At 45.4% G+C, this 72,089-nt stretch overlaps 2 protein-coding genes and 1 pseudogene across 2 annotated transcripts; 1 reads left to right on the forward strand and 2 right to left on the reverse strand.

The window, feature by feature from the left end:
- Nucleotides 1–42,026: 42,026 nt before the first annotated feature.
- On the forward strand, nucleotides 42,027–43,403 carry LOC141025403 (uncharacterized; annotated as a pseudogene).
- Nucleotides 43,404–46,112: 2,709 nt separating this feature from the next.
- On the reverse strand, nucleotides 46,113–48,082 carry LOC109749979 (disease resistance protein RGA2-like). The gene has a single exon (XM_020308920.4). The coding sequence runs from the start codon at nucleotides 47,885–47,887 to the stop codon at nucleotides 46,433–46,435; it is 1,455 nt and encodes a 484-aa protein (XP_020164509.1). The 5' UTR covers nucleotides 47,888–48,082; the 3' UTR covers nucleotides 46,113–46,432.
- Nucleotides 48,083–51,396: 3,314 nt separating this feature from the next.
- Nucleotides 51,397–53,517, reverse strand: LOC109749975 (disease resistance protein RGA2). Its single transcript, XM_020308914.4, has 2 exons — nucleotides 53,134–53,517; nucleotides 51,397–52,839 (listed from the first exon to the last, which is right to left on the reverse strand). Exons 1-2 carry the CDS (start codon nucleotides 53,379–53,381, stop codon nucleotides 51,654–51,656), a joined length of 1,434 nt encoding a protein of 477 aa, XP_020164503.1. The 5' UTR covers nucleotides 53,382–53,517; the 3' UTR covers nucleotides 51,397–51,653.
- Nucleotides 53,518–72,089: the final 18,572 nt, after the last annotated feature.

Below are 72,089 nucleotides of genomic sequence, written 5' to 3' on the forward strand. Positions count from 1 at the left end.
AGAGGTAAACTAAAAAACTTACATGACCAAAATTGCGAGCAAAAACCTTCTTCATATAAAGCTGTTGTCGGCCTCGCCAAGTTGCCTCAACCTTGCATATGCTTTGCTTTCGATGCCATACAGTCATGTTATTCTCTTAGAAAACACACGGGGGAGATAGTTAGGTTAGAGATGTGTCCTCTTAAGATCGGTCGATATGTTGAGATTTGTCAAGTTATGCCGGTGTGTTCTCTTAAGATCAGCGGATATGAGTCGGTGAGCCCGGAGAGTTAGGTTAGAGATGTATGATATCTCAGTAGATATGGGTGTTTTTGTAAATTTCCCTCAGTTTTCGAAACCAAGGCATCAATCTGCAGAGGTGTGGTTGCCCTGCAACAGTATAATATTCTGCAATCCAAATAAAACTTCACTTGTGTCCCCAACAAAGTTATCAAGGGGTGTCAACCTTACTAGTCTTGCTAGTTGCACAAGATAATTAGAAGATAATGTGGTATTTTTTTGTATTTTAGGAATAGAACAAAACTAAAAATAAAAGTACTTGTAAAAATTGTTGGAAGGCGATTCTTATCTAAAATCTGGACCGGAGTTCATAGGTTCACAAAGTGCATCTATCCAATACATAAAAGTGCGATATGTAAACATGATATAGTATCAAACCCTAGGTTGCCGAATCTTTCACGAATTAGGGGTGGATCAAGAGGAACACTAAATCACAAGGGAAACACAAGAAATCACAAACACAACCACTCATGGATATAGATCCAATCACACATGTTCTCTCTCCACAAATGCACACAACAGTCACAAGATCGACAAACAGTAAGTAAGTAGATAGGGCAGTTCTTCCCAAATCCACTAGGGAGATAAGGTCTTCAGAGGTGGATAGTCTTCCAAATCTCTAAGAGAGATGGGGCCTTAAACCAAGATGGATCTTCTCCAAAGGAGGCCTTGATCTCAAAAGGACTGATAGATGAACAAAGGCCTCTCAAATTTAGTTTAATACTCACTCCGTCCTAAAATAAGTGTCTCAACGTTACTACAACTATGTACTAAAGTTAATACAAAGTGAGACATTTATTTTGTTGTACTAAAGTTAGTACAAAATGAGACATTTATTTTAAGACAGAGGGAGTATGTTTTTATAACCCTAATGAGGAGGTTGGGGATGAATATTTATATTCTAAGAGGGAAAAGAGGGATACATGGCCTCTCCGGCCGAACTCCTCGCAGGCAGGGTCCGGATGTCCGGACAGCTAGCAGGATGTCCGACAATTGACAGACCGGATGTTCGAGCTGGTGTTCAAACATCGGTCGGATGTCCGACCAGCAGTTCAAATGTCCGGCTTGAGGGACGAACCTTCTATTGCCTAGCTGGATGTCCAGGCTGGGTACGGACAAGCAGGCCGGAAGGTTATCCAGGGAGCCTTTTTGTTCGGACTTGAGTCTGGATGTCCGGCCTCAGTGCATGGTCGACCTTCGCTTCTTCTCCTTATTTTTTGTGATGGCTCTTCTTTCTCTTGTTACTCTTCTTCCGCCATGGCTCGGACTTGTTCCCTTGCTTCTCCATGGTTGCTCCCTTGGTACTTGAGTATGCATAGGGTCTCTGTTTTAGGCAGTATATGTTGGGGAACGTAGTAATTTCAAAAAAAAAATCCTACGCACACGCAAGATCTATCATGGTGAGCATAGCAACGAGAGAGGAGAGTGTAGTCCACGTACCCTCGTAGACCGTAAGCGGAAGCGTTATGACAACGCGGTTGATGTAGTCGTACGTCTTCACGATCCGACCGATCCTAGTACCGAAAGTACAGCACCTCCGCGATCTGCACACGTTCGGCTCGGTGACGTCCCACGAACTCTCGATCCAGCTGAGTGTCGAGGGAAAGCTTCGTCAGCACGACGGCGTGATGACGGTGATGATGAAGCTACCGGCGCAGGGCTTCGCCTAAGCACTGCAACGATATGACCGAGGTGGATTATGATGGAGGGGGGCACCGCACATGGCTAAGAGATCAACTTGTGTGTCTATGGGGTGCCCCCTCCCCCGTATATAAAGGAGTGGATGAGGGGGAGGGCCCTCTCATGGCGCGCCCAAGGGGGGAGTCCTACTCCCGGGAGTAGGATTCCCCTGATGTCTACTATGCAACATTCTTCTTGTAGACGTTGTTGGGCCTCCAAGTGCAGAGGTTTGTAGGATAGTAGCAAATTTCCCTCAAGTGGATGACCTAAGGTTTATCAATCCGTGGGAGTCGTAGGTTGAAGATGGTCTCTCTCAAACAACCCTGCAACCAAATAACAAAGAGTCTCTTGTGTCCCCAACACACCCAATACAATGGTAAATTGTATAGGTGCACTAGTTCGGCGAAGAGATGGTGATACAAGTGCAATATAGATGGTAGATATAGGTTTTTGTAATATGAAAATATAAAAACAGCAAGGTAACTAATGGTGAAAGTGAGCACAAACGGTATTGCAATGCGTTGAAACAAGGCCTAGGGTTCATACTTTCACTAGTGCGAGTTCTCTCAACAATAATAACATAATTGGATCATATAACTATCCCTCAACATGCAACAAAGATTCACTCCAAAGTCACTAATAGCGGAGAACAAACGAAGAGATTATTGTAGGGTACGAAACCACCTCAAAGTTATTCTTTCTGATCGATCTAGTCAAGAGTCCGTAGTAAAATAACACGAAGCTATTCTTTTCGTTCGATCTATCATAGAGTTTTTACTAGAATAACACCTTAAGATGCAAATCAACCAAAACCCTAATGTCACCTAGATACTCCAATGTCACCTCAAGTATCCGTGGGTATGATTATATGATATGCATCACACAGTCTCAGATTCATCTATTCAACCAACATAAAGAACTTCAAAGAGTGCCCCAAATTTTTGTAACGCCCACGATGCGGCTATATCTCCCACGTGTCGAGGCACGACTTAGAGGCATAACCGCATAGTGGTTTTGTCGCAAGAAGGGTCATCTTCACACAAACCCATGTAATGAACAAGAATGGGATAAAGAGTTGGCTTACAATCGCCACTTCACACAATACATAAATATAATTCATACATCATCCAAAATACACACATAGACCGACTACGGTCAAGATCCAAATGAAAATAAGATAACCCCAAATGCTAGATCCCCGATCGTCCCAACTGGGCTCCACTACTGATCATCAGGAAAAGACACATAGTAACGACCACGTTCCTCATCGAACTCCCACTTGAGATCGATCCCATCATCTGCACTGGCATCGTCGGCACCTGCAACTGGTTTGGTAGAATCTGTGAGTCACGAGGACTCAGCAATCTCACACCCGCGAGATCAAGACTATTTAAGCTTATAGGAAAGGATGGTGTAATGAGGTGGAGCTGCAGCAGGCAAAAATCATATATGGTGGCTAACATACGCAAAAGAGAGCGAGAAGAGAAGCAACGGAACGGTCGTCATCTAGTAATGACCAAGAAGTGATCCTGAACTCCTACTTACGTCATTCATAACTCAAGCCGTGTCCACTTCCCGGACTCCGTCGAGAAGAGACCATCACGGCTACACACGCAGTTGATGTATTTTAATTGGGTCAAGTGACAAGTTCTCTACAACCGGACATTAACAAATTCCCATCTGCTTCATAACCGCGGGCACGGCTTTCGAAAGATAATACCCTGCAGGGGTGTCCCAACTTAGCCCATCATAAGCTCTCACGGTCAACGAAGGATAAACCTTCTCCCGGAAAGATCCGATCAGTCTCGGAATCCCGGTTTACAAGACATTTCGACAATGGTAAAACAAGACCAGCAAAGCCACCCGAATGTGCCGACAAATCCCGATAGGAGCTGCACATATCTCGTTCTCAGGGCACACCGGATTGTCCAAGCTTCCGATAGGCCAGACCAGAGTTGCCCCTGGTGGCCACCGGCGACTGACAGGTTGGACCAATACTCAGAGGAGCACTGGCCCGGGGGTTTAAAATAAAGATGACCCTCGGGCTCGCGAAAACCCGGGGGAAAAGGCTTAGGTGGCAAATGGTAAAACCAAGGTTGGGCCTTGCTGGAGGAGTTTTATTCAAGGCGAACTGTCCAGGGGGTCCCATAAATCACCCGACCGCGTAAGGAACGCAAACTCAAGGAACATAATACCGGTATGACAGAAACTAGGGCGGCAAGAGTGGAACAAAACACCAGGCATAAGGTCGAGCCTTCCACCCTTTACCAAAATATATAGATGCATTAATTAAATAAGAGATATTGTGATATCCCAACATATCCATGTTCCGACATGGAACAAACTTCAACTTCACCTGCAACTAGCAACGCTATAAGAAGGGCTGAGCAAAAGCGGTAACTTAGCCAAACAACGGTTTGCTAGGACAGGATGGTTAGAGGCTGACATGGCAATATGGGAGGCATGATATAGCAAGTGATAGGTAGCGCAGCATGGCAATAGAACGAACAACTAGCAAAGCAAAGATAGAAGTGATTTCGAGGGGTGGTCATCTTGCCTGCAAGGTTCTCAGAGTTGTCGAAAGCTTGATCCTCGTAAGCGTACTCAACAGGTTCCTCGTTCACGAACTCGTCTCCCAGCTCTACCCAAGACAAGAGCATAAGCAACGGAACCACAATCAATCACGAGAAATGCACAAGCAACATGATGCAAAATATGTATGATATGCAAGATATGATATGCTATTCATATGCGTGCTCCGGAAGGAAAATGATGAACAAGGCAGTAACTTGGAAAACCAAGCATGCCACTGTAAAGATGAGATGATTTCGGTCGAAATCGATATAAAGATCACCGGAAACGGATGTACGGTTTGCAAATGGCAAGCAAAACAAGAATGACACGAATCTGTGATCAACAGCATGATAGCACTTAAAATGCAACAAGTAACAAAGCTACAGCACTCCAACATAGCAACAAAGCATATGGCAGTAATCTACAGGAGATGATTGACAAAAGATGAACACTGAGCTATGGCTAGATCACAACATAACAATCTCAAACAAGCATGGCAAAAGTGCAAAAGATAACAGGATCACAGACTTAGTGAAATTACTGGACATGCAGAAAACAGCATCAGATAGCAATGTTCAGAGCACGAAATCAACATGCTACAGGAACTTAACATAGTAAAACAAGGCATTGCAGTATTCTACTAAATGCATATGACAAAAGTCCCTTACTGACCATAAGCCAAAAAGGACGAGAAGATATGATGGCAAGCATGTAAACATAGAAAGTTTCGTTATCAGGTTTCAGACTTAGCAAAAAACAGAGCATGACAGAAATAATAATATGAAGGCCTCTTAGTGAGCTTGATGCACTCACCATAAAGAAATTCATGTCAAAACAATCATACCTACAGTAAGATGGCATGTTTATGAAGGTATCCATGGAAAGAAAAAAAGCATAGCATGTATGGATCAACTACAACAAGCTTGGCAAAAATGAATATCACGTAAACAATCTGCCAGAAATATTTTATAGCAAAAGTACAGCAAGATTGAGTCATGCTATGGACCTCCATAATTGCAAACAAGGGAAGGAATGGATCAATTACAACTATATATAAAAATAATCCTTACTGAACATCTCCAAAATATGCATGGATCTCTCTATAGCATCAAGTTTACATGGCAACAAAATAACAGCAGACAAAGACTTGGAGAAATCACTCTCTGAAATCAGAAACATTACGGGGCCTAGTTTGCATGCTTGTGCTAGTCACCACAGAGATCACAAAAATACATGGCATATTCCACTGGAAAGATGGAATGGCATAAAATAAAACACATGTAGAGCTCATGCCCATAAGATGCACAGATTAAAAGATACAAAAATGACAAATCTCCAAGTTCTGCTAAGAACCAGCAGATAACAGCAACTAGCACTCTTGCACGAGAGATTTGGGCATCATGATGGCCTCTAATGAACATGGTGCAATTGAACAAAATGTAGAGCATCGCGAGTCGAACAATTTGACATATTACACGCACGAAACGAATCTATGTGGAGAGAGTTATGCAATGATGAACAGGGATACTTATTGCGAAAAAATCACAGACTTAGGAATTTTCGGGGGGGGGGGGGGTTTCGGGAAAAGTCAACCTTCCTGTCGCTGGATCCAGATCGGGGCCGGCGTTCGAGCTCGCTCGCCGGAGCTAGGGCGGAGGAGGAGGTGGTGGCCGGCCGGAGGAGAGGCGACGTGCGGCGGCGGGGCCCGGCGAGGAAGGCGGGGAGCCGCGGCTGCGCAGGGCGGCGGCGATGGCCGGCGGTGGCGGGGCACGCGGCGCACGGCGGCGGCCGGCGGTCGGAGGGCGGCGGCGCGGCAAGGCGAGGTGGCGGCGCGGCGCAGGAGGCGAGCGGGGGGAGGCGCGCGGCGGTGTACGGGCCAGCGGGCCCGCGGCAGGCTTGGGCGGGCCGGCGGGCGGGCGCGGCGTACGGCGCCACGTGGCAGCGCGCCACTGGTCCGGGGCGGCGGCGCGAATTGTCCGGCCGGCGGCGGACACGTCCGGCGCGGCGCGAGGAGCGGGTTAGGGTTTTGGACTGCGAAAATTTCGGGGGTCTCACATATTTATAGGTAGAGGGAGCTAGGAGGCTCCAAATGAGGCGCGGTTTTCGCCCACACGATCGTGATCGAACGACCTAGAGCATGGAAGAGAGTTTGGTGGGCTTTGGGCTGGTTTTGAGAGGGGTTTTTCTGCAACACACAAATGGACTTTGCGGATGCCCGGTTAACCGTTGGAGTACCAAACGACCTCCAAATGGAACGAAACTTGACCGGTGGTCTCCCGGTAGTATAACAAGGCCACTTGACAAGCCTCGGACCATTCCGAGAACGTTTGACGCCCGCTCACGAAAGAAAACAAGAGGGGTGCACAGGAGGAGATGGGAGCGCCGGATTGCAAAACGGACAACGGGGAAAATGCTCGGATGCATGAGACGAACACGTATGCAAATGCAATGCACATGATGACATGATATGAAATGCAAGACATGAACAAAATGCAAAACGAAAAACAAAACCCGACCACGGAGGGAATATCATAACACAAAGCCGAAAATGGCAAGAGTTGGAGTTACAAATATGGAAAGTTACATGCGGGGTGTTACAATTTTCTACCGGAGAGTCAAGACGAAAACGTGTGCCAACCCATATGCATAAGTTCACAATGTTACGGAACCCGCAAGTTGATCACCAAAACATACATCAAATAGATCACGTGAATATCCCATTGTCACCACAGATAAGCACGCAAGACATACATCAAGTGTTCTCAAATCCTTAAAGACTCAATCCGATAAGATAACTTCAAAGGGAAAACTCAATGCATCACAAGAGAGTAGAGGGGGAGAAACATCATAAGATCCAACTATAATAGCAAAACTCACGATACATCAAGATCGTGCCAAATCAAGAACACGAGAGAGAGAGAGAGAGAGAGAGAGAGATCAAACACATAGCTACTGGTACATACCCTCAGCCCCGAGGGTCAACTACTCCCTCCTCGTCATGGAGAGCATTGGGATGATGAAGATGGCCACTGGTGAGGGATCCCCCTTCCGGCAGGGTGCCAGAACAGGGTCCCGATTGGTTTTTGGTGGCTACAGAGGCTTACGGCGGCGGAACTCCCGATCTAGGTTATGTTCTGGAAGTTTGGGTATATATAAGAGGTTTTGGCGTCGGGAACAAGTCAGGGGGGTCTCCGAGGCGGCCACGAGGTAGGGGGGCGCGCCCAGGGGGTTAGGGCGCGCCCCCCACCCTCGTGGGTGCCTCGGGACTCTTCTGGCCCATCTCCAATACTCCGTGGGCTTCTTTTGGTCCATAAAAAATCCACAAAAATTGGCAGGTCAATAGGACTCCGTTTGGTATTCCTTTTCTGCGATACTCAAAAACAAGGAAAAAATAGAAACTGGCACTGGGCTCTAGGTTAATAGGTCAGTCCCAAAAATCATATAAAATAGCATATAAATGCACATAAAACATCCTAGATGGATAATATAATAGCATGGAACAATCAAAAATTATAGATACATTGGAGACGTATCAAGCATCCCCAAGCTTAATTCCTACTCGTCCTCGAGTAGGTAAATGATAAAAACAGAATTTTTTATGTGGAATGCTACCTAACATAATTTTCAATGTAATCTTCTTTATTATGGCAAGAATATTCGGATCCATAAGATTCAAGACAAAAGTTTAATATTGACAAAAAAATAATTATACTTCAAGCATACTAACCAAGCAATTATGACTTCTCAAAATAACATAGCCAAAGAAAGCTCATCCCTACAAATTCATATAGTTTGGCCATGCTTCATTTTCGTCACACAAAATGCTCCCATCATGCACAACCCCGATGACAAGCCAAGCAATTGTTTCATACTTTACTATTCTCAAACTTTTTCAACTTTCACGCAATACATGAGCGTGAGCCATGGACATAGCACTATGGGTGGAATAGAATATAATGATGGAGGTTGTGTGGAGAAGACAAAAAGGGAGAAAGTCTCACATCGACGCGGCTAAACAACGGGCTATGGAGATGCCCATCAATTGATGTCAATGTGAGGAGTAGGGACAGCCATGCAATGGATGCACTAGAGCTATAAATGTATGAAAGCTCAACAAAAGAAACTAAGTGGGTGTGCATCCAACTTGCTTGCTTACGAAGACCTAGGGCATTTGAGGAAGCCCATTGTTGGAATATACAAGCCAAGTTCTATAATGAAAAATTCCCACTAGTATATGAAAGTGACAATATAAGAAACTCTCTATCATGAAGATCATGGTGCTACTTTGAAGCACAAGTGTGGAAAAAGGATAGTAGCATTGTCCCTTCTGGGCCTTTCTTTTTATTTGGCCTTTCTCTCTTTTTCTTTTTTTATTTGGCCTTTCTTTTTTTGGCCTTTCTCTTTTTTTTTCTTTTTTTTCGGGACAATGCTCTAATAATGATGATCATCACACTTCTATTCATTTACAACTCAAAGATTACAACTCGATACTAGAACAAAGTATGACCCTATATGAATGCCTCCGGCGGTGTACCGGGATGGGCAATGAAAAAAGAGTGACATGTATGAAATTATGCATGGTGGCCTTGCCACAAATACGATGTCAACTACATGATCATGGAAGGCAATATGACAATGATGAAGTGTGTCATAATAAACGGAACGGTGGAAAGTTGCATGGCAATATATCTCGGAATGGCTATGGAAATGCCATAATAGGTAGGTATGGTGGCTGTTTTGAGGAAGATATAAGGAGGTTTATGTGTGATAGAGCGTATCATATCACGGGGTTTGGATGCACTGGCAAACTTTGCACCAACTCTCAAGGTGAGAAAGGGCAGTGCACGGTACCGAAGAGGCTAGCAATGATGGAAGGGTGAGAGTGCGTATAATCCATGGACTCAGCATTAGTCATAAAGAACTCACATACTTATTGCAAAAATCTACAATCATCAAAAACCAAGCACTACGCGCATGCTCCTAGGGGAATAGATTGGTAGGAAAAGACCATCGCTCGTCCCCGACCGCCACTCATAAGAAGGACAATCAAAGAAACACCTCATGCTTCAAATTTGTCACACAACGTTTACCATACGTGCATGCTACGGGACTTGCAAACCTCAACATAAGTATTTCTCAATTCCACAATTACTCAACTAGCACGACTCTAATATCACCATCTTCATATCTCAAAACAATCATCAAGTATCAAACTTCTCATAGTATTCAATGCGCTTTATATGAAAGTTTTTATTATACCCATCTTGGATGCCTATCATATTAGGACTAGTTTCATAACCAAAGCAAAATACCATGCTGTTTAGGACTCTCAATATAATATAAGTGAAGCATGAGAGTTCATCTATTTCTTCAAAATAAAACCACCACCGTGCTCTAAAAGGATATAAGTGAAGCACTAGAGCAAATGACAAACTACTCCGAAAGATATAAATGAAGATCAATGAGTAGTTGAATAATTATGTAACTATGTGAAGACTCTCTAACATTTAAGAATTTCAGATCTTGGTATTTTATTCAAACAGCAAGCAAAACAAAAGAAAATAAAATGATGCTCCAAGCAAAACACATATCATGTGGTGAATAAAAATATAGCTCCAAGTAAAGTTACCGATGAACGAAGACGAAGGAGGGGATGCCATCCGGGGCATCCCCAAGCTTAGGCTCTTGGTTGTCCTTGAATATTACCTTGGGATTCCTTGGGAATCCCCAATCTTAGGCTCTTGCCACTCCTTATTCCATAGTCCATCGAATCTTTACCCAAAACTTGAAAACTTCACAACACAAAACTTAACAGAAAACTCGTAAGCTCCGTTAGTATAAGAAAATAAAACCACCACTTTTGGTACTGTTGTGAACTCATTATTTATTTATATTGGTGTAATATCTACTTTACTCCAACTTCTCTATGGTTCATACCCCCCGATACTACTCATAGATTCATCAAAATAAGCAAACAACACAATGAAAACAGAATCTGTCAAAAACAGAACAGTCTATAGTAATCTGTATCAAACGTATACTTCTGGAACTCCAAAATTCTGAAATAAATTGGTGGACCTGAGGAATTTGTCTATTAATCATATGCAAAAAGAATCAACCTAAAATCACTCTCCAGTAAAACATGGCAGCTGATCTCGTGAGCGCTAAAGTTTCTGTTTTTTACAGCAAGATCACAAAGACTTCACCCAAGTCTTCCCAAAGGTTCTACTTGGCACAAACACTAATTAAAACATAAAAACACATCTAAACAGAGGCTAGATGAATTATTTATTACTAAACAGGAACAAAAAGCAAGGAACAAAAATAAAATTGGGTTGCCTCCCAACAAGCGCTAACGCTTAACGCCCCTAGCTAGGCATGATGATTTCAATGATGCTCACATAAAAGATAAGAATTGAAACATAAAGAGAGAATCATGAAGAATATGACTAGCACATTTAAGTCTAACCCACTTCCTATGCATAGGGATTTTTGAGCAAACAACTTATGGGAACAATAATCAACCAGCATTGGAAGGCAAAACAAGCATAACTTCAAAACTTTAAGCACATAGAGAGGAAACTTGATATTATTGCAATTCCTACAAGCATATATTCCTCCCTCATAATAAATTTCAGTAGCATCATGAATGAATTCAACAATATAACTATCACATAAAGCATTCTTTTTGCATGATCTACAAGCATAGAATTTTTATTACTCTCCACATAAGCAAATTTCTTCTCATGAATAGTAGTGGGAGCAAACTCAACAAAATAACTATCATGTGAAGCATAATCCAATTGAAAACTAAAATCATGATGACAAGTTTCATGGTTATAATTATTCTTTATAGCATACATGTCATCACAATAATCATCATAGATAGCAACTTTATTCTCATAATCAATTGGAACCTCTTCCGAAATAGTGGATTCATCACTAAATAAAGTCATGACCTCTCCAAATCCACTTTCATAATTATCACAATAAGATTCAACACCCTCCAAAATAGTGGGATAATTACTTCCTAAAGTTGACACTCTTCCAAACCCATTTCATCAATATAATCATCATAAATAGGAGGCATGCTATCATCATAATAAATTTGCTCATCAAAACTTGGGGGACAAAACATATCATCTTCATCAAACATAGCATCCCCAAGCTTGTGGCTTTGCATATCATTAGCATCATGGGTATTCAAAGAATTCATACTAACAACATTGCAATCATGCTCATCATTCACATATTTTATGCCAAGCATTCTATGTAATTCTTCTTCTAGTACTTGAGCATAATTTTCCTTCCCATCATTTTCACGAAAGACATTAAAAAGATGAAGCATATGAGGCAACCTTAATTCCATTTTTTTGTAGTTTTATTTTATAGAATAAACTAGTGATAAAACAAGAAACAAAAAGATTCGATTGCAAGATCTAAAGATATACCTTCAAGCACTCATCTGCCCGGCAACGGCGCCAGAAACTGCTTAGTTGACGGGGCGTTAGTGCCGCTTACCTAGCCTCCCCGGCAACGGCGCCAGAAACTGCTTGATGTCTACTACGCAACCTTCTTCTTGTATACGTTGTTGGGCCTCCAAGTGCAGAGGTTTGTAGGACAGTAGCAAATTTCTCTCAAGTGGATGACCTAAGATTTATCAATCCGTGGGAGGCGTAGGTTGAAGATGGTCTCTCTCAAACAACCCTGCAACCAAATGACAAAGAGTCTCTTGTGTCCCCAACACACCCAATACAATGGTAAATTGTATAGGTGCACTAGTTCGGCGAAGAGATGGTGATACAAGTGCAATATAGATGGTAGATATAGGTTTTTGTAATATGAAAATATAAAAACAGCAAGGTAACTAATGGTGAAAGTGAGCACAGATGGTATTGCAATGCGTTGAAACAAGGCCTAGGGTTCATACTTTCACTAGTGCAAGTTCTCTCAACAATAATAACATAATTGGATCATATAAATATCCCTCAACATGCAACAAAGAGTCACTCCAAAGTCACTAATAGCGGAGAACCAACGAAGAGATTATTGTAGGGTACGAAACCACCTCAAAGTTATTCTTTCTGATCAATCTATTCAAGAGTCCGTAGTAAAATAACACGAAGCTATTCTTTCCGTTCGATCTATCATAGAGTTCGTACTAGAATAACACCTTAAGATGCAAATCAACCAAAACCCTAATGTCACCTAGATACTCCAATGTCACCTCAAGTATCCGTGGATATGATTATACGATATGCATTGATACGTCTCCAATGTGTCTATAATTTTTGATTGTTCCATGCTATTATATATTCTGTTTTGGATGTTTAATGGGCTTATTTATACACTTTTATATTATTTTTGGGACTAACCTATTAACCGGAGGCCCAGCCCAAATTGTTGTTTCTTTTGCCTATTTCAGAGTTTCATAGAAAAAGAATATCAAACGGAGTCCAAACGGAATGAAACCTTTGGGAACGTGATTTTTGGAACAAACGTGATCCAGAGGACTTGGAGTGGACGTCAAGTAACAGACGAGGAGAGCACGAGGTAGGGGGCGCGCCTACCCCCCCAGGCGCGCCCTCCACCCTCGTGGGCCCCTCGTGGCTCCACCGACCTACTTCTTCCTCCTACATATACCTACGTACCCCCAAACCATCAGGGGCATCCACGAAAACCTAATTCCACCGCCGCAACCTTCTGTACCCGTGAGATCCCATCTTGGGGCCTTTTCCGGCGTCCTGCTGGAGGAGGCATTGATCACGGAGGGCTTCTACATCAACACCATAGCCTCTCCGATGATGTGTGAGTAGTTTACCTCAGACCTTCGGTTCCATAGTTACTAGCTAGATGGCTTCTTCTCTCTCTTTGGATCTCAATACAAAGTTCTCCTCGATTCTCTTGGAGATCTATTCGATGTAATCTTATTTTGCGCTGTGTTTGTTGGGATCGATGAATTGTGGGTTTATGATCAAGATTATCTATGAACAATATTTGAATCTTCTCTGAATTCTTTTATGTATGATTGGTTATCTTTGCAAGTCTCTTCGAATTATCAGTTTGGTTTGGCCTACTAGATTGATCTTTCTTGCAATGGGAGAAGTGCTTAGCTTTGGGTTCAATCTTGCGGTGTCCTTTCCTAGTGACAGCAGGGGCAGCAAGGCACGTATTGTATTGTTGCCATCGAGGATAACAAGATGGGGTTTATATCATATTGCATGAGTTTATCCCTCTACATCATGTCATCTTGCTTAAAGCATTACTCTGTTCTTATGAACTTAATACTCTAGATGCATGCTGGATAGCGGTCGATGTGTGGAGTAATAGTAGTAGATGCAGGCAGGAGTCGGTCTACTTGTCACGGACGTGATGCCTATATACATGATCATACCTAGATATTCTCATAACTATGCTCAATTCTATCAATTGCTCGACAGTAATTTGTTCACCCACCGTAATACTTATGCTCTTGAGAGAAGCCACTAGTGAAACCTATGGCCCCCGGGTCTATTCTCCATAATATTAGTCTTCCAACACTTAGTTATTTCTATTGCCTTTCATTTTACTTTGCATCTTTATTTCTCTTTATCATAAAAATACCAAAAATATTATCTTATCATATCTATCAGATCTCACTGTCGTAAGTGACCGTGAAGGGACTGACAACCCCTTTATCGTGTTGGTTGCGAGGTTCTTATTTGTTTGTGTAGGTGCGCGGGACTTGAGCGTGGTCTCCTACTGGATTGATACCTTGGTTCTCAAAAACTGAGGGAAATACTTACGCTAATTTACTGCATCACCCTGTCCTCTTCAAGGGAAAACCAACACAGTGCTCAAGAGGTAGCAAGAACGATTTCTGGCGCCGTTGCCGGGGAGTCTACGCAAAAGTCAACATACCAAGTACCCATCACAAACCCTTATCCCTCGCATTACATTATTTGCCATTTGGCTCTCGTTTTCCTCTCCCCCACTTCACCCTTGCCGTTTTATTCGCCCTCTCTTTTCCATTCGCCTCGTTTTCGCTTGCTTCTTGTTTGCTCGTGTGTTGGATTGCTTGCTTGTCACGATGGCTCAAGATAATACTAAATTGTGTGACTTTACCAATACCAACAACAATGATTTTCTTAGCACTCCGGTTGCTCCTCTTACCGATACTGAATCTTGTGAGATTAATGCTGCTTTGTTGAATCTTGTCATGAAAGATCAATTCGCCGGCCTTCCTAGTGAAGATGCCACTACCCATCTAAATAGCTTCGTTGATTTGTGTGATATGCAAAAGAAGAAAGATGTGGACGATGATATTGTTAAATTGAAGCTATTTCCTTTTTCGCTTAGATATCGTGCTAAAGCTAGGTTTTCGTCTTTGCCTAAAAATAGTATTGATTCTTGGAATAAGTGCAAAGATGCTTTTATCTCTAAGTATTTTCCTCCCGCTAAGATTATCTTTCTTAGAAACGATATTATGAATTTTAAGCAACTTGATCATGAACATGTTGCACAAACTTGGGAGAGAATGAAATTAATGATACGTAATTGCCCTACTCATGGTTTGAATTTGTGGATGATTATAAAAAAATTCTATGCCGGATTGAATTTTGCTTCTAGAAATCTTTTAGATTCGGCCGCGGGAGGCACTTTTATGGAAATCACTTTAGGAGAAGCTACTAAACTCCTAGATAATATTATGGTTAATTATTCTCAATGGCACACCGAAAGATCTACTAATAAAAAGGTGCATGCGATAGAACAAATTAATGTTTTGAGTGGAAAGATGGATGAACTTATGAAATTATTTGCTAATAAGAATGTTTCTTCTGATCCTAATGATATGCCTTTGTCTACTTTGATTGAGAATAATAATGAATCTATGGATGTGAATTTTGTTGGTAGGAATAATTTTGGTAACAACGCGTATAGAGGAAACTTTAATCCTAGGCCGTACCCTAGTAATTCCTCTAATAATTATGGTAATTCTTACAACAATTCTTATGGAAATTTTAATAAGTAGCCCTCTGATTTTGAGACTAGTGTTAAAGAATTTATGAATTCACAAAAGAATTTCAATGCTTTGCTTGAAGAAAAATTGCCTAAGATTGATGAATTGGCTAGGAACGTGGACAAAATTTCTCTTGATGTTGATTCTTTGAAACTTAGATCTATTCCGCCTAAGCATGATATCAATGAGTCTCTTAAAGCCATGAGAATTTCCATTGATGAGTGCAAAGAAAGAACCGCTAGGATGCGTGCTAAGAAAGATTGCTTTGTGAAAGCGTGCTCTTCTAATTTTTATGAGAATAAAGATGAAGATCTAAAAGTTATTGATGTGTTCTAAAAAATCGGAGTTTTTAGATCTTGATGCAAAAATTGGTAAAAGTGGATTGAAGAGGTCAAAACTTTAGATATCAATGAACCCACTATCTTGGATTTCAAGGAATTTAATTATGATAATTGCTCTTTGATATATTGTATTTCCTTGTTGCAATCCGTGCTAAATTCTCCGCATGCTTATAGTCAAAATAAAGCTTTTACTAAACATATCGTTGATGCTTTGATGCAATCTTATGAAGAAAAGCTTGAGTTGGAAGTTTCTATCCCTAGAAAACTTTAAGATGAGTGGGAACCTACTATTAAAATTAAAATTACAGATCATGAATGCTATGCTTTGTGTGATTTGGGTGCTAGTGTTTCCACGATTCCAAAAACCTTGTGTGATTAGTTAGGTTTCCGTGAATTTGATGATTGCTCTTTAAACTTACACCTTGCGGATTCCACTATCAAGAAACCTATGGGAAGAATTAATGATGTTCTTATTGTTGCAAATAGGAATTATGTGCCCGTAGATTTTATTGTTCTTGATATAGATTGCAATCCTTCATGTCTTATTATTATTGGTAGACCTTTCCTTAGAACGATTGGTGCAATCATTGATATGAAGGAAGGAAATATTAGATTCCAATTTCCGTTAAGGAAAGGCATGGAACACTTCCCTAGAAAGAAAATTAAATTGCCGGATGAATCTATTATGAGAGCCACTTATGGGTTGCCTACCAAAGATGGCAATACCTAGATCTATCCGTGTTTTTATGCCTAGCTAGGGGCGTTAAACGATAGTGCTTGTTAGTTTTTTTACTTTTTGCTTCTGTTTAGAAATAAATATTTGATCTAGCCTCTGGTTGGATTTGTTCTTATGTTTCAATTAGTGTTTGTGCCAAGTCAAACCTATAGGATCTTCTTGGATGATAGTTATTTGATCTTGCTGAAAATTCCAGAAACTTTCTGTTCACGAAAAAAATTGTTAAAAATCACCAGAACGTGATAAAATACTGATTCCAATTGCAATAGGTCAATAAACAAATTATCTAGGCCTTACTATTTTGGTGGATTTTTCTGAGTTCCAGAAGTTTGCGTTAGTTACAGATTACTACAGACTTTTCTGTTTTTGACAGATTCTGTTTTTCGTGTGTTGTTTGCTTATTTTGATGAATCTATGGCTAGTAAAATAGTTTATAAACCATAGAGAAGTTGGAATACAGTAGGTTTAACACCAATATAAATAAAGAATGACTTCAATACAGTACCTTGAAGTGGTGTTTTGTTTTCTTTCGCTAACGGAGCTCACGAGATTTTCTGTTAAGTGTTGTGTTGTGAAGTTTTCAAGTTTTGGGTAAAGATTTGATGGAGTATGGAACAACGAGTGGCAAGAGCCTAAGCTTGGGGATGCCCATGGCACCCCAAGATAATCTAAGGACACCAAAAAGCCAAAGCTTGGGGATGCCCCGGAAGGCATCCCCTCTTTCGTCCTCATCAATCGGTAAATTTACTTGGAGCTATATTTTTATTCACCACATGATATGTGTTTTGCTTGGAGCATCTTGTATGATTTGAGTCTTTATTTGTTAGTTTGCCACAATCATCCTTTCTGTACACACCTTTTGAGAGAGACACACATGATTCGGAATTTGTTATAATACTCTATGTGCTTCACTTATATCTTTTGAGTTATATAGTTTTTGCTCTAGTGCTTCACTTATATCTTTTAGAGCACGGCGGTGGTTATATTTTTATAGAAATCACTAAACTCTCATGCTTCACTTATATTATTTTGAGAGTCTTAAACATCATGGTAATTTGCTTTAATCGTGAAATTAATCTTCCATATTGAGTTCATTAAATATCATGAGAAGTTAGATACTTGATAAGTGTTTTGAGATATAAAGGTGGTAATATTAGAGTGTGCTAGTTGAGTAATTGTGAAATTGAGAAATACTTGTGTTAAAGTTGGCAAGTCCCATAGCATGCACGTATGGTAAAAGTTGTGTAACAATTTTGACACATAGGTGTTCTTTTATTGCTTTTCTTATGAGTGGCGGTCGGGGACGAGCGATGGTCTTTTCCTACCAATCTACCCCTCTAGGGGCATGCGTAGTAGTACTTTGCTTCGAGGGCTAATAAAATTTTGCAATAAGTATTTCGTTATGACTAATGTGAGTCCATGGATTATACGCACTCTCAACCTTCCACAATTTTCTAGCCTCTACGGTACCGCGCATTGCCCTTTCTCACATTGAGAGTTGGTGCAAACTTCGCCGGTGCATCCAAACCCCGTGATATGATACGCTCTATCACACATAAGCCTCCTTATATCTTCCTCAAAACATCCACCAGACCTACCTATTATGGCATTTCCATAGCCATTCCGAGATATATTGCCATGCAACTTTCCACCGTTCCGTTTATCATGACACTTTTCATCATTGTCATATTGCTTTGCATGATCATGTAGTTGACATCGTATTTTGTGGCAAAGCCACTATTCATAATTTTTTCATACATGTCACTCTTTATTCATCGCATATCCCGGTACACCGCCGGAGGCATTCACATAGAGTCATATCTTGGTCTAAGTATTGAGTTATAATTGTTGAGTTGTAAGTAATAAAGGTGTGATGATCATCATTATTAGAGCATTGTCCCATGTGAGGAAAGGATGATGGAGACTATGATTCCCCCACAAGTCGGGATGAGATTCCGGACTAAAAAAAGAGGCCAAAGAAAAAAAGGGAGAAGGCCCAATAAAAAAAATACGAGAGAAAAAGAGAGAAGGGACAATGTTACTATCCTTTTCCACACTTGTTCTTGAAAGTAGCACCATGGTTTTCATAATAGAGAGTCTCCTATGTTGTCACTTTCATATACTAGTGGGAATTTTTCATTATAGAACTTGGCTTGTATATTCCAATGACGGGCTTCCTCAAAATGCCCTAGGTCTTCGTGAGCAAGCAAGTTGGATGCACACCCACTTAGTTTATTTTGTTGAGCTTTCATATATTTATAGCTCTAGTGCATCCGTTCCATGGCAATCCCTACTCCTCTCATTGACATCAATTGATGGGCATCTCCATAGCCTATTGATTAGCCGCATCAATGTGAGATTTTCTACCTTTTTTGCCTTCTCTCATAACCCTCATCATTATACTTTACTCCACCCATAGTGCTATATCCATGGCTTGCGCTCATGTATTGCGTAAGAGTTGAAAAGGCTGAAGCGCGTTAAAAGTATGAACCAATTGCTCGGCTTGTCATCGGGGTTATGCATGATGAGAACGTTTGTGTGACAGTATTGAAACATAGCCTAACTATATGATTTTGTAGGGATAAGCTTTCTTTGGCTATGTTATTTTGATAAGACATAATTGCTTGGTTAGCATGTTCGAAGTATTATTGTTTTTATGTCAAGATTAAACTTTTATCTTGAATCTTTCGGACCTAGATATTCATGCCACAATAAAAATATTTACATTGAGAATTATGCTAAGAAGCATTCCACATCCAAAATTCTGTTTTTATCATTTACCTACTCGAGGACAAGCAGGAATTAAGCTTGGGGATGCTTGATACGTCTCCAACGTATCTATAATTTTTTATTGTTCCATGCTATTATATATTCTGTTTTGGATGTTTAATGGGCTTATTTATACACTTTTATATTATTTTGGGGACTAACCTATTAACCGGAGGCCCAGCCCAAATTGCTGTTTTTGGCCTATTTCAGAGTTTCGCAGAAAAAGAATATCAAACAGAATGAAACCTTCGGGAACGTGATTTTTGGAACAAACGTGATCCAGAGGACTTGGAGTGGACGTCAAGTAACAGAGGAGGAGAGCACGAGGTAGGGGGCGCGCCTACCCCCCCCCCCCCCCAGGCGCGCCCTCCACCCTCGTGGGCCCCTTGTGGCTCCACCGACCTACTTCTTCCTCCTATATATACCTACGTACCCCCAAACCATCAGGGGCATCCACGAAAACCTAATTCCACCGCCGCAACCTTCTGTACCCATGAGATCCCATCTTGGGGCCTTTTCCGGCGTCCTGCCGGAGGGGGCATTGATCACAGAGGGCTTCTACATCAACACCATAGCCAGTCCGATGATGTGTGAGTAGTTTACCTCAGACCTTCGGGTCCATAGTTATTAGCTAGATGGCTTCTTCTCTCTCTTTGGATCTTAGTACAAAGTTCTCCTCGATTCTCTTGGAGATCTATTCGATGTAATCTTCTTTTGCGGTGTATTTGTCGGGATCGATGAATTGTGGGTTTATATCAAGATTATCTATGAACAATATTTGAATCTTCTCTGGATTCTTTTATGTATGATTGGTTATCTTTGCAAGTCTCTTCGAATTATCAGTTTGGTTTGGCCTACTAGATTGATCTTTCTTGCAATGGGAGAAGTGCTTAGCTTTGGGTTCAATCTTGCGGTGTCCTTTCCCAGTGACAGCAGGGGTAGCAAGGCACGTATTGTATTGTTGCCATCGAGGATAACAAGATGGGGTTTATATCATATTGCATGAGTTTATCCCTCTACATCATGTCATCTTGCTTAAAGCATTACTCTGTTCTTATGAACTTTATACTCTAGATGCATGCTGGATAGCGGTCGATGTGTGGAGTAATAGTAGTAGATGCAGGCAGGAGTCGGTCTACTTGTCACGGACGTGATGCCTATATGCATGATCATACCTAGATATTCTCATAACTATGCTCAATTCTATCAATTGCTCGACAGTAATTTGTTCACCCACCGTAATACTTATGCTCTTGAGAGAAGCCACTAGTGAAACCTATGGCCCCCGGGTCTATTCTCCATAATATTAATCTTCCAACACTTAGTTATTTCTATTGCCTTTTATTTTACTTTGCATCTTTATTTCTCTTTATCATAAATATACCAAAAATATTATCTTATCATATCTATCAGATCTCACTCTTGTAAGTGACTGTGAAGGGACTGACAACCCCTTTATCGCGTTGGTTGCGAGATTCTTATTTGTTTGTGCAGGTGCGCGGGACTTGAGCGTGGTCTCCTACTGGATTGATACCTTGGTTCTCAAAAACTAAGGGAAATACTTACGCTACTTTACTGCATCACCCTTTCCTCTCCAAGGGAAAACCAACGCAGTGCTCAAGAGGTAGCATGCATCACACAATCTCAGATTTATCTATTCAACCAACACAAAGAACTTCAAAGAGTGCCCCAAAGTTTCTACCAGAGAGTCAAGACGAAAACGTGTGCCAACCTCTATGCATAAGTTCACAATGTTACAGAACCCGCAAGTTGATCACAAAAATATACATCAAGTAGATCACGTGAATATCCCATTGTCACCACAGATAAGCACATGCAAGACATACATCAAGTGTTCTCAAATCCTTAAAGACTCAATCCGATAAGATAACTTCAAAGGGAAAATCAATCCATCACAAGAGAGTAGAGGGGGAGAAACATCATAAGATCCAACTATAATAGCAAAACTCGCGATACATCAAGATCGTGCCAAATCAAGAACACGAGAGAGAGAGAGAGAGAGAGATCAAACACATAGCTACTGGTACATACCCTCAGCCCCGAGGGTGAACTACTCCCTCCTCGTCATGGAGAGCGCCGGGATGATGAAGATGGCCACCGGTGAGGGATCCCCTCTCCGGCAGGGTGCCGGAATGGGGTCCCGATTGGTTTTTGGTGGCTACAGAGGCTTGCGGCAGCGGAACTCCCGATCTAGGTTATGTTCTGGAAGTTTGGGTATATATAAGAGGTTTTGGCGTCGGGAACAAGTCAGGGGGGTCTCCGAGGCGGCCACGAGGTAGGGGGGTGCGCCTTGGGGGGTAGGGCACGCCCCCACCCTCGTGGGTGCCTCGGGACTCTTCTGGCCCATCTCCGATACTCCGTGGGCTTCTTTTGGTCCATAAAAAACCCACAAAAATTGGCAGGTCAATTGGACTCCGTTTGGTATTCCTTTTCTGCGATACTCAAAAACAAGGAAAAAACAAAAACTGGCACTGGGCTGTAGGTTAAAAGGTTAGTCCCAAAAATCATGTAAAATAGAATATAAATGCACATAAAACATCCTAGATGGATAATATAATAGCATGGAACAATCAAAAATTATAGATACGTAGGAGACGTATCATCCCCCTTCCCTAGTTGGAGTAGGAGAGAAAGGAAGGGGGAGAGAGAGGGAAGGAAAGGGGGGGCCGACCCCCACCCAATTTGGATTGGGCTTGGGGGGGCGCACCCTCCACCTTGGCCGCCTCCTCCTCTCTCCCACTAAGGCCCAATAAGGCCCATTGACTCCCCGAGGGGTTCCGGTAACCCCCCGGTACTCCGATAAATGCCCGAACTCATTCGGAACCCTTCCGATGTCCAAACATAGCCTTCCAATATATCGATCTTTATCTCTCGACCATTTCGAGACACCTCGTCATGTACGTGATCATATCCGGGACTCCGAACTACCTTCGGTACATCAAAACACATAAACTCATAATGCCGATCGTCACCGAACGTTAAGCGTGCGGACCCTACGGGTTCGAGAACTATGTAGACATGACCGAGACTCATCTCCGGTCAATAATCAATAGCAGAACCTGATGCTCATATTGGTTCCTACATATTCTACGAAGATCTTTATCGGTCAAACCGTATAACAACATACGTTGTTCCCTTGTCATTGGTATGTTACTTCCCCGAGATTCGAACTAGGTATCATCATACCTAGTTCAATCTCGTTACCGGCAAGTCTCTTTACTCGTTTCGCAATGCATCATCCCGCAACTAACTCATTAGTCACATTGCTTGCAAGGCTTATAGTGATGTGCATTACCGAGAGGGCCCAGAGATACGTCTCCTACAATCGGAGTGACAAATCCTAATCTCGATCTATGCCAACTCAACAAACACCATCGGAGACACCTGTAGAGCATCGTTATAGTCACCCAGTTACGTTGTGAAGTTTGATAGCACACTAAGTGTTCCTCCGGTATTCGGGAGTTGCATAATCTCATAGTCATAGGAACATGTATAAGTTATGAAGAAAGCAATAGCAATAAACTAAACGATCATAGTGCTAAGCTAACGATGGGTCAAGTCAATCACATCATTCTCTAATGATGTGATCCCATTGATCAAATGACAACTCATGTCTATGGCTAGGAAACTTAACCATCTTTGATTAACGAGCTAGTCAAGTAGAGGCATACTAGTGAGACTTTGTTTGTCTATGTATTCACACATGTACTAAGTTTTCAGTTAATACAATTCTAGCATGAATAATAAACTTTTATCATGATATAAGGAAATATAAATAACAACTTTATTATTTCCTCTAGGGCATATTTCCTTCAGTCTCCCACTTGCATTAGAGTCAATAATCTAGTTCACATCGCCATGTGATTTAACACCAATAGTTCACATCACTATGTGATTAGTTCACATCGCCATGTGACTAATACCTAAAGGGTTTTACTAGAGTCAATAATCGAGTTCACATCGCTATGTGATTAACACCTAAAGAGTACTAAGGTGTGATCATGTTTTGCTTGTGAGAGAAGCTTAGTCAATGGGTCTGTCACATTCAGAGCCGTATGTATTTTGCAAATTTCTATGTCTACAATGCTCTGCACGGAGCTACTCTAGCTAATTGCTCCCACTTTCAATATGTATCCAGATGGAGACTTAGAGTCATCCGGATCAGTGTCAAAGCTTGCATCGGCGTAACTCTTTACGACGAACTCTTTATCACCTCCATAATCAAGAAATATCTCCTTAGTCTTCTAAGGATAATTTTGAGCGCTGTCAAGTGATCCACTCCTGGATCAATATCGTACCCCCTTGCCAAACTCATGGCAAGGTACACAAAAAGGTTTGATACACATCATAGCATACTTTATAGAACCTATGGCTGAGGCATAGGGAATGACTTTCATTCTCTTTCTATTTTCTGTCATGGTCGTGTTTTGAGTCTTACTCAATTTTACACCTTGCAACACAGGCAAGGACTCCTTCTTTGATTGTTCCATTTTAACTACTTCAAAATCTTGTCAAGGTATGTACTCATTGAAAAAACTTATCAAGCGTCTTGTTCTATCTCTATAGATCTTGATGCTCAATATGTAAGCAGCTTCACCAAGGTCTTTCTTTGAAAAACTCCTTTCAAACACTCCTTTATGCTTTCTAGAAAAATTCTACATTATTTCTGATCAACAATATGTCATTCACATATACTTATCAGAAATGCTGTAGTGCTCCCACTCACTTTCTTGTAAATACAGGCTTCACCGCAAGTCTGTATAAAAACATATGCTTTGATCAACTTATCAAAGCGTATATTCCAACTCCGAGATGCTTGCAACAGTCCATAGATGGATTGCTGGAGCTTGCACACTTTGTTAGCACCTTTCGGATTGACAAAACCTTCTGGTTGCATCATATACAACTCTTCTTTAATAAATCCATTAAGGAATGCAGTTTTGATATCCATTTGCCAGATTTCATAAAATGTGGCAATTACTAACATGATTCGGACAGACTTAAGCATCGCTACGAGTGAGAAAATCTTATCATAGGCAACACCTTGAACTTGTCGAAAACCTTTTGCGACAATTCGAGCTTTGTAGATAGTAACACTACTATCAACGTTCGTCTTCCTCTTGAAGATCCATTTATTCTCAATGGCTCTCCGATCATCTGGCAAGTCAATCAAAGTCCACACTTTGTTCTCATACATGGATCCCATCTCAGATTTCATGGCCTTAAGCCATTTTGCGGAATCTGGCCTCATCATTGCTTCAACATAGTTCGTAGGTTCGTCATGGTCAAGTAACATGACCTCCAGAACAGGATTACCGTACCGCTCTGGTGCGGATCTTACTCTGCTTGACCTATGAGGTTCGGTAGTAACTTGATCAGAAGTTTCATGATCATCATCATTAGCTTCCTCACTTACTGGTGTAGGAATCACTAGAACTGATTTCTGTGATGAACTACTTTCCAATAAGGGAGTAGGTACAATTACCTCGTCAGGTTCTACTTTCCTCCCACTCACTTCTTTCGAGAGAAACTCCTTCTCTAGAAAGGATCCATTCTTAGCAACAAAGATCTTGCCTTCGGATCTATGATAGAAGGTGTACCCAATAGTTTCTTTTGGGTATCCTATGAAGACGCACTTCTCCGATTTGGGTTTGAGCTTATCAGGTTGAAACTTTTTCACATAAGCATCGCATCCCCAAACTTTAAGAAACAATAGCTCCGATTTGAGTTCGTGGGACGTCACCGAGCTGAACATGTGCAGATCGTGGAGGTGCCGTACTTTCGGTACTAGGATCGGTTGGATTGTGAAGACGTACGACTATATCAACCGCGTTATCATAACGCTTCCACTTACGGTCTACGAGGGTACGTGGACTACACTCTCCTCTCTCGTTGCTATGCATCACCATGATAGATCTTGCGTGTGCGTAGGATTTTTTTTGAAATTACTGCGTTCCCCAACAGTGGCATCCGAGCCAGGTCTATGCGTAGATGTTATATGCACGAGTAGAACACAAAGAGTTGTGGGCGATAATAGTCATATTGCTTACCAGCATGTCATACTTTGATTCGGCGGTATTGTTGGATGAAGCGGCCCAGACCGACATTACGCCTACGCTTACGCGAGACTGGTTCTACCGACGTGCTTCACACACAGGTGGCTGGCGGGTGTTAGTTTCTCCAACTTTAGTCGAATCGAGTGTGACTATGCCCGGTCCTTGTTGAAGGTTAAAACAGCACACTTGACGAAAAATCGTTGTGGTTTTGATGCGTAGGTAAGAACGGTTCTTGCTCAGCCCGTAGCAGCCATGTTAAACTTGCAACAACAAAGCAGAGGACGTCTAACTTGTTTTTGCAGGGCATGTTGTGATGTGATATGGTCAAGACATGATGCTAAATTTGATTGTATGAGATGATCATGTTTTTTAACAGAGTTATCGGCAACTGGAAGGAGCCATATGGTTGTCGCTTTATTGTATGAAATGCAATCGACATGTAATTGCTCTACTTTATCACTAAGCGGTAGCGATAGTCGTAGAAGCAATAGTTGGCGAGACGACAACAATGCTTCGATGGAGATCAAGGTGTCAAGCCGGTGACGATGGTGATCATGACGGTGCTTTGGAGATGGAGATCAAAGGCACAAGATGATGATGGCCATATCATATCACTTATATTGATTGCATGTGATGTTTATCCTTTATGCATCTTATTTTTCTTAGTTCGGCGGTAGCATTATAAGATGATCTCTCACTAAATTTCAAGGTATAGGTGTTCTCTCTGAGTATGCACCGTTGCTACAGTTCGTCGTGCCGAGACACCACGTGATGATCGGGTGTGATAAGCTCTACGTTCACATACAACGGGTGCAAGACAGTTTTGCACATGCAGAATACTCGGGTTAAACTTGACGAGCCTAGCATATGCAGATATGGCCTCGGAACACTGAGACCAAAAGGTCGAGCGTGAATCATATAGTAGATATGATCAACATAGTGATGTTCACCATTGAAAACTACTCCATCTTACGTGATGATCGGACATGGTTTAGTTGATATGGATCACGTGATCACTTAGATGATTAGAGGGATGTCTATCTAAGTGGGAGTTCTTAAGTAATATGATTAATTGAACTTTAATTTATCATGAACTTAGTACCTGATAGTATTTTGCATGTCTATGTTGTTATAGATAGATGGCCCGTGCTGTTGTTCCGTTGAATTTTAATGCGTTCCTAGAGAAAGCTAAGTTGAAAGATGATGGTAGCAACTACACGGACTGGGTCCGTAACTTGAGGATTATCCTCATTACTGCACAGAAGAATTACGTCCTGGAAGCACCGCTAGGTGACAAACCCGCCGCAGGAGCAACGCCAGATGTTATGAACGTCTGGCAGAGCGAAGCTGATGACTACTCGATAGTTCAGTGTGCCATGCTTTACGGCTTAGAACCGGGACTTCAACGATGTTTTGAACGTCCAGGAGTTGAAGTTAATATTTCAAGCAAATGCCCGGATTGAGAGATATGAAGTCTCCAATAAGTTCTACAGCTGCAAAATGGAGGAGAATAGTTCTGTCAGTGAACATATACTCAGAATGTCTGGGTACCAAAACCACTTGACTCAAAAGGGAGTTAATCTTCCTGATGATAGTGTCATTGACAGAGTTCTTCAATCACTGCCACCAAGCTACAAGAGCTTCATGATGAACTATAATATGCAAGGGATGGATAAGACAATTCCCGAGCTCTTCGCAATGCTAAAGGCTACGGAGGTAGAAATCAAGAAGGAGCATCAAGTGTTGATGGTTAACAAGACCACCGGTTTCAAGAAAAAGGGTAAAGGGAAAAAGGGGAACTTCAAGAAGAACATCAAACAAGTTGTTGCTCAAGTGAAGAAGCCCAAGTCTAGACCTAAGCCTGAGACTGAGTGCTTCTACTTCAAAGGGACTGGTCACTGGAAGCGGAACTGCCCCAAGTATTTGGCGGAGAAGAAGGATGGCAAAGTGAAAGGTATATGTGATATACATATTATTGATGTGTACCTCACTAATGCTCGTTGTAGCGCCTGGGTATTTGATACCTGTTCTGTTGCTAATATTTGCAACTCGAAACAGGGGCTACAGATTAAGCGAAGATTGGCTAAGGACGAGGTGACGATGCGCGTGGGAAATGGTTCCAAACTCGATGTGATCGCCGTCGGCACGCTACCTCTACATCTACCTTCGGGATTAGTTTTAGACCTAAATAATTGTTATTTGGCGCCAGCGTTGAGCATGAACATTATATCTGGATCTTGTTTGATGCGAGATGGTTATTCATTTAAATCAGAGAATAATGATTGTTCTATTTATATGAGTAATATCTTTTATGGTCATGCACCCTTGATGAGTGGTCTATTTTTACTAAATCTTGATAGTAGTGATACACGTGTTCATAATATTGAAGCCAAAAGATATAAGTTTAATAATGATAGTGCAACTTATTTGTGGCACTGCCGTTTAGGTCATATTGGTGTAAAGCGCATGAAGAAACTCCATGCTGATGGACTTTTGGAATCAGTTGGTTATGAATCACTTGATGCTTGCGAACCATGCCTCATGGGCAAGATGACTAAGACTCTGTTCTCCGGAACAATGGAGCGAGCAACGGACTTGTTGGAAATAATACATACTGATGTATGCGGTCCGATGAGTGTGGATGCTTGCGGCGGGTATCGTTATTTTCTTACCTTCACAGATGATTTGAGCAGATATGGGTATATCTACTTGATGAAACATAAGTCTTAAACATTTGAAAAGTTCAAAGAATTTTAGAGTGAAGTGGAAAATCATCGTAACAAGAAAATAAAGTTCCTACGATCTGATCGTGGACGAGAATATTTGAGTTACGAGTTTGGTTTTCATTCGAAACAATGAGGAATAGTTTCGCAACTCACGCCACCTGGAACACCACAGCATAATGGTGTGTCCGAACGTCGTAATCGTACTTTACTAGATATGGTGCGATCTATGATGTCTCTCACTGATTTACCGCTATCATTTTGGGTTATGCTTTAGAGACGGCTGCATTCACGTTAAATAGGGCACCATCTAAATCCGTTGAGACGACACCTTATGAACTGTGGTTTGGCAAGAAACCCAAGTTGTCGTTTCTTAAAGTTCGGGGCTGTGATGCTTATGTGAAAAAGCTTCAACCTGATAAGCTCGAACCCAAATCGGAGAAATGTGTCTTCATAGGATACCCAAAGGAGACTGTTGGGTACACCTTCTATCACAGATCCGAAGGCAAGATATTCGTTGCTAAGAATGGATCCTTTCTAGAGAAGGAGTTTCTCTCTAAAGAAGGGGGAGGAAAGTAGAACTTGATGAGGTAACAGTGCCTGCTCCCTTATTGGAAAGTAGTTCATCACAGAAATCAGTTCCAGTGATTCCTACACCAGTAAGTGAGGAAGCTAATGATGATGATCATGAAACTTGTGATCAAGTTACTACCGAACCTTGTAGGTCAACCAGAGTAAGATCCGCACCAGAGTGGTACGGTAATCCTGCTCTGGAAGTCATGTTACTTGACCATGACGAACCTATGAACTATGAGGAAGCGATGATGAGCCCGGATTCCGCAAAATGGCTTGAGGCCATGAAATCTGAGATGTGATCCATGTATGAGAACAAAGTATGGACTTTGGTTGACTTGCCCGATGATCAGCAAGCCATAGAGAATAAATGGATCTTCAAAAAGAAGACTGACGCTGACGGTAATGTTACTGTCTACAAAGCTCGACTTGTTGCGGAAGGTTTTTGACAAGTTCAAGGAGTTGACTACGATGAGACCTTCTCACCCGTAGCCATGCTTAAGTCTGTCCGAATCATGTTAGCAATTGCCGCATTTTATGATTATGAAATTTGGCAAATGGATGTCAAAACTGCATTCCCTAATGGATATCTTAAAGAAGAGTTGTATATGATGCAACCAAAAGGTTTTGTCAATCCAAAAGATGCTAACAAAGTGTGCAAGCTCCAGCGATCCATTTATGGACTGGTGCAAGCCTCTCGGAGTTGGAATATACGCTTTGATAGTGTGATCAAAGCATATGGATTTATACAGACTTTTGGAGAAGCCTGTATTTACAAGAAAGTGAGTGGGAGCTCTGTAGCATTTCTAATATTATATGTGGATGACATATTTTTGATCGAAAATGATACTGAATTTCTGAATAGCATAAAAGGATACTTGAATAAGAATTTTTCAATGAAATACCTCGGTGAAGCTGCTTATATATTGGACATCAGGATCTATAGAGATAGATCAAGACGCTTAATTGGACTTTCACAAAGCACATACCTTGACAAAGTTTTGAAGAAGTTCAAAATGGATCAAGCAAATAAAGGGTTCTTGCCTGTGTTACAAGGTGTGAAGTTGAGTCAGACTCAATGCCCGACCACTGCAGAAGATAGAGAGAAAATGAAAGTCATTCCCTATGCTTCAGCCATAGGTTCTATCATGTATGCAATGCTGTGTACCAGACCTGATGTGTGCCTTGCTATTAGTTTAGCAGGAAGGTACCAAAGTAATCCAGGAGTGGATCACAGGACAGCGGTCAAGAATATCCTGAAATACCTAAAAGGACTAAGGATATGTTTCTCGTTTATGGAGGTGACAAAGAGCTCGCCGTAAATGGTTACGTCGATGCAAGCTTTGACACTGATCCGGATGACTCTAAGTCACAAACCGGATATGTATTTTTATTGAATGGTGGAGCTGTCTGTTGGTGCAGTTCCAAGCAGAGCGTCGTGGCGGGATCTACGTGTGAAGCGGAGTACATAGCTGCTTCGGAAGCAGCAAATGAAGGAGTTCATATCCGATCTAGGTGTCATACCTAGTGCATCGGGTCCAATGAAAATCTTTTGTGACAATACTGGTGCAATTGCCTTGGCAAAGGAGTCCAGATTTCACAAGAGAACCAAGCACATCAAGAGACGCTTCAATTCCATCCGCGACCAAGTCAAGGAGGGAGACATAGAGATTTGCAAGATACATATGGATCTGAATGTTTCAGGCCCATTGACTAAGCCTCTCTCACGAGCAAAACATGATCAGCACCAAGACTCCATGGGTGTTAGAATCATTACAATGTAATCTAGATTATTGACTCTAGTGCAAGTGGGAGACTTAAGGAAATATGCCCTAGAGGCAATAATAAAGTTGTTATTTATATTTGCTTATATCATGATAAATGTTTATTATTCATGCTAGAATTGTATTAATCGGAAACTTAGTACATGTGTGAATATATAGACAAACAGAGTGTCACTAGTATGCCTCTACTTGACTAGCTCGTTAATCAAAGATGGTTAAGTTTCCTAGCCATGGACAAAGAGTTGTCATTTGATGAACGGGATCACATCATTAGAGAATGATGTGATTGACTTGACCCATCCGTTAGCTTAGCACTATGATCGTTTAGTTTGTTGCTATTGCTTTCTTCATAACTTATACATGTTCCTATGACTATGGGATTATGCAACTCCCGAATACCGGAGGAACACTTAGTGTGCTATCAAACATCACAACGTAACTGGGTCATTATAAAGATGCTCTACAGGTGTCTCCGATGGTGTTTGTTGAGTTGGCATAGATCGAGATTAGGATTTGTCACTCCGAGTATCGGAGAGGTATCTCTGGGCCCTCTCGATAATGCACATCACTATAAGCCTTGCAAGCATTGTGACTAATGAGTTAGTTACGGGATAATGCATTACGGAACGATTAAAGATACTTGCCGGTAACGAGATTGAACTAGGTATTGAGATACCGACGATCGAATCTCGGGCAAGTAGCATACCGATGACAAAGGGAACAACGTCTGTTGTTATGCGGTTTGACCGATAAAGATCTTCGTAGAATATGTAGGAACCAATATGAGCATCTAGGTCCCGCTATTGGTTATTGACCGGAGATGAGTCTCGGTCATGTCTACATAGTTCTCGAACCCGTAGGGTCCGCACGCTTAACGTTCGGTGACGATCGGTATTATGAGTTTATGTGTTTTGGTGTACCGAAGGTTGTTCGGAGTCCGGATATGATCACGGACATGACGAGGAGTCTCAAAATGGCCGAGACATAAAGATCGATATATTGGATGACTATGTTTGGACATCGGAATGGTACCGAGTGAGTTAGGGCATTTACCGGAGTACCGGGGGGTTACCGGAACCCCCCGGGGAGTGTATGGGCCTTATTGGACCTTAGTGGGAGAGAGGAGGAGGCGGCCAGGTGGAGGGCGCCCCCCGCCCCAAGCCCATTCCGAATTGGGTGGGGGGGTGGTCGGCCCCCATTTCCTTTCCCTCTCTCCCCCTTCATTCTCTCCTACTCCAACTAGGGAAGGGGGGGATCTTACTACCGGTGGGAGTAGGACTCCTCCAGGGCACGCCATAGAGGGCCGGCCCTCCCCCCTCCTCCACTCCTTTATATACGGGGGAGGGGGGCACCCCATAGACACACAAGTTGATCTCTTAGCCGTGTGCGGTGCCCCCTCCACCATAATCCACCTCGGTCATATCGTTGCAGTGCTTAGGCGAAGCCCTGCGCCGGTAGCTTCATCATCACCGTCATCACGCTGTTGTGCTGACGAAGCTCTCCCTCGACACTCAGCTGGATCGAGAGTTCGTGGGACGTCTGAGGGAGTCCTGGACTAAGGGGTCCTCGGGCATCCGGCCTGTTATCCATGGGCCGGACTGATGGGCTGTGAAGACACGAAGGCCGAAGACTGTACCCGTGTCCGGATACGACTCTCCTTAGCGTGGAAGGCAAGCTTGGCGATCGACTATGAAGATTCCTTCCTATGTAACCAATTCTATGTAACCCTAGATCCCCCCCGGTGTCTATATAAACCGAAGGGTTTAGTCCGGAAAGGATATACTCATTACCATAGTCATACATGCTAGGCTTCTAGGGTTTAGCCATTACGATCTCGTGGTAGATCAACTCTTGTAATACTCATATTCATCAAGATCAATCAAGCAGGAAGTAGGGTATTACCTCCATAGAGAGGGCCCGAACCTGGGTAAACATCGTGTCCCCTGTCTCCTGTAACCATCGACCTTAGACGCACAGTTCGGGACCCCCTACCCGAGATCCGCCGGTTTTGACACCGACAACGTGTGCAGATCGCGGAGGTGCCGTACTTTCGGTACTAGGATCGGTCGGATCATGAAGACATACGACTACATCAATCGCGTTGTTATAACGCTTTCGCTTACGGTCTATGAGGATACGTGGACTACACTCTCCTCTCTCGTTGCTATGCATCACCATGATAGATCTTGCGTGTGCGTAAGAATTTTTTTGAAATTACTGCGTTCCCCAACAGTTCCGAGGCCATATCTGCATATGCTAGGCTCGTCAAGTTTAACCCGAGTATTCTGCGTGTGCAAAACTGGATTGCACCCATTGTATGTGAACGTAGAGCTTATCACACCCGATCATCACGTGGTGTCTCGGCACGACGAACTGTCGCAACGGTGCATACTCAGGGAGAACACTTGTACCTTGAAATTTAGTGAGAGATCATCTTATAATGCTACCGTTGTACTAAGCAAAATAAGATTCATAAAAGATAAACATCACATGCAATCAAAATATGTGACATGATATGGCCATCATCATCTTGTGCCTTTGATCTCCATCCAAAGTACCGTCATGATCTCCATCATCACCGGAATGACACCATGATCTCCATCATCTTGATCTTTATCAACATGTTGTCATTTGGTCGTCTCGCCAACTATTGCTTTTGCAACTATTGCTATCGCATAGCGATAAAGTAAAGCAATTATATGGCGCTTGCATCTTATGCAATAAAGAGACAACCACAAGGCTACTGCCAGTTGCCGATAACTTTAACAAAACATGATCATCTCATACAACAATTTATATCTCATCATGTCTGGACCATATCACATCACGACATGCCCTGCAAAAACAAGTTAGACGTCCTCTACTTTGTTGTTGCAAGTTTTACGTGGCTGCTACAGTCTTCTAGCAAGAACCGTTCTTACCTACGCATCAAAACCACAACGATTTTACGTCAAGTTTGTTGTTTTAACCTTCAACAAGGACCGGGCGTAGTCACACTCGATTCAACCACTACAACAAAAACCCTCATATAGCAACGCATATCTACCAACGATCGAGAACATGTGTTGTTGATTCACCTCCCACCTCCCACGCCCCACGGAGAGCTAACCTCCCACCTCAACATTATATGTACATCCACCGTGCGAATATCACGCAGCCAAGTAGAGTTGAAAAGAAAAAAAATTAGATCTTTTCTCTCCGCCATCTCCCTTCGCCGATTCCTCTCCCACACCCGCCTGGTTTTCCCTAATCTCTTCCCTCCGATCCTCCGCCGATGAGGAATCCTCCATGCCCTAGCGCCCCCACATCCATGGGACGCCAGCGCGCCTCCGCGCCTCATCTGGTGTGACGGCCCGGTGTCTCCGCACCCGTGACTGCTGGCTTGGGCTTGACGGTGATCCTCGGCCTCGGGACCTCGGCTTCGACGCCCACTGTTTAGTAAGGCTGCCCCCTCCTCCCCTTCGCTCTTACCCTTCCTGTTGGTTTGCTGCCTACGTACATGCCCGCCGCACCTGACGCGCGAGACCATGGGCACGACGCACACCGTTTCTGTGCCCCTTGCCCCGGCGTCTTAGCATGACCTACAGCTGTTTGATGGGATCGCCCATTCTCCGCTGCGGCAAGCAGCTGACACCTATCCCCAAGCGCAGCCTCGGCGCCCTTTTCCTTACCAACTGAACATGGCGGGATTTTTTATTGTGCATCCATTATCTCTGGGAAGCACGGTCGCAACTGTGGGTTCCTTTCCTGGTTAAAATCCTGGTACATCTTCTGTGCTGATTGATATGCAAGTAGTGTGTGTTGCTTTCTGGTTAATATACAAGTAATGTGTGATTAGGATTTGATTGTATACTTCAGGTATGAGGAGAGGGGAGTACCACAATGAAATGCAGTCGGGTTTGAGAAATAATAGTTCATACAATCAAATTTGAGGCCTGTCGTCCATCTTCAGAGGTTTATCCGCGAACAATTTTAAAAGTTCACTTCTTATAGGGAAAAGGTGAGTGCCAAAATCATGAACCTCTGTTCATTTTAGCTCTTCAAGGACCTGATTTAGCTTGCCCTGTGATTTTCATCTGGTGAATCACAAGCTAAAAGCATTCTGTTGTTTGCCTGCAACAAATTCTTTAGAAAAAAAAATGCTTCCAACAAATGTTTATATTATCAAATCCTCTGAAGTAGGAACACAACAAACAACACCATATGGCAGTTTGGCACTACATTTATGATCAATTTCTCTGAAATAGGTACAAAGCAAATTACATGAAATTTATCCGAAATTAGGAGCTGTTTTTGACTACTGACATGAAATGCATTTTGAATTAATTAAAAAGTATGCATTTAACTTTAGTAGTGCTTGTGCAAGTCAGCTGTGTTATGCCAATCACAAACTGAAAGGCTCACACATATGGAAAAATGACATCGCCTATGGGCTCTGCATACTTAATGCGTCAATAGGAGTAGGATCATGTCATGCACATCCGCTTGTGAGTTGTGAATAAATGGACTAATAAATATTCTCAATTATCACATGCAAGAAATCTGATAGTAGTTTTCCTGTGTTGCTGTAGTTTGATTGTGTTTTTATTCTACTGTCATGAAAGTTAACAATGGGTTCTGGCTTATTCAGAGGTGCTATCCATAGAAGTGCAGAGTTTGCCTGAATCCTTCTCGTGGAAGTTGTGCAGAATCCAAGACAATTTCTTCTCCTCATAATACTTTGGTGTCCTACTATTGAACCAACTATATACACCACTCTGGTACATCCACTGTCCACTTATCTTCTATTCCTACATATTTGTTCGTATCTAATTCTTAGGTGGCTCGTAACTGGAAAGCACTGACAAGACCCTCTTTCTGATATCTCCAATTTTGACCCACACTCAAGAAAGAATACAGGTAGAGCTACTCTTGACTACCTCTCTCTATATATGTATTGCAGGGGTTAGTACTGTTGGACTTTTTTGTTCAGTTAACAAAAAATGTTAAAACTATGTGTATGGATGTCCAACAGTGCAAACGATGATATGAGCTATGTATATCTTTAGATATCGCTTTGTGCTTCGGTATAAAGCATAACATCCTGATGTACTAAGTAATATGGGGCGTATATTAGAAGTGGTTTATGGAGCAAAATAATTTCTATGCAAGCATGCTGTATTTATTACATTATCGTGAGATTTTGTTCTGCCCTGCACATGTGTATACAATAAATGGTAAAAAGAAGTGTACATGTGTTGCTAGATAATTCTATTGGCATGCATGACCAGCAATTCGAGAATAGCGTCAAAACAACCTATTTATTGTATATTTTTATTAGTGGGATATTTTATATTCTATATTCTAATTGTGTGCCTTCAATAACTAAAGGTGGAACCATTGACCATGATTTGATTGTATTCTCACCGCATTCTTGATTTTCAAAGATGTGCTTATCATTGTAATTTGGGAAATGTATAAACAAAATCCATGTAACTGTTGGCCCAGACGAACTCTGATTGCCACACAGGTAAGTACCGACCTAGCATATAAAATTCAGGCTGTTAGCTTTGGAAATGAATTGTCAACAATGTGTAATGATCCACATTGGAAAAATATGTTCAGTTGATACGGCAATAAAAATGTCAAAATTATTGATCATATAGTTGGATTAGCTATCTCATGGGCTTCAACCTTTGTATGTTGCTTCTCTTTAGATTATATTGCTCTATTAACTTCATTTTCTTCTTCTTCTCTAATGATATACTCATGTCAGCATTTTGCCGTTGTTCTAGATTGCCGAGATGAATGGATGGTGCATGGCTAAGTTGATTGCAAGGTGGAAAATGGGGCTAGTAGCAGATAGTTGTCCACTAATGTTATATCATTTCGTTGTCATGGTCAATGTATAGAAATCATGTATATATACTTTGGATTGTGTCCATGTAATGCAACCTATTCTATTTAATATATGAGATCTTTATTTTACCGGATCTGGGTTCATGTGTACTATCAATTTTGGTGTAGTAATTATTGTTAGTAATATATAAAATAATAATAGAGAACGTTTGTATGAATTTGTTATGTGCATTTAAAAATCTGTGTGTGTAGGTTCCCAGCAACATGTAGGGTATGCACCAACGCATACTAAGTGTTGTTAGACTGCAACTATATACGTTGCCATCTTGCAACGCTTCCTCACATCGATTACCAATGCAACTATATCCATTGGTGTAGGCCCTTGCAACGCCACCAACGGCAACGCATAATAATCCGTTGGTGTAGACCTTAGCAACGACTATATGGGCATACAACAACGCATTGATGCGTTGCTAAAGGGAGGTTCCTGTTGTAGTGAACTAAAGTTGGAGAAACAGACACCCACTAGCCACCTGTGTGCGAAGCACGTCGGTAGAACTAGTCTCCCGTAAGCGTACGCGTAATGTCGGTCTGAGCCGCTTCATCCAACAATACCGCCGAATCAAAGTATGACATGCTGGTAAGTAGTATGACTATTATCGCCCACAACTCTTTGTGTTCTACTCGTGCATATAACATCTACGCATAGACCTAGCTCGGATGCCACCGTTGGGGAACGCAGTAATTTCAAAAAAAAATCCTACGCATAAGCAAGATCTATCATGGTGATGCATAGCAACGAGAGAGGAGAGTGTAGTCCACGTACCCTCGTAGACCGTAAGCGGAAGCGTTATGACAACGCGATTGATGTAGTCGTACGTCTTCACGATCCGACCGATCCTAGTACCGAAAGTACGACACCTTCGCGATCTGCACACGTTCGGCTCGATGACGTCCCACGAACTCTTGATCTAGCTGAGTGTCGAGGGATAGCTTCGTCAGCACGACGGCATGATGACGGTGATGATGAGGCTACTGGCGCAGGGCTTCGCCTAAGCACTGCAACGATATGACTGAGGTGGATTATGGTGGAGGGGGCCACCGCACACGGCTAAGAGATCAACTTGTGTGTCTATGGGGTGCCCCCTCCCCTGTATATAGAGGAGTGGAGGAGGGGGAGGGCCGGCCCTCTCATGGCGCGCCCAAGGGGGGAGTCCTACTCCTGGTGGGAGTAGGATTCCCCCTTCCCTAGTTGGAGTAGGAGAGAAAGGAAGGGGGAGAGAGAGGGAAGGAAAGGGGGGCCGCCCCCCACCCAATTTGGATTGGGCTTGGGGGGGGGGGCGCCCTCCAGCTTGGCCGCCTCCTCCTCTCTCCCACTAAGGCCCAATAAGGCCCATTGACTCCCCGGGGGGTTCCGGTAACCCCCCCGATACTCCGATAAATGCCCGAACTCATTCGGAACCCTTCTGATGTCCAAGCATAGCCTTCTAATATATCAATCTTTATGTCTCGACCATTTCGAGACTCCTCGTCATGTCCGTGATCATATCCGGGACTCCGAACTACCTTCGGTATATCAAAACACATAAACTCATAATACCGATCGTCACCGAACGTTAAGCGTGCGGACCCTACGGGTTCTAGAACTATGTAGACATGACCAAGACTCATCTCCAGTCAATAACCAATAGCGGAACCTGGATGCTCATATTGGTTCCTACATATTCTACGAAGATCTTTATCGGTCAAACCGTATAACAACATACGTTGTTCCCTTGTCATTGGTATGTTACTTGCCCGAGATTCGATCGTCGGTATCATCATACCTAGTTCAATCTCGTTACCGGCAAGTCTCTTTACTCGTTTCGCAATGCATCATCCCGCAACTAACTCATTAGTCACATTGCTTGCAAGGCTTATAGTGATGTGCATTACCGAGAGGGCCCAGAGATACCTCTCCTACAATCGGAGTGACAAATCCTAATCTCGATCTATGCCAACTCAACAAACACCATCGGAGACACCTGTAGAGCATCATTATAGTCACCCAGTTACGTTGTGACGTTTGATAGCACACTAAGTGTTCCTCCGGTATTCGGGAGTTGCATAATCTCATAGTCATAGGAACATGTATAAGTTATGAAGAAAGCAATAGCAATAAACTAAACGATCATAGTGCTAAGCTAACGGATGGGTCAAGTCAATCACATCATTCTCTAATGATGTGATCCCGTTGATCAAATGACAACTCATGTTTATGGCTAGGAAACTTAACCATCTTTGATTAACGAGCTAGTCAAGTAGAGGCATATTAGTGACACTCTGTTTGTCTATGTATTCACACATGTACTAAGTTTCTGATTAATACAATTCTAGCATGAATAATAAACATTTATCATGATATAAGGAAATATAAATAACAACTTTATTATTGCCTCTAGGACATATTTCCTTTAGTATAGTCATGTCACGTATATGGTTAAGGGTAGTCATCGGTCCTCTTGGCACTTGGGGTGTTGATGTAGAATCCATACATGTGGTGTTGCTTGCTCTCTCGTAAGTATGGTTGGGTAATCCCCAAGCGTAAAGGTGAATTAACCTAGCAATAATTATTTCCCTGGTTTGAGGACCAAGGTTTATCGAACCGGTAGGAATATCTTCTGCAAAAGTCCTCGCTACCTGCACATAAAACACTGAACTGACTTGCCCCCAACGTTTCAAGAAGGTTGTCAAGCTTCTTGTTCGAAGGAGTACTCCTTAATTAGTTGCTCTCGTGTTAACTAGTTGCTTCGGAAGAGGAAGAACAAGCAAACTGAATGGTTTAAGTGAGCCCATATAGTACTAGTATATACACGTTGTGGGCCAGCCCATGAGATGGATTCAGTTCACGGAGCGACCTGAAAACCTGGAGAAACCAATCTAGAACGATCCCCAATTTCCAACCCCGACGGCCGACGCGCCTCCTCCTCCATTCCTCCCCGGCTGACGGCTCCACGGCTCGACGCCGCCGCTCCTCCTCCTCCACGCTACCGCTGCCTGCTGGGTCCTCTTCCAAGTTCTAAGCTTCCTCTGTGCATTTTCGGCGGCCACGGCGGCACAAGACGGCGCTTGCACAGCAGCAGTAGCATGTCTCCACCCCCCAATGCTCTTCCTCTATGCAATTTTTTGTGTGTCCTGGCATCTTTGAATTTCATGTTTTCAGTACACAAAATTAGAAGACACTGAAATTTAGTACCTACTTTGATATTGTAGCTCATTCCACAAGGTGTAGTATTTAACAAAGCTGACCGTCTATGTTACCATCTTGTCAAAAGCTACAATGTTGAATCTTAACAAAGCTAATCTTACCTGAAATAGCCCAAACCACGATGGTTACTTTGATATTCTGTAATATTTACTTGTAAAAGAAAAGATGTTGAAAGGAAGCAAACCTTTGACCACTTTCGTAGGATCCAGATTAAACCCTCTTGGAATAAGAGCAGCAGCAAGCTAGATCTCTCCTACGGGTCTGTAAACTCCACAAACAAGATAAGAGAGACATACTTAATGGATGAATCTACAGTCAGAGATTACTGTATAATCGTGGTGTCATACATATGCATCAAGAGATTGAGTATCTTCAGTGTGTTTGTACGCAAGCACTCAGGGGGTCTTTTCTCAAATGATTTAAGTAGCTCAACAACCTCAACGGTTGGGAACATCTGCACGATCTGCACTGTATCCATATTCCATAGTATGCCATCACGTCGGTCTTGAACTGATCGACATAATCTTTTCTGGCGACATTTTCTTGCCTCAGCTTTGCTAAAGTTTGAGAGTACCCGTACAACTAGATAGGAAACCAACAAATAGACAGAAAAACCAAGCTCAGAAAGGTCTACAGATTGAAGTGCGTCAAAATACAGGAAATGAATTCAATGTATACTGAATTGTATATCCTGACCGTAGCAATCTGCTAAGGGAAAGAAATATAAAAGCAGTAGATTGTGTGTGTCCTTGCAATTACAGTTTATACGAGCCATAAGAAATGCACCTCACTTACCCAAGCAGCAATCGGTTTTATTCCAACAACATTTCAGCTTCATCTCTCTCTCTCTCTCTCTCTCTCTCTCTCTCTCTCTCTCTCTACCTATCTTTGAAGGAAGTTTTCAACTTAAATAAATACAAGATAATAGATAAACTTACTTACTGAGATCCTCCTTTTAAGATTTGCTAGATTTCGAAAGTGTTAGGCTAAAAATGATTGGTTCTTCACTGAAACCTTTGATTTGAGGTTTTGTTGTCTTTTATGTACTGAATGCATTTTAGGGCCATAACTTAATGTTGGATAATGACGAGTTTTAGTATGACAAAACTAAAATCTAAATGGAGTTATAAATGAGTGAGAGCCACAGATCAATGATTGGGTCTTTTTGTCTACTATGAGAGAGAGTAACTGCGCAGATCAGTTTGTTGCACAATTATGCAGCAAGGCCAAAGGTATAATTGGTTTGTATTTTATCTTGCATCTACGAGTTTCAGGCATTAGTCTTATTTTGTTTTACGACTACAGTATATGGTTTGAGTCATTGTTATTGCATATACGAGTTTCAGGCATTAGTCCTATTTACTTCGGATGCAAGCCTGTATCTACACTTCCATTCTCATTTCCTTCTTTCTTTTCTACTTATTCTGCAGGGCACATGTCTATCAGGTACAGTAAAAAATATTGTAGTTAATGTTAGAGTTATAATATAAGTCATGTACCCCTTTGTATTTATTCCGTTGTATAAGGGGTTTCCTGCATATGTTCCACACCTGTACATGTATATATATATATCGGCCTATGGCCTCATGGGAATACAAGTTGCTTATTCTTAACATGGTATTAGAGCTAGGTCAACTTTTTTTGCACGTTGCAACTCGTGCTGTTGATCCACCTCGCACCGTTACCCTCGTCCGTGGTCGCCGCTGGCTCTCCGTGCCTGCTCATCTCCCCCTGCAGGTCAACGCCAGGACGACGTAATCCCTCGCCCCGCCCGACCGAGCTGTTCCCCGTCCCGCCCGTTCCCTGCTGGATCGACAGGACCGGGCTGTCCAAGTCGCCGCCCTCGAACTCACAGGATCCCAGTCGCCGCCCTCGCCCGATCGAGCTGTTCTCCTGTTGCCGATCTCGGCCGCACTCGCGTCCTCCCGGACCTAAGTCGCCGCCCTCGCCGGTTCTAGTCCGCCGCCCGCCCGTTCTGCTGTTTCCCTAGCTGCTCAGCGTTGCCAGCGTCCCGTCCTCTCGATCTGGCCGCTGGGCTCGATCTGTTGTTCTCCAGCCGGATCAAGCTCTCTCGTCTGATTCTGTAAAGAAAAATGTCTGCTGCATCGGGCTATGTTGCTGTCCCTCGCTGTCCGGTGATCTTCGATGGTACTAACTACACCGAGTTCGCTGGCTTCATGCGCATTCACATGCGTGGCATCCGTCTCTGGGGTGTTCTTTCTGGCGAGGTCTCCTGTCCGCCACGTCCGGTTCCTCCGGTGGCCCCTAATCCGCCGACTCCACTGGTTCTTCCTATGGATGCTAATCAGGCCGCCAAGGATGCGGCTAAGCTTGCTGATGAGGCTGCTGATCGTGCCTATGATGAGAGGGTTTTGGCTTATGAGGAGGCTCTTCAGACGTATCATGGTGCTTTGTCTGTTTACACCCAGTGGCTTGATGATGATGCTCGTTCTGCAGCTGTTCTCACTGCTAGTGTTCTGCCTCAGTTTGCTTCTGAGTTTCTGGGCCTTCCTACTGTCTTTCAGATGTGGACCTGTCTTCGTCAGCGCTATGAGCCCTCTGGTGATGCCTTATACCTTTCTGTGGTTCGTCAGGAGCATGCTCTTCAGCAGGGTGACTCTACTGTTGATGACTTTTATGCACAGAGTTCTGCTATCTGGCGCCAACTTGATTCTCTCCGCAGTGCTGGTTGTCGTACTTGCCCCTGCTGCCAGGCTGTTCAGGCCAATTTGGAGTTTCATCGCGTCTACGAGTTCCTGTCTCGGCTCCGTAAGGAGTTTGAGCCCCGGCGTGCTCAGTTGTTTGCTCGTGGCCGTATTTCTCTCATGGAGGCGCTTTCAGAGATTCGTGCTGAGGAGACTCGCTTACGTGGTGCTGGTTTGCTGGAGGTTCCCTCTGTGCTCGCTACTCGGGCCTCTTCCACTCCACCTGCTGCACCGCCCCATTCTCGCTCAAGTGCTCCGCCGCTCTTGCCCACTCCTTCTGGAGGCTCAGGTCGCCCCCATCCACATTGTGACTACTGCAACAATGATGGTCATATTGAGTCCCAGTGCTACACAAAGCGGAAACACCTGCGCAAGGCGCGATCATCCTCCTCAGGGACTTCGTCATCTCCCTCGACAGCTTCAGCCATTGCTTTGACTGAGCAGGATATTCTGAGACTTAAGCGTCTGCTCGCGGCTTCAGGTTCTTCCTCGACGGGTACTGCTGGTTCTGTGACTGATGCTTCCCGCACTGAGCACCCGCCTTCTACACAGTCAGGTACATCCCCATGGGTTCTGGACTCTGGAGCTTCTTTTCATATGTCTTCTCATTCTTCTGCTTTGTCCTCTCTTCGATCGCTGGATTCTCCTGTTCATGTCTTCACTGCTGATGGTACTCCACTTTCTGTTGCTAGTAGAGGCCATCTTTCCACTCCTTCTTATTCTGTTCCTGATGTTGCTCATGTTCCTCGACTTACCATGAATCTGTTTTCTGCCGGTCAACTTACTGATTCTGGTTGTCGTGTCATCCTTGACGTTGACTCTTGTTCTATCCAGGATCGTCGCACGCACACTCTGGTTGGGGCTGGCCCTCGCCGCCGTGATTCTCAGGGTCTTTGGGAGTTGGACTGGCTTCATGTTCCTTCCGCTGCCACCACCATCGCCAGTCCCTCCGCTGCTGTCGCCTCTGTTACTGGTTCCTTCAAGCAGTGGCATCATCGCCTTGGTCATCTGTGTGGTTCTCGGTTATCGTCTTTAGTTTGTCGAGGTCTTCCGGGGTCTGTCTCAGGAGATGTCTCTTTAGAGTGTCAGGGTTGTCGTCTTGGCAAGCAGATTCAGTTACCATATTCACATAGTGAGTCAGTGTCTGAGCGTCCTTTTGATTTAGTCCATTCTGATGTATGGGGTCCGGCTCCTTTTGCTTCAAAAGGGGGTCATAAATACTATATTATTTTCATTGATGATTTTTCTCGTTACACATGGCTTTATTTCATGACTTCTCGTAGTGAGGTGTTGTCTATTTATAAGCATTTTGCTGCCATGGTTCATACTCAGTTCTCTTCACCCATTCGTGTTTTTCGTGCTGACTCCGCTGGCGAGTATATCTCTAAGATGTTGCGTGGTGTCCTTGCTGAGCAGGGTACTCTTGCCCAGTTCTCTTGTCCTGGTGCTCATGCTCAGAATGGCGTGTCTGAGCGCAAGCATCGTCACCTTCTTGAGACGGCTCGTGCGATGATGATCGCCGCCTCTCTTCCGCCTCATTTTTGGGCCGAGGCTATCTCCACTTCTGCCTATCTCATCAACCTTCAGCCGTCCGCTGCTTTGCAGGGTGGTGTTCCTTTTGAGCATCTTTTTGATCGTTCTCCCGATTATTCGATGCTTCGCTTGTTTGGTTGTGTTTGCTATGTTCTTCTTGCCCCTCGCGAACGCACCAAACTGACCGCTCAGTCTGTTGAGTGTGTCTTCTTAGGCTACAGTGATGAACATAAGGGCTATCGTTGTTGGGATCCTATCGGTCGTCGGATGCGTATCTCTCGAGACGTGACTTTTGATGAGTCTCGTCCCTTCTACCCACGCCCATCTTCCTCGATTTTTTCAGTGGAGGATATCTCTTTCCTCACTTTTCCTGACTCACCTATCACCCCCGTCGCGCCTGTGCCTATTCGTTCCACTCCCTCTGCTTCTCCACCTCTCGTCGATTTGCAGCCACCATCTTCCCCGGTCTCCTCACCTAGCATGTCCCCGGATTCTACACCTTCATTTCCGGTGACTTCTTCATCGCCAACCCCCGATTCTACCTTGGTGATTCCTCCTTCTATTGTTCCATCTTTTCCTCAGCATTATACTCGTCGTTCACGACCTGTGGATGCTTCCTTGGATGAGTCGTCCTCTTCCTCTCAGCCTACTTATGGCTTGCGTTCTCGTCCTCGTCCGCCTGTTGATCGCTTTGGATTTCCCGCCGCTGGTGCTGCTGTTCTTGAGCCGACTTCTTACCGTCAGGCTGTTGTTCATCCTGAATGGCAGTTTGCGATGGCAGAGGAGATTGCTGCTCTTGAACGCACTGGTACCTGGGATCTTGTTTCTCTTCCTCCCGGAGTCCGTCCCATCACTTGTAAGTGGGTCTACAAGGTTAAGACTCGCTTCGATGGTTCTCTTGAGCGTCACAAAGCTCGTCTCGTGGCTCGTGGTTTTCAGCAGGAGCATGGTCGTGATTATGTCGAGACTTTTGCTCCTGTGGCCCATATGACCACTATTCGTACACTTCTTGCCGTTGCCTCTGCACGCCACTTGTCTATTTCTCAGCTTGATGTTAAGAATGCTTTTCTTAATGGTGAGCTGCGTGAGGAGGTGTACATGCAGCCACCACATAATATAAGTTATGTACCCCTTTGTATTTATTCCGTTGTATAAGGGGTTTCCTGCATATGTTCCACACCTGTACATGTATATATATATCGGCCTATGGCCTCATGGGAATACAAGTTGCTTATTCCTAACAGTTAACTTGTTGGGTATATCACTGCTGTTGCCTGGTGTACATTTTGCGTGTAAATCCGAGATGCCTAGAAAGGTTGGAGGTGAACTTGTACTGGTGCTTCCTCCTGCAATTTCAAATGCTCTGACAAAGGTTAGCTTAGCTGCTGTGTTGGATTGGGCAATAGCAGACAAGTATGCTACAAAGTTAATACAAGCTGATTGAAGTGATTTATTTTTACCTCACAGTTGCATTTTGTTGGCAGATTTTGGTGGAGTTTGATTTCTGCTGTGGATGCGATGTTGTCACTTGCAAACAGAGTTATGCTGCAGATATTGTCGGTAAGTAACTAAGTTAGCAGTTTGCCAAGTTCAATTTGTTTCACTTCCCCATGCAATTTCAAGGGAAGTCGACGGCTAATCTGCACAATGCCCTATAGTTGTATACAAAGTTGTAAGAAATGACACTATTTCATGTCTGGAGCAGCTTTATTAAATATATTGCCATTTTAGTGAATCAAAAAGCGTACGATTTAACAACCTCCATTGCGGCCAAAGATTTCCTTAAGGTTTAAGATTTCCTAAAACGATTCTCATTATTTACCATTCTCACAAAACCGCTCCATGGAACCGCAGTTAACCATTGGCCGTTTTACTATATGCAATATTTAATGCAGAGCTTCTACTTAGTGCGTGTTAAATGCCCTTTCTTTATAACAGTACTTTGTTTTTTGGATAGTGTCAGTATAATATTATTAAGCAAGTAAACAATAGAAGGGGGAGAATTTACCCATTAGTTGATAGTGACTTTCTGATTGTTTTATTGAACGTATCATTCCAAAGCACCGTCCAACAATAAGTTGAACCCATTGAAAGCTTCCTTCGAATAGGATGGATCCCGAGAGATCTACTAGTGCCCTTAACACCTTCAAAGATACCAATCACTTTTTTAATATTTTGTGAATTTTATTAAATTCATACAAATGTGAAAATATATCTTAGCCACGTGATGTTTTTTACACGAAAAGTCACGTGATTCATACAATATTTCTTCTCTGTAATCACACCTACCATGATGAATAAAAGCTCATAACATGTTCTTACATTGATAGTTAAAGATTCCTATACAGCTATACTAATCAATATAATCAATGCTATACATACTCTGCCAATTCGGAACCCATCCCTATGAACCAACCGACGGCACATACATATCTTTTCATGTGACTCTTGTCCAGACTAAAAGGAAAAAGAAGCTGAGTATGATCATTCGGTATGTTTATCCTTACATTATACTCAGATCTATAAATTTCTCATAAGATATAAAAATGCTATTTGAAGATATGTGGCATGAGGCTAGGCAGATGGCCCCAGACGCTTCTTCCCTGACAAGGATGCTTCAGGCTTATCATCCACACAACTTGCAACAAAGCGAACCAGATGAACAAACGCAGCGTATGGTGGTAACCTTGATTCCCAAGAGATCAGCCTAAAATCTCCCTTCGGTTGAACAATATGGCATGCTTCTGCTAGTAAGTCCCCAAATATGACTTTGGGTAGACTTCTATCCGGACAGCTAGCAGAGGGTATAAGGCATGATGGAGTAGCAGGAGACAAGAGGTGGTGAGGGCCGAAGGGCACCGGACGGACTTGATCGAAAAGGCCATTTGGATGGCAGCCAGACCTGGATATGTTCACCTTCCTTGTGATTCTGATCTTGTTCAATGTGCTAAGCCAGAAATGGGCATTCAGATTCTTCCTCACTGCATATCCAAGCAAGTTAGCTGAAACGAGTGACCCTTCCAACACCACAGCGAACTCTTCCACTATCGTTGCTAACCGTGGATGGTCTCCCGGCTTGACGCTCCCGAATGCGAGCGTCTTGAGTAGGTACCTGTACTCCTCGAATGCCAGACGGTTCAGAGAAATAGTCTGTACGGTCCCAAGTTTCTTCAAGCTTTCATTTCGACCTAAAATTATCACTTTGCTTCCTGTTTCCATAACCGTAACAGATGAACAGAATGTCTTCCAGTCATCGTCATCTACATCGGAAGCAAACTCAACAACTGCCAGTGTCTTCCCTGACGGAATATCATGGTTTGTCATCCTGGTAAGATCGTCTCCACTCAGGTGCAAAATAACTGTGAAGTGAGAACGCACAGTTACATGGCTGCATACATGTGCAACGAGAGTTTTCTTCCCAACTCCACGTCCACCAATGATCGGTAGTACCGCCGGAGGACCAGTTATGTCCTGTTGCAGCAAGAAGTTGATGATCTTCTGCTTCTCGACATGCCGGCCAAACATGAAGTTGTCGACCTGAAGATAGGCATCATACGGTCTCCGGGAGATGCGCTCGCATCCGCCCAAGAGCACAACAAACTCCACCATGTCAGTAACAGCAGCTTCCAGATTCTGAAGCGCACTTTGTAATCCCAAGTTGGAGGCACTGTTTGCCGAAGAACTATTGGTTGTGCGAGCACGTTTGAAAGGAATGACATAATCGGACGAGGTAAATGAATCGCTCACCAAGTCCTTGGATGCCTCCTTATGTTGCCGGTACCTGATGCTGTCCAAGACATGGTACCCTTGGTACATGGCTGCCGATAGCTGCTTCAACTGCATGAGCATACAAGAGTTGGTGATGCATCGTCGGTCCGCCTCCTCCACGACTGTGTGAACTCTCAGCAGGAGTTGCTGTAGCCTCTCCACCTTCTGCTCCGAGTACAGATGATCCGCATATTTGTTCATGAGGAAAGAGATGAATCGGCTGGCAAGGTCACCTGTAACGGCAGATATCGCAAGATCCATCTCAAAGTCTTCTGAGGTAAGGTGTGCCTGAATACTAACTAGAGACTAGCTTAGACCGGAGGTGAGATGAAGAAACTTCCTTCATGCCTATGGCAGTTGGCAGCTGTTACATCGCATTTATGTACAAAAATGTTGACTACTGGGATCAAGGTGCCAAGAAGAAAGATCCTAGTTTTACGTCAATCCAAGGTAACCTCAAAGCTTTCAACATCGTAGTACTGATAGTCTGATACATAAGCAAGGAAACAGACATATGAGGTCAGTCCAGCTTGATGCAATAGGTATTCTTCGACATCCAGTCTCGATTCAGCTACCGTGTATGCATGTATGGTCATTCCTCATCCTATTGGCCAAGCTTGCCGTCCACTTGAGGCAGTGCAGTAGCGACAGGTTTATCTTTCGGGTCAATCTCATCGTCCGATGATAATATAATTCAGTAAAATTTATAATCGTATCAAATTGATACTACAAACTGTATAAAACTAACCCCGATCCTTGTATGCACACAGCCAAAACAAAGGATCACATCAAGTAAAAGGTCTCCTCTCCAAACCGGAGAGGAGCATATACGAGTTTCAGGCATTAGTCATATTTTCTTTTACGGCTACATTATATGGTTGGAGTCATTGTTATTGCATATATGAGTTTCAGTCATTATTAGTCTTATTTGCTTTTATGGCTACATTATATGGTTTGAGTCATTGTTACCATATATTTTCTTCTGATGCAAGCCTGTATCTACACTCCCATTCTCATTTCCTTCTTTCTTTCCTATTCTGCAGGGCACATGTCTCTCAAGTACAATAAAAATATTGTAGTTAGCTTGTTGGGTATATCATTGCTGTTGCCTCCTAATTTTTGTGAGGAACAAATGGTGTACATTTTGAGATGCCTAGAAAGGTTGGGAGGTGACTTGTACTGCTGCTTCCTCCTGCAATTTTTAATGCTCTGACAAAGGTTAGCTTAGCTGCTGTGTTGGAATGGGCAATAGCAGACAAGTATGCTACAAAGTTAATGCAAGCTGATTGAAGTGATTTATTTTTACCTCACAGTTGCATTTTGTTGGCTGATTTTGGTGGAGTTTGATTGCTGTTGTGCATTGGTGAGACATTGTCACTTGCAAACAGAGTTCTGCTGCAGATAATTTTGGTGAGTAACTAAGTATTTAGTTTGCGAAGTTTAATTCATTTGACTTTCCCATGCAATTTCAAGGGAAGTCGACAGCTTATCTGAACAATGACCTGTAATTGTAAACAAACTTGTAAGAAATGACATTATTTCATTTCCAGAGCAGTTTTATTAACTACATTACCATTTTAGCAAAACAAAAAGTGTACTATTTGATGCAGAGCTTCTACTTAGTCCGTGTTAAATGCCCTCTTTTATAACACTACTTTGTTTTTCAGATAGTGTCAGTATAATATTTTTAAGCAAGTAAACAATAGAAGGGGAGAATTTATCCATTAGTTGATAGTGACTTTCCTATTGTCTTTTTAAACATATTATTCCAAAGGACCGTCCAGCAATAAGTTGAACCCATTGAAAGCTTCCTTCGAATAGGATGGATCCCGAGGAGAAGTGCATGGATGAACCCGGGTACATATGAACCCACTTTGGAAAACACATTTCTAAATGCTAAAAAAATCTGAAAAACTTGAGTCAATTGCAAAAAAACTATCACATTTGCGGCTAGGTTTGCAGAAAACCACCAACTCGTTAATCCGTTGCAAAAAACACCGCATTAGCAATAAACTTGTTGCAAAAAGCACTGATCAGATGATTTGGACCATTTAATCACTTTCTGACAAATGGGGCCCGGCTGTCAAGAGCTGACTTGGCAAACAAATGTCATACACACCCCTGGATCTAAAAATAAAAAGCAATCAACCCCTTGCTCTCAATCCCCTACTCTCGATCCGATCGACACAACCGCGCCGCCCCCGCCGGCCCCGTCGCCGCCGCAGGAAGCCTACCCGCTGTGCCTTGCTCCAACCTGACGACGTCGCCGTCGATGTCCTGCGCCGCCGTGCCCAAATGATGGCCTCGTCCCCCCGCAGCAACCACGCGCGCACCTCGCCCTACCTGCCCAACCGCTGCCAGCCCAACCACGGCCATGTCGACGGCGCTGGATTCCGCGGCGGCCCACAGCCCCCACCGCTCTCAGACGCTAGCCGGCCAGCAGGTTGATTGATTTTTCTTGACCACACGTGCACGCACACACACCTACACGCAAGCTGTTGGATCAATTTTGGCCACCGGCTAGATTACAAGCTCGTGCTCGAGCGGGAGATGGGGATGGGCCTGGGTGGATGGGGCAAAACGGCGTCGCTACTCCGGCGAGCTTCCCTCTGCCGCCCGGCTGGCCCTTCTCCCCTCCTGCTCCCTCCTCCCTGCCGACCTGCGCCCCACCATAAACGCCGGCGCCCTGCTCCCAGCCTCCGCACAATCCACGAGCTTGCACAGGCGTTGGGCCGACGAGGTAGCCGCCTAATTGAACGCAGCAGCGACCGGAGCTAGCGGTGAACGCGGTGGAGCTAGCCCGTGGCCGAGCAGTGGCAGCATGGTGCACCACGGTCATCCGCCACCGCGAAGAGCTCGGGAGCGCGCACGCCGCGCTCACCCACTCGCTCCTGCCCATCTTCTCCTTGTCTGCGCGTCCGCCCTGCCGGGGCTCACTCTCCCTGCCACTACATCCCGGCGGACGGCAGGGCCAGGGCGCCGCCGTGCCGGCCGAGCTCGAGCTGTTTCGGCAGTAGTGCTGCTGGGGGGTTGATTGCTTTTTATTTTAGATCCAGGGGTGTGTATGTTAATTTTTTTGCCATGTCAGCACCTTACAATTGGGCCCCAGTTGTCAGAAAGAGATCAAACGGGCGAAATCACCGGATCAGTGTTTTTTGCAACGAGATTACATGGATCGTGGTGATTTTTGCAACAGATTAACGACTTGGTGGTTTTCTGCAAACCTAGCCGCAAATGTGGTAGTTTTGTGCAATTGACTCGAAAAACTTGCACGGGTACATCTCCATGTTCTATGTGCGTGCATAAAGTTTCACGGAAAAATAACTTTTTTTGTGGCCTATGCAAAAAAGACAAAACATTATGTCGAGGAACACTATTTAGAAGCACTAAAATTTGTCTTTTTTGTAGAGACAAAACAAAAGGACATTTTTTCACAAAACTTTGTGTTGCGTACACACATTTGCGAACATGTATGCATGATATTTTCTTTTGAATTTTTTGACATTTTAAAACATGCTGAAAATGCATTTTTTGAAAAGTGGGTGCATATGCCCATGGGTTCAGGGGGTGCCCTCTCGGATCCCGAGAGATCTATTAGTGCCTTTAACACCTTCAAAAATACCAATCATTTTTTTTATTTTGTGGATTTTATGAAATACATACAGATGGGAAAATGTATCTCGGTGACATGATGTTTTTTTACACGAAAAGTCACGTGATGCATAGAATATGTTTCTTCTCTGTAATCACACCAACCATGATGAATAAAAGCTCATAACATGTTCTTAGATAGTTAAAGGTTCCTATACTAATCAAGATAATCAATGCTATACATGATCTGCTAATTCAGAACCCATCCGTACGAACCAACCAATGGCACATACATATCTTTTCCTGTGACTCTTGTCCATAATAAAAGAAAAAGGAGCTGATTATGATCAATTTGGTAAGTTTATTGTTACATTATACTCAGATCTATAAATATCTCAAAAGATATATATGCTGCTTGAAGATATGTGGCATGAGACTAGGCAGATGGCCCCAGACGCTTCTTCCCTGACAAGGATGCTTCAGGCTTATCATCGACACAACTTGGAACAAAGCGAACCAGATGAGAAAATGAAGTGTATGGGGGTAACCTTGACTCCCATGCGACTAGCCAAAAATCTCCCTTCGGTGGAACAGTATGGCCTGCTTCTGCTAGCGAGTCCCCAAATACCAGTTTGGGTAGACTGCTATTTGGAGAGCTAGGAGAGGGAGCAGCAGGAGACAAGAGGTAATGAGGGCCGAGGTGTACCGGACGGCCTTGATCCAAAAGCTCATTTGGATGGAAGCCAAACCTGGAAATGTTCATCTTCATTGTGATTCTGATCCTGTTCAATGTGCTAAGCCAGAAATGGGCATTCAGGTTCTTTCTCACTGCATGTGCAATCAAGTTTCCTGGGATGAGTGATCCTCCCAACACCACAGCAAACTCTTCCACTATCTCTGCTAACTGCGGATGGTCTCCTGGGTTCGCGCTTCCGAATGCGAGTGTCTTGAGCAGGTACTTGTACTCCTCGAATGCCAGACGGTTCAGAGAAATAGTCTGTACGGTCCCAAATTTCTTCAAGCTTTCATTTCGGCCTAAGATTATCACTTTGCTTCCTCTATCCATGCTCGTAACAGTTGAATAAAATGTTTTCCAGTCATCGTCATCTACATCAGAAGCAAACTCAACAACTACCAGTATCTTCCCTGACGGAATTTCATTATCTGTTATTTTGGTAAGACCGTCTCCACTCAGGTGCAAAATAACCGCGAAGTGAGAACGCACCCTGTCATACCTGCATACATGTGCTACAAGAGTTCTCTTCCCAACTCCACGTCCACCGACGACTGGTAGCACTGCCGGAGGACCAGGCATGTTCTCTTGCAGCAAGAAGCTGATGATCTGCTGCTTCTCGACATGCCGACCAAACAAGAAGTTGTCGACGTGAAGATAGGTGTCGTAGGGTCTACGGGAGACGCGCTCGCATCCGCCCAAAAGCACGACAAACTCCACCATGTGGTCAACCACAGCTTCCAGATTCCGAAGTGCACTTTGTAACTCCCAGTTGAAGGCCTTGATTGTCGAAGAACTATTGGCTGTGCGAGCACGTTTGAAAGGAATTATATAATCTGACGAGGTAGATGAATCGCTCACCGAGTCCTTGGATGCCCCATTATGTTGCCTGTACCCAAGGTTTTTACTTTCAATTTCAGAAAAATTCAGCACCAACCGAAATCACTGGAATTCAATGATTTCGGTTTGCGTTTCGGCCAAAAAGGCCAAAATATTCACTTGAAGTCACTTAAATAGTTCGACCTTTCTGAAATTGTTTTTGAACAATATCTGAATTCATGTGTACTACTGAAAATTGTTGAAATATTTTGGCCCAAAGGTAACTATTTCAGTGACTACTGAAATTAATGGAATTCAGTGAATTCCATTGAAATCTCAATGAAAGTGAAAACCATGCATGTACCTGATGTTGTCCAACACATGGTACCCTTGGTACATTGCTGCTGATAGCGTCTTCAACTGCATGAGCATACAAGAGTTGGTGATGTGTCGTCCATCTGCCTCCTCCACGACCGTGTGAACTCTCAACAAGAGTTGCTGTAGCCTCTCCACCTTCTGCTCCGAGTACAGATGATCCACATATTTGTTCATGAGGAAAGAGATGAATCGGCTGGCAAGATCACCTGTAACGGCGGATATTGCAAGATCCATCTCAAAGTCTTCTGAGCTAGGTGTGTCTGAATGCTAACTATAGCCTAGACCGGAGGTGAGATGAAGAAGCTTCCTTCATGCCTAAGGCAGCTGTTACATCGCATTTATGTAAAAACAAATGTTGACTACTGGGATCAAAGTGCCAAGAAGAAAGATCTAGAGTTTTACGTCAATCCAAGGCAACCTGTCAGCTTTCAACATCGTAGTACTGAACTACTGATAGCCTGGGTAGAAATCACATATTTGACCTGAGGGCGAAATCAAATCACGATCTGACCTGAGTCTCGAAAAAATTTCATATAACAGACCGTTCTGTGTGACGCCCGACAGCCGGGCGCTGCATTGCACTATGCAGCGCCGTTGTCTTAGGCGTCGCATGCCCGGCCAGCGTGGCAGCCCGGGGCCAGGGGCGGCCCCACAGCCAGCCGTGCAGCGCCCAACACATAGGCACGACACTTGTTATGTGCAGCGCCTAGCGCTTAGGCGCTGCACAGTGACTTAAGCGCATCGGCCCAGCCCGACCAGGCAGTTCTTCCCCCCTCTCCAGGAACTTCCTCTCTGGACAGAGAGCAGCGGCGGCGCCCCCATCGGATCCCCCCCATCCCTCTCATATCTGAAGATTTGATCCGTGGATTCGATCTCCAATCCCTCCTACTAGGTAAACTCCTCCGTTCCCTTCCTTTTCCTCCGTAAATTTGTTGCCATTTTAGAGATTTGTCCAAGATTTGGTGGGACCCTTGATTTGCTTGATTTAGGATGTGTAGTCATAGTGGTACTACTGGTATGTTGTTCATTAGTTCACAATATATGATTCTTGTTAGTGAAACCCTAGATTGTTTAGTTTTTTTAGATATATATGAGATGCCTATTTTTGTAGATAACTATGAGATGTTGAGTTTTGTAGACATATATGAGATGTTTAGTTTTTTTAGATATATATTAGATGTTGAGTTTATTGGAACACATATGACATACTAGTTGAGTGCCCGTGCGTTGCCACGGGTTAAAAAATGCTTTAACAAGAAAGAATGATGTTAACCCGCCCCTATTTACTAATAAATAAAAATCAGATGTAAATATAAAAAAACGCCTCCCTAACTCTGATCCCCTCTACTATCAGGATTGATGATATTCTTGAATCATTTAAAAGCAACTCCAACGTGGTGACTCCAACGGACGCATGTTTTGTTTGTTTTTCATCCGTTTGGGTTGCTTGTCCGTCTGTTCGTGTTTGCTTTTTTGTCTGGATCGGCCGGTGCGTCCAACGGGCCCGGATGCATTTTATGGCATGTCGGCCCCGACATTCAGTCGAACACCTAGACGGCGAGCTCCCGCGGCGCCGCCCCGCCCCGCAGCTCGCCCCGCCATGCCATGTTGCTCGGCCGTGCCCCACCCCATAGCTTCCTCCCCGCCACACCCTCCAGCTCGGCTGCGCCCCGTGCCCGCAGGTCCCTCCCCGCCCAGCTGCGCTCGCTCACCGCGCCTCGCTCGCGGCGCCTGCGTCCTGCAGTGTCGTGTCCCCGCGCCCGCCGCTGCCTGCGCAGTCGCCCGTAGCGCCCACCCGCGCGGTCCGCCTCGACCTCCCGCAGTGCCCGCCGCACCCGCTCGCCTTCGTGCTGCCGCCCGTCCACGTCCTCTCGCAGCCACCCGCGTGTCCCCGCGGCGTCCGCCATCGCCTCGCCCAGGCACTGCGGTGCTACTCCTCGTGTCCAGCAGCATCACGGCGACAGTGTAGGCGCGCGGGGAGAGACGGGTGCGGGAGCGAGATGGCGGCGCGACACATTGGGCACGACGACGCAGTCACAAAATCTGAAGGGGTGGCATCGACCTCCTCGCCCTTGGTGCCACCGTGGGTCTCGCCGAAGGGCAGCTGCCTCGGCGTCGGAGCGGGTGTCCCGTGGAGGCAGCTACAACGCTCCGTCGGCCTAGATGCTCCAGCGTGCGATGGTGCACGTCTCCGGCGAGGCGGCCGGGTGGCGCGGTGGTGCACGTCTTCAGCAAGGCGGCCAGGCGGCGCGGTCGTGCACGTCTGTGGCGCGCGGCACCACCGCGATTGGCATTCGGTGGAGCAACTCAGTGGGCCAGTGAGAGAGAGAAAGGATGGGTGGGTGAATGACAAGTGGGCCAGGGAGGACGTGCAGTGGACAGAGACGGACGAAGAGGATGTAGAAAACGTCCGCTTTGTGTCTGCTTCGGACCCAAATTTGAGCCGAAAATATGTCCGAGTGGACACAAAACGGACAGAAAATAGAAATGGGTTCGTGCATTGGGCGTTGTATTTTATCCGCGCGGACGTAAGGCAGACGATTTGGGTCGCTGCGGTTGAGTTGCTCTAAGCTACCTTCCCATGGCCTTCCACAAGGGTTGGCATAATACAATGAAGAGAATAATATTCTCTTGGGGATGAAGAGTTGTCCTTTAACACGGGAAAATCATGTTAATCTCCATAACAATTTACACATCACGCTTGTTTTTCAAAATTAAAAGGTAACCAACAATCTTACCAACAATAATTATATGACATAGCTGTTAAAACCTACTCCCTCTTGTTTGGAATTATTTGTCGCTCAAACGAATATATCTATCACTAAATAGTGCTAGATACTTACTTGGCACTCAAACGGGTATATCTAGCACTAAATAGTAGTGCTAGATACATCCGCTTGAGCAACAAGTACGGAGTGAGTACATAATATGAATCTTATTTTTCTTTATTCAAAGGATAAAAAGAATACATACGCTATCTTTACGAGAAGACATAGTTTCACACATACCATTGTAGATGGCATGATTCTTGTAAGTTAAAAACTCCCGGAAAAAAAATCAAACGAGAAAAGAAACAAGTTAAAATGTCCTTTTATAGTTCAATTCCCTTCATAATCTCATAATCAATGTGAGGACATATGTGCAAATCCTTAATGTTCTTTTATGGTTAGAGATCCATACTGTTGATCGGAGCCCTTGCTTTTTTTTAGTTGGGGCCCTTGCTTTTAGTAGCCAAGCCTTATGGCTGAGACTACTTGGGGTGAAGACATATAGCTCACTATGCATTTCTGAATGTCGGGAAAAATAATCAGTAGTTTATTATTTGAGATTATCAAGACATTTATTAAGAGTTTTGCAATTGTTAATGATGGGCATTATTACCACCTAGTCTGTAGCATATCTTCCACCTAAATTGTTGTCCTCAAGAAATTATTATGAACAAATCATAAAAGAATATATCTGCAAACAGAGAGTAATGCAAGTACCATCACAATGGAACAATTAAGGATATGAACGAATACCTTGTGTTAACTATTCAAAAATTGCAAAGGATTATATGCAATTCACAAATAGTAGTCACCAAGAGTTGTTATTCTGAAAATTAAGTGGACTGCATTTTATTTCTCTATAGGAAAGACATTTAAACTTATACAGATGAAAATGTCGCCGAAGACTGCCATCACCTCACAAGCTATATGGATTTGAATCATCCACCAGGTCAAAGAAATTGCCATCAAAAAAATACAAAAATACACAGAACTACCTACTTGATAACAACACAAAAATAATATTGGAACACTTTAACACAAAGCCACACAGATCATGAGTGCATTCACATCAGTAAATAAAATTACTTAAAGCATGATCATAGTTACAGCATGAACAAGAAATGTTGTCGTATCAATTAGATGCAGAGCCGTTAGATCAGAAGAACACGACCAAGAGCCATGTGTGTAACACTTAAAATCAAAATAGTACATGTATATGAAATCCAATCTATATTACAATACATCATAGCATGTATATACAAGCAAGGAAGTGAAAGAGAAGTCAATACTTGTCAGGATCAGAGAAGACAACGAACGGTAAAGGCAGAGCTACAGAGGTTATGAGGGTATATGCAACAAAGTGCGTGAGAGGAATACCATGATATTAACTTTAACTTGCAGATCTCCCATCCACTTTAGTGTACAACAGCCAAAGTACCAAGAACGAGAAAACATTCATTCCCGGCGTCTCCTATCTGGTCGCTGCCACTGTTGTTCACCTTGCTCCAGTAAATCTCTCCTCCCATGGCTCACATTTTCTTCAGCTCGTCCTCAGTCTATAGTACCAGATCAATGGCTTCCCAAAGAGTATACAACAAAACCATCAGTTAACTACTTTACATCGGTAAAGAAGTATAACCAGTGGAAACTCAATGTATTGGTGGTGTATCTTCATGAGGTAGGCACAGGAGAGGCCTGACATGGCGAAGAACCTTGCCATTGACACCTTTGACACGACCATCTCCATCTAAAAGGGGAAACATCGACATGGCAACCCGTGAAGTAGCATTAAGAAGCTAGCATTCTAGGCTCCGGCCTTGTGTCAAACATTTAAATTATGAACAATGACAATTTCATCTCACAGTCAATATGTGCAGTTTTTAGACGTGGAAAAGAAAGAAAAAGAGAGAGAATCACTTACATAACATCATGCAAACAGAGGTAAATAATCATTAGCAACAAAATTCTGAACACTTACATAACTATGAAGCTTTCTTGAATGATTTCTCTCTAGCCTTTGAGAGGAAAAGCAGGATAACGAAAAGTCAGTACGAGCCTTGAAATCACACATCTATTTCTAACTAAGGCATGAAAAGCTAAGCATTTAAATCTTCTTGTATAGGTAACTCATTATTTATTATTAAGTAACATCAGGTTGTAAAGATGGTTTTAGGGTTATTCTTACAGTTCTGCATTATAGAAAATTATCTCGCAAATATGGAACTTCCCTTGTACAACAGGCAGTTTTAATGTTGGGTAGATATCCAAACCAAAAAATTGAAGCCAAACACAAGGATTTACTCCAACTTATAATTGTTAAGGAAAAAAGGGGCATCAAATTATAATTTTTTTCAACAATTAAAACATGGTAAAACCACACAAAAAATTAGTTCTAGTTATGTTCCACACAAAATATTAGTTCTAGTTATGTCCCACCAGCAAGAAAAGTACATATAGAGGTAAGTCGTATCCGGGGATCAAGAACATATGGAAGCATTATCACTAAACCCAAATATGCAATGATGTGTTTTTTCTTCCTCTCCTACTTCAACCTCAGTGTCTCCATTGGAGTAAAGATCTGCCAAAAAAATGCGGCGGCTGATAATTTAACACCAGCACAACTACCAAATCAAATCGAACTGGACCAAATCAAATAAGTCCAAGTTGTTCCAAAGCCAGGAATGTGCATGACGGTGGATGACCTCCTCAACAAGCAGACTCTGCTCGTCAGCCACCACCGTCTTTGACACGGAGCTCCTCATCGGCAGAGTGCGTCACCTCCACAACATCTGGCGTCACCTTCCTTTGACGGGTGACGGCCATTGACATCCATACAATAGTCCGTACACAAGTCAATTCTACCTTTCTTCTGCCCGTACAAGAATCTGCAAGCAAGTCAATTTTATTCAAAATTAGCAGCTCACTTCTATTCTTACAACAACATCAGTCACTTCACTCAGACAACAATAGCAACACAGATCAATATTGTGACAACGATGTAAAAAAATAAGAAAGTTAGAGAGAGAGAGAGATGTGATAACAACCTTGCTGACGCCGGCGTTCGTCTTTCCCTTTGTCTAAGAAACATGCGGAGAGCGGCAGCAGGAGGGCTTCGACCAAAGACTCATATGAGCTAGCTATGAGCTCACATTGTTGTTGTCCGACGCAGCGTCCGCACCAGTGACATAGTCGACGGAGATGAATCGGATGACCGAGATTGAGTAACTGACCCCCTGGAGAAGGGCGGGGCCGCTGATGCCGGCGAGGGCCAGGATTGGCTTGAGGGACCCCTCGACCTCGATGACGCGGCTTACGGGCTGGACGGCGGAGGGAAGACGGGCGAGGCCACCAGCGATGGCGGAGAGGGCGAGGGCCGCGACGGTTCGGGCTGGACGGCGGAGGGAAGAGGGGAGGGGTCGCCGGCGATGGCGGCGAGGGCCGCGATGGTTCGGGCTGGCCGACGGAGGCAAAAGGAACGGGGCCGACGGCGATGGGGAGGGCGAGGATTGGATCGAGGGACTCCTCGGTGTGGGCTCCTTGACTGGCGCGGCAGTTCGGGCTGGACGGCCGAGGGATTTTTCTAGGTAGACAGATGGGATCGGGAGGGGATTATCCCGGTGAGAGATGGGGAGAAGGACGTGTGCCCGATCGTGGCTGCTCTATTGTACGTGGGTTTCTTTTTTTCGTATGGGGGAAGTGGAAATCGTTTTTATCGTGCGGGGTAAGTGGGAATCGTAGGAGGGTTGTGGGAGGTCGAACCATCACGACGTTCGATTCTCCTTTAATAGTAGAGATTCATTGTGTGAGAAGGAGATGTTGAGATTCTTGTAGTTGAACACATATTAGATGTTTAGTGTATACTGATATTTGAGATGAAGATGAACTCATATATGTTTATTGTTTGAACTTTGTAAGGATGGTTTGGCTTCTCGACAATGCCTACGACACACGACACCGGGCTTACATGATGCGCGAGAAGGAGATGGTAATAATGAGTAGTCTAAATAGTTTACAAATTTGCCTTTAGTTGAAACTGACATGCCCTAAGATTTGTCATTACTTGTTTTTTTGCAGAAGCTTGAACCTCTGAAGATTTGGTATCACGGGGTCTCTGGTCCTGCCATGCCCTACGATGAGCGGTACACGCCCTACATCCAGCAGGCAGGACTCCTCCCGTGGATTCAGTTGGTCAGCCAGTCCACGCCTAACCTCAACGCTCCACTAGTGTCCTCTCTTGCTGATCGGTGGAGGCCGGAGACACATAGTTTCCATCTTCGGACTGGGGAGATGACCGTGACGCTCGAGGATGTCGCCTTGATCACCGGGCTTCCTATCGACAGGAGGCCTCTATGTATGAGCACCAATTCTGATGGGTGGCGCGAGCAGATGATTGCTCTTATCGGTAGGGCTCCTACCGAGGCTGAGGCTGATATAGAGGAGGGAGAAGAGAAGAAGAATAAGGAAAGGAAAGTAGCCGGAGCTGCTTTCACGTGGATTCAAAACAACTTTGGGACGTGCCCTGCGGATGCCACTGATGATGTGATACAGACACATGCTCGTGTCTATATGTGGTACGTTGTCTCGAGGACTTTGTTTCCTGACTCCACGGGCAAGAACGCTCCCTGGATGTGGCTGAAGGCGTTGACCGTCTTCGATAGCGGATGGAGCCGGGGTTCAGCGACACTTGCCTACTTGTACCGACAGGTAGTTGGTCTGTTTTGTTGTCAAGTCATTTCTTCATTAGCAATGCAACCTTGTTGTCAAGTTAACATTGTTTTCTTTCATATGCAGCTGGACGATGCATGTTGCAGGATCATAGATAGTGCAGGCATTGGTGGTAATATGCTTCTACTTTCTGTATGGAGCTGGGAGCGTCTGCCTGTTGGACGCCCGAAGAGCGTCAAGTTTAATCCTTGGGATGAAGAAGAGGAATTACGGCTCCCCACTTGGGCTTACAAGTGGGCTGTGGTATCCGAGATGACGAACGATGTCAATCTCATGTACCAAAAGTACATTGCCGAGTTGGACACGATTACGCCTGAGCAGGTAACGAGGACATTACTACATTCATTTCTCATGCTTGCCTGAAAAATAGTCATCAATGTTGCGTTGTTGCCCTATTTCATAGGTGCTATGGTAGCCATATGGCGCTAATGACACATTAGGGTACACTCCAGAGTTTGCCATCAACCCGCTGTGCTTGCGGCATAGGGATCTATGGCTCATGCGGTGCCCACTGATATGCAACTGGGCGGTTGAGTTTCACTTGCCACATCGCATGTATCGTCAGTTTGGTTTGTTCCAGCCTCACCCGCCGGAATGGGTGGATACGGACAAAGCACTTCATAGGTAAGAGAGCATGAACCGTATTGACTAAGCATCGCCACTCCTTCTTGATTTTGCTAATGTTTGGTTTTGTACCATACAGGTTGGACAGGAGAAAGCAGCGGAAGATAAAGGACTGGGACAAGCATCATGCTTCGTATGTTACCCGCTTCCATCTTTGTGTGGAGCAAGCTCGTAGCAGTGCACGCGCCCAGCTTCGTGAGCATTACTCACTTGATTTTGATAACTACATATGATGGCTTCTTGAAAATACTCGAGTTGAGATATGCCCGCCGGCATACAATGAGGATATTCTTGAAGAACCCGTAAACTTTGAGGATCTATCAAAGGGGGAGTACAACAGAGATGTCAGGGAAGGGCAAGGAGTCCCTGCTGTTCCGGTGATTATCTGTGTGCTAAAGTGTTCCCTTCTTTACTTTCCCATTGGTTGTATTACACATGTTTGAATGGCTAACGTGTTCATTCGTTCTCATTCGCAGCGCAACGAGATCAAGAAAGCAGCTGATGAAAGCCAGTCTATTCTGGAGAAGACACCGGTTGGAGAAGGCAATGATGATGGTTCACTACGAGCATTCCTCAAGGTAGATATCGCATTCAGGTGTCCATGTTACATATGTTGCGGAGTTTGATATCTTATACACTTGTTCATGTTACAACGTCAGGCCAAGAAGTTAAGGCGGTTATCGAATCTTCTCGGTTGCCGTGATCCCGAATTTGATGAACCATCTGCCTCTAGGTCTGGTACACCATCAGACCCCTTATCTCACCATCAGGGGGGACGATGTGAGTAACTCATTTGCTTATCTGGATGATGAGGGTGCGGTCACCCAAGAGGTATGAGTAATCCTTTAGATGTGATTCTCACTTGATTACGACGCCGGTCTTTACCATATTGTTTGATTATGTGATAGGGCCATGAGCTTGATGATGACATGACTTTGGCGGATGCTCAAGTTCGGTCCGCATAGGCAGCCCATATGTTGGTACACGCCCACCGACTTTGACAACAGAGTCAACCCAAAGGTGGTCGTAGGGACCTCGCGGATGGCTAGCTTGGATGATGAGGCGGAGGAGGAAGTGGAGGAAGAGGAGGCTCGTCCTAATAGGAAGAAGAAGATTGCCTCCAGGTGTGGCACCAGGAACACGCGCGGAAAGCATTAGTGCTTGTGTTTTTTTACTATGGAAGTGTTCTTGTAGCCGTTTCATTAGGTTGATGAACTTGTGAGGTTATGTCATATGTTGGTGAACTCTTACTAGTGTGGTACTTCTGTTTGCGAACTTGTAGTAATGTTGAATTGTCCTAAATGATGTGATGTTCAAGTTACTAGTTCTCTTTGTTCAGTTTCTACAGTTTACATCACTACATTCATACTTGTGATTTCAGTTTGTAGCCAAAATTGCATCTGTTTCTGCAGTTTAGCAGTTAACAGCACTGCAGCGCCCAACACCAAGGCGCTGCACTGTACTATGCAGCACCTAACACTGAGGCGCCGCACTATACAGTGCAGCGCCAGTCCCCTAGGCGCTGCACATCTAGCCATGGCTATCCAGAGAGCCACAGAAGCTTTGCAGCATTGACCATACCCAAAAATTGCTAAGTCAGTGTGCAGCGCCCAAGGGTCAGGCGCTGCACATGTAGCCATGGCTATCCAGAGAGCCACAGAAGCTTTGCAGCATTGACCATACCCGAAAATTGCTAAGTCAGTGTGAAGCGCCCAAGGGTCAGGCGCTGCATTATACTGTGTGACGCCTCTCCCTTGGGCGCTGCACTGTATAGTGCAGCGCAGTGCAGCGCCTGCGGTCTCGGTGCTGCACTGTTGTTTACTGCAAAAACATGACAGCAATTTCAATTCACCGGAACATCGCAACACTTACAATAACTTGAGCATCACAGCAATTTGAACAAAACACAAATTTTATGCCGATGAGTTCATCACTTAAGATAATTCAAACATTACTACGACATAGTTCACGACACATTCATTACAAATGACAAATTTGCCTAGTACAACATAGTTGACTACAAATGGCATCTTGCCCTAAAAAGTTCATGACAAATACGGCATGGATACATCCGGTTTCATGACGAGTGCATCGAAGCGAAGTCCCTATTGAGTAGAGCGAGGCCATTTCCCCTTCTTGTCATGTGCCGAGTCCTCCTCTTGCGCCTCGCGAGCCTTTGCAAGCTTTCTTGCCCTCTCCTCCTCACGAGCAAGTTTCGCTTGGCGTGCCCTCTCCTCCTCTCATTTCTTCCGCTCCATCCTCTCCTTCTGACGACGCTCTTCCTCCAAGCCTCTTCAAAACGATTCTTCGAACCGCCGTTGCCGTATAAGACAATCTTGGTATTGGTCCTTTTGGACATCTTCTAGCACTTCATGATCTATCCACGTGAAGTACTTGCATAGAGAGGAGGCGGTGACTGCATACAAATTTTTTGTTAGTGTTGACACACATTTGAGAGTAACATTTTACTTCTCGAGCTTACCGGTGGTTGGTCATAGGCGTTAGTTGGAAGTGCACAATCATAAGCATAGTTCGGGCATACAAAATATCTCCGCCCTTCCTCCATGATTTCTTTCGGTCGGTGGACACCTTCACCTTGCAAACATCTCCACACCAACATGGCGGGATGTTCACATCTTTCTCCTTCACCTTGTCCAAAGATGCGTCCTCCCACTTGTTCGGCATGTCTTCTTGGGTAGCACACGGTGGCCTCGTCATGGAACCGGATGAAGCCATGCCTACAAAACCGAGAATTCTTGGTTAACCCTAACCCCCACTTAACAATAACCACAACCCTAACCATAGCATAACCCTAACACCAACATCAAACACACATAACCCTAACCCTAGCATAGTATGAAGCCTAACCATACCAAATTAGCAAAGAAACATAACATGATTTGACACAAATTTCCAAATCCAAGCCAAAACTAGGGTTTCCCCAAACTAGCAAGATTTGATCAAATGTGACAATTCCTATGGATGAAAAGAGGGATCAGAGGAGATTACCTTAAGGGAGGGGTTGGCTTCGATATCCACGGACAATATCTCCATTGCTGAGAAGGATTTGAGAGGGGGAGAGAGGAGGGCAGAGGGGAGGCACTGAGCTTCGGGTTTGTGTGGGGGTGGGGGTGTGTGGGGTGGGGATGGGTGGGAGGGGGTGGGTGCAGCCTAAGAGATGTCCATATGTGCAGCGCCTAAGAGCTAGAGGCTGCACATTAAAAGTGTGGCGCCTAGCCCATGGGCGCGACACATTTGGAAAAGTTACTAGAAGTGCTTTGTTGTTCTCTGGACTGGCATGTCCAGGTGTGCAGCGCCCAAGGCCTAGGCGTCACACTATATAGTGCAGCGCCTCTCACATAGGCGCCACACATCTGGACATGTCGGTCGAGAGAGCAACAAAACACTTCCAGTAACTTTTGCAGCCCAAAAATCGCTAAGTCAGGGTGCAGCGCCTATGGACTAGGCGCCACACTATACAGTGCAGCGCCCAGGTGTCGGGCGCTGCACTGTATAGTGTGGCGCCTAGACCATAGGCGCTGCACCCTGACTTAGCGAGTTTTGGGCTGCAAAAGTTACTGGAAGTGTTCTATTGCTCTCTGGACTGGCATGTCCAGATGTGCAGTGCCTATGTGAGAGGCGCTGCACTGTATAGTGTGACGCCTAGGCCTTGGGCGCCGCACTATCTGCTGTTTTCAAATACCAAATGTTGTTTATGTTTTGTGGTTCACATAGATGTCACATAATCATAAGTGATATCACATATAGTAGTCGAAAACACAGAAAGAAGACATAGCACATAGAGTAGTCCAAATCACATAGTCATACACACATAAAGGAGTTATAGCACATAGATTTGTCCAAAACACATTTAGGACTCATAGCACATAGTACCACACATTTTGGTTCACAAGGTCACATTGTAGCACACATTTTGCGTCGAGCAAGGTCCTCTTGTTCTTCTGGCTCCCACCACCCCGGCATCTCACCTCCCCCCTCCGTGTCCTCCACCCCCTTCATTGTTGCCATACCTACGAAAATGACAACTTAATAGTTAGTCACGCTATGCAAAATGACAATGACAACATAAATAACAAGATAATAGTAAGTCACATACGGCAATGGTCCATTGAGCCAAGAAAACATTCCTCCACTACGACCACCGCCAAGGCCATAGCCACCACCAAGGCCTAGGCCATCACCACGGCCTCCACCACCACCACAGCCTACACCACCACCACGGCCTCTACCACCACCACCACGGCCTCTACCACCATCACCACGGCCAAGACCATCACCATGGCCAAGACCATCACCACGGCCAAGACCATCACCACGGCCTCTACCAACACCACGGCCAAGACCGTCACCACGGCTTGTACCACCACCACGGCTTGTACCACCACCACGGCATCTTCTAAGACCTAGTTGACTCCCTCTTTGTTGCCTAGTTCCTCATTGGCTTGGTTGATTTGATTGGCTTGTGCTTGCATCATTTTTCTTTGATCTCTTTCTTGGTTTGGTACAAGTTCTTGTGTTGTGTCCCCCACCATTGCAATCCCCACAACGGGAGTGCTCACGAGGCTCTTGGAATTGGCCGGTGCCGGTTTCTCGACCGCCACCACGGCCCCATCCGTCCATGTCACCTCTAAGACGCTTTGTCTGACGTCTTCCCCATCTAACGACCTTCAATTCCGGGTCCGGCCATAGTTGAACTCCATGATACTCCGGCCATTGTGATTGGTCCAAGTATGGCTGAAACCGGGGAGCCCATGTATTCTTGACAGTCATGATTGAGAACTCGGACTCCCGCACGGTAAGAGGGTGATTGACGTCCACATTCCTAACACGAGATGCGTTTAACAAGTGCGAGCATGGGAGATGAAGCAAGGATGGCCTCATGCAAGTGCAATCACACCGTGTTAGGGAGACCTTGAAAGCCCGGCCTCCGTGTTGGTGGCCATCGTTTGTGGTTCCTCCAGGCTCTTTCACTTCATACATCCAATCGTTGTCGTCATATAGTACAGCTTCTTGGGAGTCTGCCTTTCTTGATTGAAATTCCAACCATTCTTCAACCTTTGCTGGGAAATTGTACCTGTGCTTTTCCTTGTTCTCACCAGCAATCTGCTTATCCGTCTCCATTGAGTACTTTAAAAAGTTTCCATTCATCTTGTCAAATGTGTATTGAACTATTGTCGTCACGGGTAATGCACGTACACCCTTGAGCACCTTATTGAAGCATTCTGCCATATTGCTTGTCATTTGACCGTACCTCCGGCCATTGTGACGCCCCCGATTTGACCGTACACTAATCATACACGCAAACGTGTACGATCAAGATCAGGGACTCACGGGAAGATATCACAACACAACTCTAAAAATAAAATAAGTCATACAAGCATCATAATACAAGCCAGGGGCCTCGAGGGCTCGAATACAAGTGCTCGATCATAGACGAGTCAGCGGAGTCAGCGGAAGCAACAATATCTGAGTACAGACATAAGTTAAACAAGTTGCCATAAGATGGCTAGCACAAACTGGGATACAGATCGAAAGAGGCGCAGGCCTCCTGCCTGGGATCCTCCTAAACTACTCATGGTCGTCGTCAGCGGCCTGCACGTAGTAGGAGGCACCTCCAGTGCAGTAGGAGTCGTCGTCGACGGTGGCGTCTGGCTCCTGGGCTCCAGCATCTGGTTGCGACAACCAGGTAGAAGGGAAAGGGGGAAAAGAGGGAGAAAAGCAACCGTGAGTACTCATCCAAAGTACTCGCAAGCAAGGAGCTACACTACAAATGCATGGGTATATGTGTAAAGGGCCATATCGGTGGACTGAACTGTAGAATGCTAGAATAAGAGGGGGATAGCTAATCCTGTCGAAGACTACGCTTCAAGCCACCTCCATCTTGCAGCATGTAGAAGAGAGTAGATGGTAAGTTCACCAAGTAGCATCGCATAGCATAAACCTACCTGGCGATCCCCTCCTCGTCGCCCTGTTAGAGAGCGATCACCGGGTTATATCTGGCACTTGGAAGGGTGTGTTTTATTAAGTATCCGGTTCTAGTTGTCATAAGGTCAAGGTACAACTCCAAGTCGTCCTATTACCGTGGACACGGCTATTCGAATAGATCAACTTCCCTGTAGGGGTGCACCACATTACCTGACACGCTCGATCCCTCTGGCCGGGCACACTTTCCTGGGTCATGTCCGGCCTCGGGAGATCAACACGTCGCAGCCCCACCTAGGCTCAACAGAGAGGTCAGCACGCCGGTCTAAATCCTATGCGCGCAGGGGTCTGGGCCCATCACCCATTGCACACCTGCACGTTGCGTACGCGGCCGGAAGCAGACCTAGCCTAGCAGGCGTTCCAGTTCAATCCGGCGCGCGCCGCCCAGTCGCTAACGTCAAAAAGAGCTTCGGCTGATACCACGACGCTGGTTGCCTGTCGGGTGGTAGGTGCGACATATGCCAACGGGTGGCTTATCATTGTGGGAGCCAGTAAGACGTCGCCGGTGCCTGGAAACGGGATGAGGCGAAGACATGCACGCCGGCGAATCTTACCCAGGTTCGGGGCTCTCCGTGGAGATAACACCCCTAGTCCTGCTCTGCGGGGTCTCCGCATGATCACTAGATCAAAATGAGTAGCTACAAACGCTCCTTGAGCTGTCGGGTTAGAGGGAGAAGAAGGGCAAGGCTAGCTCTCCTTTTCTCTCTATGTGGTGTGTGTAATTCTATGAGACCAACCCTTTGCATGGGTGCCCCGGGGGGTTTATATAGGCCTACCCCCGGGGGTACAATAGTAACCCGGCTGGGCGCGGGTCCCAGCCGTCAGTGTCTGTGTTCGCCGGCTTCTCCGTCGGCCATTGGGGCCCGCCGACTGGTGGGTCCCGCCGGCTGCTGGCCTCTTGGTCGACAGGCCGGCCCCACCGCCTGGCGGTCTTGTCGGCGGCTAGTTACTGTTGCCTCGCCCCTGATGATGAGGGCTTTGTCGAGGTAAGCGTGGCTACAGCGCCGCCGCCTTGCGGGCTCTCACTGTAGCCTCACCTCGTCTTGTCTCCTTAATGAGGCTCGTGTTTCGAGGGAGGGAGGTAGCCGGCTACGCCCCCGGCCGACTAGGGGAGGCCGGGCTGCCTTTGAGCGTCTCTCTGGCTAAAGGGGCCCGCCGCCCATGGGCCGTACTGGCGTCTGTCGTGGGTGACGTCGAGGTCAACATGGCTACAGTGCCGCGCCGGACGGGAGATGGCTGATCCGTACGACGCCCTGTGGCCATGCCGGCCCCGGGATTCGGGGGTAGTGGGCTGCACTGCAGCCACGCCCCGTCTTATCACCGTTATGTGGATGCAGTCTTGGTGGGTGCGGTCTTGGCCGGCTCCTGGGAGTCGGCATTCTTCATGGCCGGCTTCTGGGAGTCGGTCCTCTTGGGGCCGGCTTCCTGGAGTCGGAGATCTCGTAGCTTTCTTGGGGAAGGTTTCTGAGACTAGGTCACCTTTTGGAAGTCGGCCCTGGGGATAGTCGGCCGGGGGAAGGCGGCCCTATGCTTTGTATGCTTGAAGGCTTGAATGACTTGATAATTTTTGGAGAGCCAGGGGGAGTCGGTTAGGCTACTCGTGGCCATTTACTCCGACAGTAGTCCCCGAAGCTGGTTGGGCTTCGAGGTTAAGTGGAGGTCGAGAAGCTCGGGCAGCTTCTTATCTTGACGAGCCGGCAGCTGGGAGCCGGCTTCGGTTGGGCGCGCCGTCTTGGCGAGAAAAAATTGAAGTCGGAGGGCGGGAGTCTGTTGGCGCGCGCGCCGGGCTGCGGGCCGGCCACTCGCCACCTGCGAACCACGTGGCATCTCCTGGCTGAAAAGCCTGCCAGCCCACGCGCGCGACAAGACGTCGCCGCAGGTCGGGGGGGGCACCACTCCTATGCTCGGGCCCGGGCGCGGATTCTCTGCGGCCCAAAACCGTCTGCACGTCTTCCTGCGGCGGTTTCGGCACGCCTTTAGGGCGCAGTAACCGCGTGACGTGGGGGGAGTGGGTGCAGTTAATCCCACGTCCCATCCCACGCCTCGCCTCCTCGGCTTCGTCGCACGAGGCTATAAGTAGGGGGAGGAGGGGAAGCGGCAGGCACCCGCACGCTCCCCTCCTCTCCGCCATCTTCTTCCTCCTGCTCTCCCTCTCAGCAGCGCCTCGCCGCCGCGCCGTCTCACCATCCTTTTCTCCGCCGCCGCGCTCATTCTCGTCGGCCTCACGCCGCCATGCAGTACGGCAGGGACTGGGACGGTTCCAACGTCCATGAGGACCACGTCGAGTTCCTCCGCAAGACGCGGTGGTTGCCTGGCGCGGATAAGGTGCGGGTCGGCCTCGCGCCTGAGAAGGAGATCACGCCGGAGCCGGAGGAGGGCGAGCGGGTGGTCTTCCGCTCGCATTTCTTGCGCGGCATCAGCTTGCCCGCGAGCGCCTTCTTCCGCTCTTTTCTTGAGTTCTACCAACTCCAGCCGCACCACCTCACCCCGAACACGGTGGTGCTGTTGTCCGCCTTCGTCACGTTGTGCGAATGCTACCTCGGCGTCCTCCCCACCCTTGAGCTCTGGGGGGAGTTCTTCCAGTCCAAGCTGGGCACGCGTATGCAGGGCGTGCCGGCTCAGAGTGGCGCCTTCATCGTGATGCGGAGGGTGACAGCCGACAACCCCTTCCCCGTCATCACGCTGATCCAGTCGGTGAAGCTCTGGTAGAAGTCATACTTCTATGTGAAGAACGTCGCCCCGCAAGGCGACGACGTCAATTTGCCGGCTTACGTAGCCGGCCCGCCGGCGGGTAGGCGGCCCAGTGGTCCTATCGGGCCATGACGCTGACGCCAGCTGGAGCCGCGGCTGTCGCCCGACTGCGGGTGATGATCCAGTCGGAGGGCCTATCTGGGCCCGACTTGCTGGCCGCCTTCGTCACGTGCCGGGTGCTTCCGCTCCAGAGCCGCCCTGATCTGATCTGTCAGATGAGCGGCCAGCTCGATCCGAGTCGGATGTGCACCAAAGACATGCCGCATGACGAAGTGGCCCACATGGTGAACTACCTTGCGAACTGCAAGCTCTCCGCAGAGTGGCAGTTTGGCAAGGAGCCATATTGCCGAGCTCACCCGCCGCCCATGGTATGTTCTCTTTTTCCCTTTCTTCTCTTAGTTTTGTCGCCGAGTTCCTTTCGGCCGACTCTGACTAGTCGGCATGTCTCGACAGAGCCCTCTCCTTCGGCCTGTAGGTGGGTCAGAGGCGGAGCGCCGATTCGTCCCCGACCGGATGGAGCACGATCTGGAGGACCCCGACTTGGGGGCGGCCGCCATGGATGACAACATCGAGGCGGGCGGCGGCGAGGCAGGCGGCTCTGGGCTTGGAGTCAGCTTCGACGACTGGCCGGACGACGACGAGGCGGAAGTCGTCCCACGCCGCCAGCCGGCGTCTGGCCACGGCGCAGGTTCCTCCGCCGCGCCGCCTGCTCGGGGCGGCGGGCAGAAGCGTCGTGCCGCGTCGGGCTTGTTCGGCAGTCGGCCGAAGAAGCCCAAGGGCGGGGCAGTGGCAACCAGGCGGGAAGAGGCAGCCGCGAAGGCGGCCCGCTTCCACAAGGCGGTGAAGCAGCCGCAGACGGTGTCGGCGTAAGTATATACCCCTTCATGTATTCTTTCTTCTTTTCTCTGGTAGTTCGTGAATCCTTGTCCTTTTTGAAAAAATCAGGGCTCCATTGTCGCTCGAGCGGGTTGCTGCCGCCTCCGTCGTTGGATCGCCGGGAGGATCCGGGAGCACCACTAGCCGCATGGACCCCCGTGCCGATCTTCAGGCGGCGACGGAGCGGACTGCGCGGGAGGAGCGGGAGGCGGAGGCATTGAAGGCGGCTGCCGCCAAGGCGACGCAGGAGGAGGAGGCGGCGAAGGCGCACGCCGATGCGGCGGCCAAGGCCCAAGCGGAGGCTGCGGCCGCGGCGATGGCGGAGGGGGCTTTGCTAGTCACCCCTCTGCGCGTCGCGGCGCCTGAGGCCCCAGAGCCCCCGCCAGAAGAAGCCGGCGGCGACCAGCCGGGACTGGAGAGGGAGGACGACGTTGTCGTCCTGGAGAGGGAGGCGGCACCGGCCCCGCCGACTGGGGCGACCCAAGGCGGCCGGCCTAACTTGCCGCCTGCGCAATCGGCCGGGGGCGAGCCGGCCGTGAGGACTGATCTGGTGGTCCAGACGCCGACGCGCCAGCGCGCGGGAAAGGCCGCATCAGAGCCGCAGAAGGCTGCATCGGAGCCGCAGCAGGCCGCGGGCTCCAGCTCATCGGCCCAGGACATGGAGGTGGCCAGCGCCATCTCGGGGTGGACGCCGGGTGGAGGGACGGCGGTGATGAACGTGGCCGCGCAGGACGTCCGGAATCGGCTTCAAGCCCAGGCTGCGGCGCTGAGGAAGTACAACGACGAGTTCCTTGCGACGCGGGCGGCCATCCGGGTTAGTCTTCTTGTCTTTGCTTTTTTGATCTTGGTTTCTTCCGTGGGGGCGCGTCAGCGCACCCACTGGGTGTAGTCCCCGAGTTCCGAGTCGGCTGCTGAGTAGGCGGCTTGGAACTTCCTAGCAGGCCTTATTTTTCTATTTTTGTTCTCATTCGCTCTTCTGCCTGTCTTGCAGGACGACCACAACCTCCGTGCGGCTGCCTTCAACTCCCAGGCTCGGGAGGTGACCCAGAAGACTGTTGACCTATCTGAGAGCCGGGGTAAGTGCTTCGTCTTTTATCTCACGTCGGGGTGCGTCAGCGCACCCACTGGGTGTAGTCCCCGAGATTCGGGCCGACTGCTGAGCAGTCGGGTCGGATCTTCCTTGACGACTTCTTCT

Source organism: Aegilops tauschii, chromosome 6 (genome assembly GCF_002575655.3).
Source record: "Aegilops tauschii subsp. strangulata cultivar AL8/78 chromosome 6, Aet v6.0, whole genome shotgun sequence".
NCBI classification, from domain to species: Eukaryota; Viridiplantae; Streptophyta; class Magnoliopsida; order Poales; family Poaceae; genus Aegilops; species Aegilops tauschii.

Coding starts and splice junctions, on each gene's coding strand:
- LOC109749975 (XM_020308914.4), bottom strand. CDS start 53,381: ATGGATCTTGCAATATCCGCCGTTACAGGTGATCTTGCCAGCCGATTC. Junction 52,840..53,133: donor CATGTGTTGGACAACATCAG/GTACATGCATGG, acceptor CCTTGGGTACAG/GCAACATAATGGGGCATCCA.
- LOC109749979 (XM_020308920.4), bottom strand. CDS start 47,887: ATGGATCTTGCGATATCTGCCGTTACAGGTGACCTTGCCAGCCGATTC.